At 36.7% G+C, this 72,089-nt stretch overlaps 1 protein-coding gene across 1 annotated transcript; it reads left to right on the top strand.

The window, feature by feature from the left end:
* The first annotated feature begins 18,392 nt into the window (after positions 1–18,392).
* LOC764308 (protein kinase C) lies at positions 18,393–63,461 on the top strand. Its single transcript, XM_011669247.2, has 3 exons — positions 18,393–18,809; positions 33,379–33,410; positions 63,304–63,461. Exons 1-3 carry the CDS (start codon positions 18,664–18,666, stop codon positions 63,417–63,419), a joined length of 294 nt encoding a protein of 97 aa, XP_011667549.1. The 5' UTR covers positions 18,393–18,663; the 3' UTR covers positions 63,420–63,461.
* Positions 63,462–72,089: the final 8,628 nt, after the last annotated feature.

Genomic DNA, 72,089 nt, shown 5'->3' with positions numbered 1-72,089 from the left:
CAGCCTAATGTGTCTTAGGCAACCCTAACCATAGGAAGTGTGGTCGCCCAAATTGAACTTTGTTTTCTTTCTGAAATCTAACCGGGCAACCCGTGTAATAAAAAGGTATTTTACAATGTATTTTATCTTTTAGAGGGTAAACACTGGCTCCAGCTTACATGTATAATGCTGGATTCTCCACTGGATATAATATATCAAAGGATCTTAAGGAATGATGAATACTGATCAGTATTAATACCGCTCTTTCCCTAAAGCTATTATTACTCTCAGCAATTGCCAGGTACCCTTTTACACCCGGATGGAGAGTGTCATATGTAGCGTTGAGATTCGAACCCTGAACCTTGGGACTGAGAGTCTAGTGAATGAATCACCAAACCACGGCACCTCCAATTGACATAATTTGGTACACACTGAAGGATTTTTTTTTTGTATTCATTGAATTTATTTCTAAAAACTCCAATTCCTTTTCTTACATAACATACAAGCAAAGCATTTTCTATAATCCTAGTTTATACAAACTGCAACATGATTATAACAAAGCTTTTCATCATTTGATAAACGAACATAAATGCAACATAATTCATTGTTCATAATTTCACAATGTATAAGACTAAAATATATCATAATTACATATTAGGAAAATATTACGGCACTACATATTATTATTAGTCATAAAAAAAAACTAGAACAATTTTTTTTCTTTTTTTTGCAGAATAAAACTGAAAACTTTAAGAAAAACAACTCTCATATTTATCAACATATTATTATACAGAATTAAAATTATAAGTTTTTTTCCATGGGATTGATGAGATGTTCCAAGTAATCGGTTAATACTAAGTGACTTTTATTGTAATTTATCGCATTATTCCGTGCAATTTCTTCAAGACAGGCGAAATCTAGAATAGTTACTCGTGATTGGGGGAACTTGTTCACCGGATGTTTTTATCCATGGTTAAAGCTTCCAGTTTTCAATTGTCCGCGAGGAAATTCTAGGAAACTTATCCGCCTTACATTATTTCTATGGTTAAATGTTCCTGGTCTCAATTGGCTGCCGATAATTGGTGTGGAACTTGTCTCCACTATGCTTTTGTCCTTGCTTTAAGTTTCACTGGGTGATTGCAAGTTATTTTTTTAGCCAGTGGTTCTCATTTTCCGTACCAAGTCGATGGGCATGGGAATGCTTCCTAGCCTACATCTTATGATGCATACCATCACCTCCCTAAAAACACGAATCCTTCTCGCGTAGATGATGGGATTAATACAGCTATTCGACAATAGAAGGACCAAAAGCCAGTCATGTTCGCTGGAAGATATCGATAAACATATGGTTAATACAGCGTAAGGAATGAAGCAGATGACAAAAGCAACGAGAATGACCAACAGATTCTTGGTAACAGCAAGAAGCTTCTTGTCAATTTTAGGTTGTGTCTGTTTCTTGAGAGGTAATTTGGTTTCCAATCCATCGACACGTACTGGTACTTCTTTCGCTCCTCTGTCATATTCGCCAACTGTGCTTTTTATCTCTTCCAGAGATGGGGATACCGTCAAAGCCTTCGCATCCTGCATGTGGTTCTCCGGCTGACCAGATTTGAGTCTTTCACCTTTTGATTTGTCGCAGGTCTGGCTTCCTAAATGCTCGGACGAATGAGATGCCCTCAAAACAGTATTCTCAATGACCAAACCACCTTGTTGGGTAACTTGGTTTTCATCGGGGCATAATGTGTCCATGCATATTGCATTTTGTATCTTTTCGTCGACTTTCTTCGTTGGCTTCGTCTTCTCTACTAGGTGTGCAATGAACCACCATAGTTTTAGGTACACAGTGACAATAATTGCAAAATGCCCGAAGACCCAAAAGGCTACGGCAAAGACACCTTTTTCATCGTCTAGTCTAATAATTACGCACCCCGAAGAGAAGTTAAACACCCACGTGAAAGCAATCATAAGGCATAAATTTCGAGCCTTGTAAAGTTTCTTGAATTTTTCTTGGTTTCTCGTGACGCGATACCAACTGGTGAAGCCAAGGAAAGCATGGGTTGTAAGGCTTACGCCAACACAGGCCCACGCGAAAAATACCCACAAGTAATAGGTCCAGTCATTCGGACTGTGCGAAAATGCATGTTGAAAGGGAATGCAGATCGACGTCAACAGATCGGCACATGCAAGGTTCAGGATAAACCAGTTGAGGGTCGATCTGAGCTTGCGAGAGAGAACAATGGCGAGGATCACGATGGAGTTTCCGATGATTCCTGTGATGCATATCATAAGAGAGATGATTAAGAGAGCAACACGTTGGGCGACGCCTAAAGACTGATTATCATAATGACCGCCTGTAAGACTGCCGTTTGTTGGATCAAATGCCGACGTAGGAAGGGTGCTTTCATCTGCCATATTTAACCTGTGATCAGCTAAAAGGTTTTCTGAAATGAATTTACAAAGGAAAGAACGAATACCAGTTACACAGAGCTTAAAGGATATCAATTTACTTTCTGTCAAATTGTCATGGTATTTAGGTGAACCACATGTTTCCATGCAATATTTGAAAATTACTTCGTTTAACGTTGTGGACAGTTGCCTGTGACTGATTTTTTTTTTCACTTATGAATCATCAATTGCAAATGTAATGCACATGGTGAACGCATATTTTCAAACTAGGACAAATTAAAGAATTGTTCAAGAAAGTTTTTTAAAGTATCATAATTATCTTCTCACCTAACTTAAACAGCAATTTAGAGTCTAGCGCCTTCGTGGCTCGATTTATTTTATTATAAAGAGTTGGAAACGATAAATCATATCTGTATTACGAATGATGGACTATTTCCCAAAGATTCAGAAGCAGCCTTCTTTCCTTAATTCGAAATACGCAGTTGGTAGGAAAGCTTAAAAAAGTCATGGGTGTCCTCTTGATGAATCCGCCATATGACACCTCAATCAGGAAAGATGAGCCAGGAATAACAAAGTTCTGTTTTTTTTTTAAGTAATGCGTACAATTCTATAATTTGATTAGACGAGTTCGTTTTCACTGGATGCCTACCGTAGCAACAAACAGAGTTGACAAAAGACTTAACTCCGTTTCGTTGACGACGGATCAGCCATGCATCAAGTCTTTCGTCTTCTTTGATAATTGTTTTTCTTATAGTTTGATTTGACTATACAGGATGGAAACGGTCATAAACAATTGAATTACCAGATGCCCCAATTTTGTTTAAATCGTCTCTCAGAGACTCATTAAAAAAAATCTTATTATAAATAGTGTCCACTTTTTTTTTGGGGGGGGTATAGACCCTTTCTCCCTTTCGTCGACCATTTGAACAAACTGTTGATTGTCACACTTGAAATTTGTCACACGAACTAACCACATATACAATACACTCAAATGAACATGTTAGTCTACATTTTCATCCCATAATGAATAAAGAGTACACATTTTGCTTGCTGTCGGTTTTTATCATAGAGGTGAAAAGGTGAAAAATAAGACTTCATGGTCCAGATCTATGGAATGTACTCCCAGACTCAATTGAAACATGTAAAACCTTAAATTCATTCAAATTCAGTACGAAGAAAGCATTTATGTCAGGGTACATTGTTTGATCTTTTCCGGTGCTGATTAAATATAAACAGCATCACCGCATGTTTTCTCCCCTTTTTATTGTTTGATTTATTTGGATTGGTCACAATTTATATCCGTCTTCCATTCATAACCACAAATTATTTCACTGGGGCTTACAGCTTTACAAGCTTGCTTTCATGTAGGTCCCATCATATTTCTCTCAGTTAAATCAGTACTCTATATCGACCACTTATCTTTATGTTATTTATCATGTATTATTGATTGTTATTCTATCACACACAAAACAATTTGTACTTTGTTTTGAGATGTATATGTCACATGAGAAATATGAAAATAAATGAAATGAAATGAAAATAAATGAAATGAAATGAAATAAAAATGAAATGAAATGAAAAGAAAATGAAATGAAATGTTCTTTCCAGGTTTCTATAAACACCAATCACTTTATTGTATAACTCTTTTATACTATACGTTTTTATGTGTTAGACGTACTCATTCATAATTCTCATCATCATTATCATCAACATCATCATCACCATCATCGTTCCTTTTTATTCTTGTAATCATCCACTCCCCCCCCCCCCCCCCCCCCAGGCTATGAAGCTATCAAGTGAACGCTTATTGTGATTTATTGATGATTATTTTTTAATAGTGTGTTATCGGTTACATTTTGTTTTGATGTCAACATTTTTATCAGTTTTATGATATTGTGTATACGTTCAAGAAAATGTTAGATTTTGTGTTTGAGGTACCGTTAAAATGAAATTCGGTGCGTATGTTTTGCAGAAGACAAAGTCAATTCAATTTGATATCTGTGCTGTGTTATATAACGATATAGCTAAAAGTGGAACAAGTTATTACAACCATACACTGGAGTACATACGGATAATTAGTGCATATCAAATGCATTGATGGTCTTAATGTCAAAATGACGCTCACCATTGATTAAAGGAGTCACGTAATCCGAGAAAGTCGATCGTGAAGGAGAAGTCTAGATTTGGTGATAATACTTGAGACGAAAATGATCCACAAAACCAACAATCACTGAGCCAAGAAGCCGGACAAGGGAATATAGATAAAAACGTGATTTCATCAGCAACTTTCTGATCAGTCGTCTTGTATTCATCCAATAACAATTTTGTTGAAAATTGATAAACGGTGGTACTACATAGCAATATATGAAACATCAACCCATTTCTTCGCGAAATCTGATTGGTTGATACGCAGCTTTTACGTCATGTATGCCATTGTTTTCTACGAGTTCTTTCGACACCAGGTTCTAAATTATCGAAGTCGAAGATGTCATTTGTAAATAGTTGTGGAGTGCTATGACGATATTTTTATGATTGTTTCTTTGTTAAGAAATCGAAACTGAAAACTAGTGCAATCAATTGAATGAATTTTTACTGGCTAAATGATCCAATGTATTGGTATGTTTATAGCTAAAAAGCCATATTCGAAATACAATAAGAAATAGCTAAAAGAATTGGACCAAAATTTCATGCCACATGTATGAGTAGTTCCCCATACCCAATTATGTGAGCAGTGCACATGGCTTCCATTCAAGATTATTCGATTTCTTATACATTTTAGGATTTAAAAAGCTTACAACATTCCCCGGTTGTACTGCATTACTGTCCTCTCACCAACAACAAATATCTATAATTGTTCGCGTGACCAAACTCAACTTTATCTTTAATAAATGGAAACTAAAAATTTTTAACCGAGAGTAATGTAAATATGCTTTAAACAAGGGTTGAAGTAATTTGATCCAAATCTATTGTTTAATCTTGCGTGTCGATAAAGTGTTTATATATGGCGTTTTGGTTTTCTTTTCAGCATTCATGAATACATCGTGTCAAAACAAGGTTTTTGAAATAATTTAAACAAAAGTTAATGCTTTCAATCTTGTGTGTCAATCAAGTGCTTTTTATATGCCTTTATGGTATCATTTTACGGAATGGAAACTGATATTTGAAAAGAGTTTTTACTGGGAGAGCGGCTTCATCTGTAAATCATCTTATGGTTGTTTCTACCATGATTACATTTATCTTTAAAAGAAAGCCCTTATACAAAAATCATAAAGAAATCTTTATAATATAACTATTATCTTTTTAATCACTTAAATTGCCTCCGATCAAAATGAGTTTTGTTTTTCCATGGCAAATATATATTATTCTTATTATTTAAATACCTGAAATAATAAAGTATGTACTATGTTGAATATTTTGTAGCTCCCACGAGAATGAAATTGCATGTGATAGGATTTCATTGAATTATATTTAATTAAATTGGACTACCCTAGTCAAGGTAAGAATTTTCATGCTAAATTCGAAAACATATGCCACGCGTAGGCATAATCGTGAATTTAGAAGATATTTTCGTGAGATCATTATTTTTTTGTAAATAGTTGTGGAGTGCTATGACAATATTTTTATGATTGTTTCTTTGTTAAGAAATCGAAACTGAAAACTAGTGCAATCAATTGAATGAATTTTTACTGGCTAAATGATCCAATGTATTGGTATGTTTATAGCTAAAAAGCCATATTCGAAATACGATAAGAAATAGCTAAAAGAATTGGACCAAAATTTCATGCCACATGTATGAGTAGTTCCCCATACCCAATTATGTGAGCAGTGCACATGGCTTCCATTTAAGATTATTCGATTTCTTATAAGTTTTAGGATTTAAAAAGCTTACAATATTCCCCGGTTGTACTGCATTACTGTCCTCTCACCAACAACAAATATCTATAATTGTTCGCGTGACCAGAACTCAACTTTATCTTTAATAAATGGAAACTAAAACAAGATTTTTAACCGAGAGTAATGTAAATATGCTATAAACAAGGGTTGAAGTAATTTAATCCAAATCTATTGTTTAATCTTGCGTGTCGATAAAGTGTTTATATATGGCGTTTTGGTTTTCTTTTCAGCATTCATGAATACATCGTGTCAAAACAAGGTTTTTTAAATAATTTAAACAAAAGTTAATGCTTTCAATCTTGTGTGTCAATCAAGTGCTTTTTATATGCCTTTATGGTATCATTTTACGGAATGGAAACTGATATTTGAAAAGATTTTTTACTGGGAGAGCGTCTTCATCTGTAAATCATCTTATGGTTGTTTCTACCATGATTACATTTATCTTTAAAAGAAAGCCCTTATACAAAAATCATAAAGAAATCTTTATAATATAACTATTATCTTTTTAATCACTTAAATTGCCTCCGATCAAAATGAGTTTTGTTTTTCCATGGCAAATATATATTATTCTTATTATTTAAATACCTGAAATAATAAAGTATGTACTATGTTGAATATTTTGTAGCTCCCACGAGAATGAAATTGCATGTGATAGGATTTCATTGAATTATATTTAATTAAATTGGACTACCCTAGTCAAGGTAAGAATTTTCATGCTAAATTCGAAAACATATGGCACGCGTAGGCATAATCGTGAATTTAGAAGATATTTTCGTGAGATCATTATTTTTCTTTATTTACATTTTGCCCAGAAAGTGTTAGCAATTTTTTAGCTTCTATTCATGAAATGATTGTAATTTTTTTTCCTTGATAGATCAAAACCATATCTTCATAGAAGTTAAATTAGCGATCTAAAGAGCCACATAGATTGATCAATAAAGTTCTTGGAAGTTTTGAACTTTATTCTATCTCTAAAACCATCTCGTCAAAATTATAATATGAAAGAAGGTAAGAAAATTCCAACTTTATGGACAAGAGTATAATTTCCTTTCCTTGTAACGCATGCACATTACTTGGTTGAATTGATTTATAAGAGGTATATTTAATTCGCCTCAAAAACCACATGCCTTTGCTATACTTAAGTAATGTAAAATTCGAAAAGGGTTAATCCACATTTTGTAGTAGTTTCGGTTATGAAATTCATGTTTATCAACATAATTTTTATAAGGAATCATTAATCTTAGATTTAAAATGAATATACTAATTGATTCGTCGTAAATTTATGTTTTGGTTGCGCGCACCTTGCTGCTGCCCGCGTGCAGAGCTCTTGATTTCAGGTTAATTTTTGCTATTATATAATATTATTATATAAATATTTCTTTGATTTTGAATGGTATTATATCTATGAATGTCTGTCTTCAGGCACCTGTGGTACAGTTTTTGAAATTTTACACTGTATTTCTAGTGTATTTAGAGTTAGATTTATTCTCAGTTTTTGCCATACTGTATGCAGGTACAGCCATTTCTGTTTTGCCTATACGTAGACCATACTGTAAATGTATTTGGCATATAGTCTGATCTCTCTCACAGACACAATGATACCATTAAAATTGTGTTCTATTGTAATGGTTGTGCTTCTCTTATGTAGAAGCACTCAGCTACCACATATTTATTGTTTTATGAGAGCTCTCAGCAGTTTAATGTCTCTGTACAATCAAAAGGAAAGTACATTGGAAGTCCAATACTGTACTATCACAATTATGTGTCAAACTACTAAGTTATGGGGATATTTATCCTAATCCAGGCCCTTCTAGTGATGACTGCGTCTCGATTTTGGATATTCATAGTATTCAGTATACTTATTCTAGTGAATTTCTACACTCATTCAATTCCGGAAGTACATGTATATCTGAACAAATGGCGTGAGGACAACACCTTGGCCTGGGGGAGGATTTTGTCCTTAGGTTTCTGGCGAGGGCTGAGGACACATCAGGGGGAAAAGGGGTGGCCATGACAGATTCGAGGACCATCTTAAATTATGTAGTATCAATGCACGATCCCTTCGAAATAAATCCACACTCGTTTATGACTTTGTTTAGAATAAAATTTGATGATGCAGTCATCGCTGACCCCATTCCTCTTGACTTTGCATTTCTGCACCACCCCAGAGCCCCCAGGCGTGGAGGTGGTGTCGGGCTCCTGTATAGGGACAATCTCTCTATACATATTAACCAATATGTTAACTATACAAGTTTTGAAGCTATGTCAGCCGTGGTCTTTAATGGCAGGACAACTCTTGAAATATTGTTCATTTATAAACCACCAGGTTCAATCTTTTTCATTGTTCATTAATGAATTCTCAGATCAGTTGGATGAGAAATTGTATAAATTATCTCCTCTTGTTATGACAGGAGATCTTAGAATACATTTAGACAACCTCTCATCCCGCTACTGTGCTTTAATTATGATACAGGTGTGAAACTATAGGCCCTCGGAGGTCAGGAACTCTTAATTTATACCAGAAAAGTCCTCTCCAAGAGGTATCGACCTTTTTACCCTCCCCCCCAAACAAAAAACCGTTTTGTTCATGTTTCTTTTGGGCATTAGTATGTGTGCCAAGGGCACATTACCCCAAAAGAAGGCTGAACTGATAGTGTACCGACTGCAAACCGATGGGAGACCGAAAGTAAGAGGCGGTGCTCTCGAGGGGCAGGGGGCACAGTGCCCCCCTCTTTTTCAAGTACCACCAAACCAAAAGTGCCCCCTTTTTACGTAGATAAACAGATTATTGATTTCAATGAAGTTTAATTAATGCAATACAATACATGTGTACATATTAGAAGAGTAATGTTGATGGAACAGTAATGGCTTTAAAACGATATTTAGACATATATCTGCACACTATTTAATGTACAAGATATACACGTAAACTAGAAGTGAGCACAAATGCTAGTCGAGTCTAGTTCCAACTAATTAAATTTATATCCTAAAGAACGGAAAGAGGGGAGGAGGGAGAGAGAGAGAGAATAAAAAAAATGCAACTTGCGACATAATCCTTAATTGAATGGAAACACGTGATGGCGCTGCAACAAAATAGAGCAGAAACGTCATGGAGTGACGACTGGATATAGTGCGATCATGGGAGGGGGTGAGATACAGGAAGGGACCGCTCACTAACTCCAAACGAAATATTTCAACTATTCTAGGGTCATGAATATGCATTTTGTATCATAGAAAGAAAGTTCTACGAAATCAAAAAAGGTGGAAAGTATTGGAAAATAGACCTATCCGAATTCAACAAAAATAAGTATCATTATCAAGAAGCCCGAACAGATCCTACTGTATAGTAGTCGGTTTCAGTTGGCCATACCTTGACAGCCATTATTTTGTTGTGTGATTGCCCAACAACGCAACTTGAGTCGTAATCTGTCCAACCTGGGCTCCGTCGTATAAAGAGTTGAGATTGATCCCAATCAATCAGAAGTCCTCCAATCAGGCGCGTACACAGGGGGGGTGTTTGGGGGGTTAAACCCCCCCCCCCCCCTTTGGTAATTTTTTGTGTGTAAACCCCCCTAAATTTCTGTAAAACCCCCCCCCCCCCCCTTTGGATTTTTTTTAAAATTTTTTTTTATAAAAAAAAATAAATAAAAAAAAAAAATAGTCCCATGGTTGACCTAAAAGAGCTGACCTTACCCCCCCCCCCCCCCCAACGGAGCAAAATGTCAAATTTTCAAATTTCGAGACCAAAAAAAAAAGAAAAAAGTGTCCTCTTACCCCCCCCCCCCCCCCCCCCCCCCCCCCCCCCCCCCCCCCCCCCCCCCGCTTATTCAGCGGCTGGCTGAGTCGTTGCGAAATTTTTGGCCCGATTTATAAATGTTAAAACCCCCCCCCTTGAAAAAATCCTGCGTACGCGCCTGCCTCCAATCAATCACAAGTTTGCGGTACCCTATCTCTGATGTACATAGTTGCGATTGATATCAATTGCTAATTAATTGTAATTATTAAATCGCAACTGTTTATAAGACGGGGTTTTGAACCAAGTTGGCCAAATGATGTTTGATATCAAAGCTCCCCCATACTTCTTCATTTCATCAGAATATTAAATTATTATAATGATAACAATAATCATCATGATTTGATATATCTTAAAGCGCCTCTTCAAGAGGATATACGGCGCTGTAAATGTTCATAATAATTTAATCTCGTTCTCTCCTTTTCCCAATTTAAAGTTTTAAAATGATATATATTCAAAATTAAGCAAGTAGCTAGCCCTCGACAATTTTGTTATACCTTTGCTGGCTCCTCCACTCTTAATATAATCAACTTTTTCTCAATTTGTACAATTTTTTAATGTACATATATTGATGATAACAATAATATTTTTCTTTCATATTTAGGTATTCGGTTAACACGATCACAAACTTCTTTCGAAAAATCAACCTCAGGCAATTTCAATAGCCTTGCATGTATAATGCAATGTGAGAACATGGCAATGACGTATTACGAATCCGAACAAGATTTTAATGGGATGTACAACTGGGTCTCTAAATCGCCCTTGAGGTGATTTTTCGATCGTGTTGGTAAGTGTAGGAGATGTCAGCCAAACAAATAACATGATAATCTCCTGTAACCTTTCTACATATTCTTTATTCCCAACAAATATTGTCACATCATTTGCATAAAAAACTTGTTTGGTTTCAATTCCTCCAATATTTCTGGGGGATCCACAAACTACAAGCACTGCTTTTGAGTGGACCCCCCCCCCCCCCCCCCATTTCCCCAGCAATTAAGAATTTCTTGTAATTATTTTATAATGTGCAAAGTTTATTTGTATAGTTTCTTGAAAAAATGAATTATGTATGATATAAAATGTAACATCTTTGTTTACCTTTCTGTTTGAAATGAAATAAATATGAATATGAATATGAATATTAACGCCTTTTATATCATTCCTCGCTACTGCTGCCAATATTTCAATAGCGAGAATAATAAATAGGGCGAGAGTGGATCTCCTTGCCTGATTCCTCGCTTAATCTCAAAATAACCAGTAGCAAAAACCCCATTCATAACACAACTACTTCTATTACTATAAATAGTTTTCATCCACCAACAAGTGTAGGGACAGAACCGAAACATTTCTAAGACTATATGTAAAGAGGAAAGTATGCGATGCGGAATCGAATGCTTTTTCAAAGTCAACCGCAATCAAATAGCGTCAAGCTTTATCATCTGAATCCCCCTAAAAAACATAATTATCATCAATTAAACGTACCGCTTCTCCAATGTTGCGAGCCCACACACGCATGCACATTCCCACACACATTGGGCATGGATGAGATTTATCATGGATGTACAAGACCAGTTTGATGTCGCTTTTTCCGCTCCACCCCTTAAAACACACACACACTCTCTCTCTCTCTCTCTCTCTCTCTCCTTTCTCTCTCTCTCTTTCTCCCCTTTCTCTCTCTCTCTCTATCTATAGGTGTTTTCGGTGGTATACGCATGAAAACAATATATAAAACTAATAGACAAACAAGAATTAAGAACGGTAATGAAGGGAGAGAGAAGAAGAAGAAGAACAACAACAACAACAACAAGAAAAAGAATGAGAAAAAGAACAAAAATTAGGAAGGGTAAAGAAGGGAGAGATAAAAAGAAGAAGAAGAAGAAGAAGGAGGAGAAGAAGAAAAAGAAGAAAAAGAAGGAGAAGAAGAAGAAGAAGAAGAAGGAGGAGGAGGTTCGATGCACCACCTATACGTTTACAAATAATAACCTATATGATCTAGGGGTATACCTCAGTGAAAAGTGTATACTAAGCTCGTTCAAGGGTGTAGATTTGTCGTTCTCAGTAATTAGGGGAAAGTTGGTGGAAGGGTAATGGTAGGTTATAATAAGGTTATGATAATATAGTGAAAATCAAACGATAAATATCAAAACAATATCGAAACAAAAAATTACATCAGTTCGAATTCTACCAGAGTGTGTGTGTGTGTGTGTGTATTGGGTTTTTACAGACGTGTATCAATCAGATATGATTATTTACGTCTGGGACCGACCTTTAAACGTCACCATCCGAAAGACGTGACTCAGTTTCGAACCTGCGTCCTCGGCTGAATCAGTTTGTAACTTCCACTTTTTAGCTGGATTACAGGCGCACGCCACAACGCCCAGAGTGAATGAAGTGTATATTGGCACAGATGGCGCTATACAAGATATTGTTGACAACCCAAATGGAGACCGAATGTTTGTCGATAAAATCGTATTTCACACTTTAATTTTCGAGATACGATACAGAAGTGTCAACATAATAATGAAAGAGAGCATTGTGTCAGTTGCAGTCAGAAGAGTGAAGTACAATTATTTTATAGTCCACTTTCATACATTCATAAAGATAATGATACAACCATAAACATGTTCACGAATGTACTCTCCGCTCGCCTGAGACACAGTGAATTTCAATCCTGGAAAAAATGTTGTCTTTGTGTAAAATCTGCAAGGGAATTGATCATCATTGATAACTAGTATTATAGTAAATCTCTAGAAGGAGAACTTTAGCTTGGTGTGGTTGTGAAAGGTTATCACAGTTTTTCTAATTCACTCAAAAAATCTCTGACGATAAACCTCGACTTTGCTTTAAGATTCCCTCCCTCGTGTGCTTTGCTTTGCATTCTTTTGGGTAAATTCGGTATACAACTGCTAATCAAATCTTTCTGTTTGGGTATCTTAGGTTTGCTTATAACTGATTTAAAGTTCTCTAATTATATTATCATTATATCATTTGCGTCAAGTAGCCAGTGCAATGATATGAATTACAAAGTTTATAGTACTTATTGATAGAAGATGAATTTGGTCGTTTGGAATGATATAGGCCAAATAATAGTATACAGGAGAGTTGTTCGGGGAAAAAAAAATCTTTCTAAATCACTTTTCTTTTCTTTTCTTTTCTTTTTCTTAGTTTACAGAGGGATGGATTAGCATGAAAATAACCTTATAAACAGAGAGTTCCAATTATGCAATGTGCGGATGAAACAAGAAGTGTTAGTAGGCATGAAGAAGAAGATGCACGTTAGGCCTTCTACCAAGCTAGCTTTGCCCACGGCTACCAGTAATGAACCACGCCCACTTTCCCATCCACCTAAACTAAACGGAGGCATATAGGGGGATTACCCCGATCCCGTCGCCACGAGATTCGGCAAGCAGTTCACATAGCTCTCCATTCATGCTCAGCCTATCAACATTCGCGCGTGCCGATATTATTATCACCCTATCCATTCAAGCATGATAGCCTGGGTCGCGGGAAGCGGCACGGAGTACGCCCCGCTGGCGTATTTTTTATTCACACGCTTGCGAGTAGAATTTCTCGATTAATTCCGATGAAACCGCTCGCGAAGAGTCTAGACTGTATTTAAAACGCTGTGTGTACTGATAATGACAAAGTACTGAAATTGTTTTGTCGATAGGCGTTGTGTGTACATGTGTGAATGTTCACGCTCGCTGCCTTGATTTCTGCTCTCATATTCAGCTGCAATTTTTGTTTAATATCTTCTTGGAACTAAGTGCTCGGAATCTTGCGTTGTGTTCAAATGGTATCAATTATGAATAACTTGTTTCAATTCTCATACCGTTTCCAAAAGACTTCCATCTCATTCTCGATCTCACCCCCCCCCCTCTCTCTCTCTCTCTCTCTCCCTCTCTCTCTCTCTCTCCCCTCATAACTCTTTCCTCTCTCTCTTTCTCTCTCTCTCTCTCTCTCTCTCTCTCTCTCTCTCACTTTTTCTCTCTATCTCCCTACTCTTTTCTGTCCTCCTGATCTCTCTCTCTCTCTCTGCCCCCTCATCTCTCTTATCTCTCCATCCCTATCTTGTCGTTGCCCCCCCTCTCTCTCTCTCTCTCTCTCTTTCTCTGTCCCTTGCCTCTTTCTTTCTTTTTTCCATTTTCAACTCCTCCCTTGTCTAAATGTATTTCTTCTTTGACCATCTTCAGTAAGATACCATTATACAAGTTCACACAAATACATGTTCAAAAACTGGTTTTGAAAAATATTATGTTTAAATCTTTAATGTGATATTTTGATAGATTACGCATAACCAAGATGTTACCAGCAACTTCTTGGCATTACCCACAATGTTACATAAGAAAATGTTAAGATTTGTGACGTCGCAGTGTGAAAAAAAATTGTAATGAGAAAAAACAACAACAAATGCTGATTGGTTTCAAACACAATCATCGAAGAGTGACAACATATTTCATAAGTAACATAATTATACTAATTATAAATGCGAGCTACCTTTGGGGTAAATAAATGAATAATTTGCTCTAGTTCGCTTTATAAATAGGGGCGTAAGTTATGGAAAAAGGAAGAGGGGTACTTTTCAGAAAGAAAAAGGAAACTTATTAGAAAAGAAACGAAGCACATGTCAAAGTATACCTCGAACCTGAAAAGGGGCACTCACCAGAGATGAAAAAAGGGTACTTATGAGAATGGAAAAGAGGCATCTGTCGAAGGAAAAGGGGCGCCTGCCTGATTTTAATAAGGGCATTTATCAGAGGTGAAAAGGAGCATTTAAAGGGGAAGGGGCTTATATTTTTTTTAAAGGGAAAAGGGGCAATTATCAGAAGGAGATAGAGTAATTATTTGAAATGCAAAGGGGACACGTGTAAAAAAAAAAAAAGGGAGGGGGCACATATCAGAGGTGAAATAGGGAACTTATTAGAAAGGGAAAGGGAACTGCTTAAAAAGGAAAATGGCACTTGGGGGGGGGGCACTATCTCACAATCAATGCCACCCGACATTCGAGATCAATAACCTTCTCCTTATCAAGTTAGTCCTGATGTGTAATGCGTGTAGGCCCTACAAGGAGAACTGATATAGTTGTCTACATAAAATAAAAGAATAATTTTTTTTCACTTATCATGGTAAAAACCATATCAAAATGGCCATGCCATCATAAGTGACATAACATAATTATAAAATGGCATATGTTCTTAACTTGTTACGGGCGATATACTTGTACTTGTTTCTTTTTCAACACCAATCTCCATGCAGTATTTTTTTTTTTAAATCTTTATTTTACATGTATCATCAATATATAGTTTTACAATGGCTATGGTGATGAGATATCTAGGTAATATGCCGAGGTCCCAGTGGTCTCAGTCAAATAATGTAAGCATGCATGACTAAATAGAAAACGCGTCACAGTGACGTTTTTTTTAGATTGGACGCGGTCCTTGCGGTGCCTCGTTAAGGGTTAAAAAAGTCAATTTTCAAGAAAAAGGGTACGTTTTCAAAATTCTATTGTACGCGTTTTTTTTCTTTCTGGAATTGAAAATTGGCCGGGAGGCCGGTTGTCTATAACTTTCGCTTACGTCAGCTTGCTAATGTAAAAACACATGAACAAGACCCTATATGCTTCGCATACCAGCATATGACATGCTTGTTTACGACAACATCAATTATGGCCAGTATGGTCAATATGGTCAATATGGTCAATATGGTCAATATGGTCTATACGGTCACGTTTCTGTCGCCCTGCCTGCATCTAGTCATGTACAACGGTAAAGATGTGTCAGCTTCCGGGTCAGCTAAAATCCCGAGGCTTTCTCTCGGGGGCTTTCTACCCATGTACAATTTCAGGCAATGTATGCCATTAATTTTATATTAGTATTTGATTACTAATGGGAACATTCTCGAGATCATAAATTAATAACTTTTAATACACACTTCGTATGATTTTTTCCGGTTAGGGCTGATTTTGAACTGAATGATCATAAGGCAGCATTGAAGCCGAATTCACCATCCTTTCTGGGTATTAACGTTAATAGTAATAGTGATACACAACGTTTATCACAATATTACAGTATAGGAAAGTATATTTGGCCATTGTACTGCCATGTCCACCAGCGCAGAGTGGTGGGATTGGTAAGCTTACCTGAATCTGGCCTTGAGTCTTGCTGACCACAGTCCACACACACTAAGAAATAAAGGTACCAATAACCGCACCCTAATGGGAGCATATGAGGGTGCAGACATTTGCTACAAAAGGGTGCAATTCTTGTTTTGGGTGTTTTTTTTTTTTTGGGGGGGGAGGGGGGGGGGGGTGGGTGGTCTTTTTTGTCTTTTAGAATATCTCACCATAACCACAGGATTAGGGTTAGGAATAGACCGAGGGATTAGATAAAAAAAGGAAATTAGAATGGTGGGGGTAATATCCTCCAATGCAGGGACAGGATTCCGGGAACAGAGATATTTTCTAAAAGTAAAAGTTTGGAATGAATTAAAATTCTGTCTTAGTATGTTAATTCATGAAAAAGTATCTCCAGCCTACCCCTGGCCTAATTTTTCATTTCTTATAAAATGTTAAAGGTAAAGACCAGTAATGGTCATGCGATTGCATTGTGAAAGAAACGTTGTGGAATCGATCAGAAAAGGTTGATCATCTAGCATCTAGCATCTGCAAGGTTCTGGAATCATCAAAATGATAAGAAATTTGGCCCATTCTTCGTAAAGTTACAAGCACTATACACAGAAAGATGTATATGGGACTACCCTATCTCTCTCACCAGACCATGAGAGAAATAAATTTACCAAATATATGAATTAGTAGGCGGTTTCCCGGCAAATTTTGTATCATCATGTATTAGTCAAAACATATTCTTTCACATGATTGGTAATGAGAGCTTCCATTTCATTTTTTGAAATTGGGGCGTTGCCAATACTGGTCTTTACCTTTAACAAAATACTTAACAAAACACGTGATTTTTCATCCCAATTTCAATAAAACCTAACCTGTACCCACTGCGGCCTTTTTATTATTAATATTCAATACCAGTAAAGTTTTCTTCATAAAATCTAATTCTATTTATATTGAATTCTAATTCATGCAAATTAAAAAAATTAGGCTCAGGCCATAAAGCCCCTTTTGGCCAAATTTTCAATTTCTAAAAATACAAAAAAAATATATGCTAGGCACGATGAAAGTCGTGTTTTGGCCTGGCGTTTTTGGACTATATGCGATAAAACCATACCCAGACCACGAAAATTTCCTCTGAAATAGAAAATGCTTCTAGTTTAAAGTCTCTGAAGTTCCGGACTATTTCATCATCAATGTTGTATTTGTTCTTCTCAAAACCCACCTTTTTAATCAGCAGTATACTGGAGGCGCACACAAGTAGTTAAATAAATTTAACTGAATTGTATTAGTAATATTTTATTTCATTTTGTTGCTTTTAAGCTATTGAACATGTAAAATAATTATACTAAGTTAGATAGCACCACCTGTGCGCTTACCAACACCTGTATAAAGCACCCTATAAATGTAGTTATTATCATTATTAATATTAGAATCAGTAACTGTTCATTGTTCTTGTGTCATGTACTTAATATAAAATAGATCAAATTTGAAATGTAATTCTTTTCTTCAGAGAATAAATACATTTTAACATTGTGAATTTTACATCAGAAGACGCAATTTGATTTATTTTTAAAATAAATTACTGCATTGTCAACAACTTCAATGGTAATCCCTATCGCCGCTCAAAATTCTCAAGGGGTTACAATTTTACAAAACTTGCTTGTTTAGGAGTACACTTTTGTGAAATGCTTGTTTAGGGTGAGAATTCGGGAAATCCTCGTTTAGGGGGGGGGGGGGGGGGGTGTTTGGAAAACCTTTGGACACGCATGCTTACAGTATTTCTTCATGACCGAGACCCCTGGCTTAATATGTTGATGTGTTTGTTAAACTTGTGATACCATGGTACACCTTCTTGGTTAAAGTAAGTTCATTCCTTTACATTTACCGCAGTAGAAGTCAATATGTTATATTTGATGCAGAATAATATTGATATTTAAAGATTAGAAATACAAACAGGTTCATTCAAGTGTTCTTTATATAAATTCACACTAGCGCTAGCGAGCTTTCTTTCTTCTTTCTTTCTTGATTTGATTTTGTTTGGCAATCAGTCACAGTTGACTATTTTTGCCAAATATTTTTGCATTCCGATCCAGTCTAGACTCTTCGCGAGCGGTTTCATTGGAATTATTAAAAATCGAGAAATTCGCTTCGCTAGCGCGCCCCACTGGCCGAAACACACCACCAGCAACTTGCATGTCAGCTAGCTATTGATACAGTGTGCAGTATACACTCAACGCGTTATTGGCGATCTCACGCACATTTTCCGTAGGTGCTTTACATGTGCACGTACAGCCATACCACTGAGGCGCTAGGCTCCTAGTCATCGCTCGCTCTATTGGAGTCCACTTATTAGCGAAGTGTGTGTTGAAGACCATTGGATGTGCCGAAAAAATCGGTTAGGGGTAGAAGCATACTTTCATTTATAAAAAGTGGATAATTTTTGCTGGATTTGCGCCTTGACAGTGGATTTATAATGTCGGATTCTTCGTTTGAGATGAAGGGATTCGCTAGGAGGGGAGCGTTACGTCAGAAGAACGTGTATGAGATCAAAAATCACAAATTCATCCCGAGGTTTTTCAAGCAGCCGACATTTTGTAGTCATTGCAAGGATTTCATATGGTAAGTACACACGTACTGTACATGGCGGATGCACTGACCTCGCAAATACCAACGAATCAGGTCATATCTATTAAGTATTATAAATGATCATTCATTCATCACAGCGATCATGTATTTAGGCTTTGCGATTGAATTGAAATGAAATGTTCCAGTTTGAAGTCAGATCTTTGTAGGACAGTACTGGAGTCTTGAAAATACCATCTTAATCTGTGTCCACTGTGATCACGAACTGAGCTGAGCTGAGTGGTGTACATAAATTATACAGATGTACCAGATGATGACATGCATCTTGCATGTTGCACCGGATGTAACCTTTCCAATAAGCACAATCATTACTTTTCAACCAACATTTTTAATTTCAGTGATGCAGATCTAGCAAGCAGCAAGGTTTGTGATTCACATGAATTGTTATTGTTTCGGTTTATAGGCGTTTGTCGTTCATAAGTGAATATTTACGCCTCTTCTCTTAGGGTTTTTTCCTCTTTAAAATTATATATATATATATATATAATTTTTTTAATATATAGATTTGGATAAATTGGATTTTTTAAAAGTTAAACTGTTTATGTTGAAGAATTCAGTGGCTGGCGAGCAAAAGGCCTATCGGCTATATAGGACGCCCAAAGACCAGCTCGGACACGGTACATTGTGTCCGATAGGAAACAATGAACATTAAACTAGTTTAAAACCAAGGCATATACTATATATTAGACCATCTACAGAAGAAAAATTCCATGACAGTATTGACTTTTAATCATAATTTAACCCTTTGACCTGTCTACTGAATTCTCTCGGCTTTGATTCAGGAACCACCCAATTGCCATAGGCAATGGATACTTACGAGCTTTTCTGCAGGTATTGGTAGGCCTACCGTATTCCCCCAAAATACTATATCAAAATGAAGGACTATGATTTCCTTGTAATATCTGTCAATCTTATATAAAAGCCATTAAGCTATCTGTTTATTTTTAATGAAGTTTTGAGGACAGTAGAAAAATAGGCTCAGAGAAACAAACACATTTTCAAATTCCGTCAGTTATATTTTTAACTCTCCAGTCAGACAAAGCACACATATATAGGGAAGTATGTGACCTTTGAACTTTGATCAGTAAGTGTGCTCATTTGGAGGACAGCAAACACTCCCTCATTCAGAATGGAAACAATATTGTGTAGAACACATGCTGACTTTTTCTCTCGTTTTGTCAAGAAAACTTCACGTTTTATTTACATTTGTAGGAAAGTCAATAACAGTTTGCATATATAGTGCACATGTAGGCTAGTCATAAATATGTTGGTGTGATCAATGAGATTGGTAAGTTCAAAGGAAAGAAAAGTGCGATGCATTTTTGTCAATTATCTATCAGGTCATATTTAAGCAGGGTTGCCTCTTGAATGGTTAAAACACTGTTTTCCAACAGGGCCATGCAGAAGGGCCATGCAGAAACAGTAAGGCCTACATTACACAAACCCATACAATGAGGTATAAAGTGTAATACTGTACACAAAGCCTAAGTAATTTATAGCAATGAAACCAAACAGTCAATAATACTTTGATGATTAAAGGGGAATCCAACCTTGATGAAGTTGATAGCAAACTACTCTAGAGGAAAGCAGAAAATATCAGAAAATTAGACTAGTGACAATTTGAATGAAATCAGACAATAAATGAGAATTGGTTTAAATTGCAATCACTATAGGTATCCATGGGCTCTTTAAATTAGCTGCTTCTGTCATGTGTCTGTGATTAGTGGCGAACAACTTTTCTATTTTTCCTGAGACCCAAAATGACTTTAAAAAAATCATAAATGTATGACTATGGATAGTATTTTCTTTTTAGAGGACCTTGAGTAAAGCCCCAAGGGTGAGGGCATTGGAAGAAAAACAGAAATTAGTGTATTTTTTTTTTTTTTAACAAACAGGAGAGTTATCCGTCATTGCGTCACAATCCACTGACAAACTTGCCAATTTGAGATTCACATACAGATGTACCTGTACATGTACATTGTATGTGTACAGATAGCTGTGAGGATCCCATATTTCAAAAATTCATAACTTTCTTAGTATTGGTATGATTATTTCCAACTTTCTGACTTTTCTTTTTCTCTGATTTCTCTGATTTTTCTGCTTTCATTCAAATGAACTTATTCTAAGGGTTGGATTGCCTTTTAAGGCACTAAGAATTCAGTCAAATGAAATAAATGAACATGACATACTTTTGTACATATTAAAATGGTTTATAATTTGATAAATTGTGTAGGATAAAAATTTAAAAAGGAAAGAGGGAGAGAGAAAAAAAGATATTACAAACACAAGACAAGGTTTATTTAGATTAGTTATTGAGAGTCTTCAGGCTCTCAGCAGACAATGTGAATGTTCAATAGTCCCTCCCTTTAATAGTTATTAAACCATAGGCAACCGTACAGTACCTGCAATATCCTGTGTCAGTCAACAAGAGACAGTGGTATGTAGCTGACCACCTGTTTACAATAGATCATACAATACCAACATAGTGGTTGCTATGTCAGATGTGCTTTAGCAACACCAGGAAAAGAAAGGTAATGTGGAGGTATTGTATGAAAGAATGCAATTCTCGCTACCCTAAATAGGTACGAAAATCTCGAAATTCGCGAGACGAGGTAATTTTCACTCTCTCGGGTCGTCACTACAACTTCCGGTATAGAGTCCCATCCCGCTGGCGCTTACGCCATCATGAGCGTAATCATGAGCCCAGCACTGTGCAGCCTCACAAAAGAAAACCATCGTCACTGATGTCAAAAGACGCAAAAAACAACGAATGAAATGTTCAAATAAACGTTGAAATATTTGCGAAAAAAAAACAAGACCGAGCAGACGACATATTCGGTGCATACACGTTGTGTGGCGACGGCGTTTTACGTTTGCGCTATCGCGCCTAGTAATATAGCGCCTGCACAGGAAGCTGTAATGTCGAAAAGCTATCCCATAATGCAATGCGCGTTTTCAGGATTTTCCCCGGATCTCGGCAGAATCGCTATTTGGGGTAGCGAGAATTCTTTTGTAATCATTTGCTGAACTGGGGGAAGTTACAATGTATGCATACCACTGTCTCTTGTTAGCTCACTATTGATTGACAGATGATGGCACAAGATGAATGAGATCTGGAACATCTTTTTTTTTTTTTATAAAGGTGGGGCTTAGCAGGTCTGAGAAAACAAAAAACTATTTAAAATTCTATGAAACATATTTTGATGTTTGAATAACATAATATGACTAGTTGTATGCAGCCCAGCACATCAACAAGAATCAACTTATTTTTGGATGTCAGCCGACCTTTAATGACAATCCAATACTCTGTTCATATGATTTATGGATGATTAATGTAAAATTGTGCTACAATGTATAATGGTCCATACCCCAGTTACAAACACGACATCTGTGTTTGTTTGCAATTTGACTGCCAGCTTAAAGAGAAGGTTGAGTTCTGGGAAGAGGTAAAAAATAATTTGTGAGCGTTATCATTGTTATTATGCAAGGGTGGAAGAACATCAGATTAAACATGTTCCCTGAAAAGCATGGCTCTTCAAATACCTTCATATTCTAAATATGACATGAATCCGGGTAGGATTTTTTCGCCACGGTTCGTGTAGTCCCATATACATCTTTCAGTGTACAGTGTTTGTAACTTTACCAAGACTTGGCCAAATTTCTTATCATTTTGATGATTCCAGAACCTTGCAATACACACAAATTCTTATATGCTAGATGATCAACCTTTTCTGGTCGATTCCACACCGTTTCTTTCACAATGCAATCGCATGACCAGAACTCAACTTCATCTTTAAAAGTGAAAATTACAATTTACAGCCAGCTAGGTTTTCTAGTTGAATGTTAATGCCAAGAATATATGCTGCAAACAATAAATATGTGTGTACTGTGGACTGTAAAGAATCATAATAGGCCTATGTGTACTCTACTATTGAGACTTGTTAGCTTTTGATCAAGGTATACATCATGCAGTGTAAATTTCCTGTCATAAAGTCTTGTTCAAACATGACCTAGTAAACTGCCTCAAAAAACCTGCTACAATTTGGCAAATAAGGATGGCATAACAAATTAACAATATTCATATGATTAATAGAGCATATCACATTATACTATAACGCCCCTACATGTACACATGTACACTGTATGTACTTCCAAATAACTGTGGAAAATATTACCCCAGCTGTGGCTCCAGCAGCCCTTATCAGTGCACAGTGCATTTCAAGGAATAATCCTACCAGGTACCCATTTACCTCACCTGGGTGGAGTGTAGATTAACGTATAGCCAAAGTATGCAAGTGCTGTGGCAGGGATATGAACCCGCACCTTGTGGTTCACAGTCCGTAGACTTATCCACTGGACCACAGCACCTGGCAGCATGCATGGTTACATGTGTAAATTTACATTTACAGGTGTACAGTATGTTATTTGTTTTATAAATGCAAACTTGTCTGTGATGCATTTTTTCACCTGTACATGAACATGTTGTATACATGGGAATTTGAGTTGTTGTTGCTTGCACAACATTAACAAAAACCCTGATTTAATGATTGTACATTGTACATGTATGTACTAGTGCTGTAACATCACGGATATCTCCAATTCCGTTTAACCGCCTGTCAAAACCGGACGGTTTTCGGTTAAACGATTTATTTAAAAAAAAAAAAAAAAAAAAAAAACGTTTTTTTTTTTTTTTTTTTTTTTTTTTTTTTTTTGGCCGTGTGAAAAAGCAGGAAGGTGATTTAACTGAAGGCGCCGATTTGTGCTTGTGAACTAGTCACAAATAATAGTAACAATGTCGTTTTAGAATAATGTGTAAGATCATTAAAGTAAATTAAAAACAGTAGAGGACCTAGGATAGAACCTTGTGGTACACCATGTGTTAAACTTGGATGAATATATATTGAGATCTATTACAAAGATTACTTTCAAACCAAGATGACAGACAAATTGGAGTGTTGTTCTAGTTTCCAAGTGCTAAGTCATCACACCGATTACTGAGCTGGGAGACATTGCCAGGCATAGTGCCAGGTGGAGGGGCATAAATCGAAACTTTAAAAAAAAAAAAAAAAAAAAAAAAAAAAAAAAAAAAAAAAAAAAAAATATTAAAAAAAAAAAAAAAAAAAAAAAAAAAACGGGAGAACGAAACAGTCCAATTGAAAACGGAATCCGCCATGGGCGGTTAAACGTTTGACTACAGCACTAGTATGTACATGTATGTGTGAGTAAGGCTGTACACAGGGAAAGGTACACATGTGAGGTGGTGACAAAAATCACAAAATGTAACATTTTAATCCATTTTGATTCTTGAATCATTGAAGTACCTCTCAAGCTAATTAGAGCTTATCCTCTATTAATCTATTGGCTTGAGAGATCACCTTTAATACACCATGGTCTCTTGGTAAACATGTTGTATAGCAACTGGAAACCCACATAGGAATGACCAGATCATGGGTGTATTTAACACACTGCCCCTTTCATATTAAGGGTAGTAGATGATTGATTCTGGATTGAGTCTGGACCCAAAAGCTAATGTGAATGAATGATATCGGCATGACTTCAATCCACACTTGGTGTGGACATACCCATTTTGAAAGGAAGTTTGAGTCCAGACTTGCACATGTACCTGTACTTGTACTTGTACAAATACAGTCCGGACCAAAAGTGGATTCTCTGGAATGCAAACATGTATGAATACCGGTACTCAAATAGTATGATCTGCTTAACTTAGATGCAGATTGAAAAATTGCTTTATAAATATACAATAGATGCACTGTATGTTTTACAACAGGATGGCAGGAAGAAATAAAAAAGAGTGAGAATATACGGCATTACCTTGTGTGCAAACATGGAAACGAATACATTGAAACCTGTATGTCAAGTCTGCTCGAGAGAGAGACAAGAAAGGCAGCCTTTATAGGCAGGTTGTCTATGTGTTCAGGTTCATTTTAGTACACGGTTTTCAGAGAAAACAAAAAAAATGTGGTATCAATAGCCAGGTGGTCTTTCTAGAGAGGTGATTGCTTTAAAAAGCACTTTTGAGAAGTAGATATGATAGACCCAACATTCAGGGGGAAAAATACACGGGGACTCGGGGCAAAGTAGCCCCCGAAATGCCCAAAAGAGCCCCGAAAGTCATAAACACGCCCCCAAAATTTGCATAGAGTTCAATGCAAAACAAATTGAAGAGTGTTACTCTCATGCAAGCAAACTTGAAAATACTTAGCCACCCAAATTTTAAAAATATTTTTTTCCCTGCCAACATTAGTTTTGTCTTTGATGTTACAAATTTATAACACTGACAAAATGTGTTTGTACAACATTGATCAGACTCGCACCCATCTTACTATTGTGATTTGTGAGAGAAAATGTCACCACAAAGTTTTTTCTGTGAATGGCGGGGATAATCCATGGAAAGGCATTTTTCCAATTCAGGAATGATATTGCTAACCTTTGTGCTGAAACCTGTGAGATACTCTTTCACAATGCTCAGTGAAGTTTCACATAGCCCCATTTAGATCCATAAACCTCAACAGATCTAGGGCAAATTCTGAACTCGGAAGTTTGAAGAAATGGAGGATTACATAAAAAGATTGCATGCATACATACATGTATAATACTGAAGTAAATACCCTGTGAGCCAGATGAGTTACCAGAGATAACAGGGGTAGACACAATAAAGCAGGCCAATTCAATGCACAACACAAAATTCACTATTTTTTATAAATATCAGTTACCTTGACCACTATACAATATGATCTCGCACCCGGGCACCCCGCAAACTCTGAATAAACCCCATGTTTCAGTAAGATTTTTTTTCATTTACACTTTTTCTGCTCATTCATGTGTTAAAGTTAGTAAACCAAATTCAAGGTATATGCAGAGTGGTTACTCGATTCTACCATGGACCCTACCACATGCTCCTACACATGTCATTCAATGAGTTTAAAGAGAAGGTTGAGTACTGGTAAAAAAAAGAAAATTATTTCTCACAGAATCAAACGAAACTTACACTGAATGTTCAAGATTACAAATAAATGACATGTGCCAAACAATTTTGGAAGAAAATGTATACTGGCTGAGTAATGAGCATAGAAAGACAAGGAATCAAGGTAGTACCAACCCCGACACCATGCGTGTTGTCCCATACATAGCTTTCTGTGTATGTGCTTGTTACTTTACCAAGACTCGGTCAAATTTATCATGATTTTGATGACTCCAGAACCTTGCAGTGCACACCAATACTTACATGCTACATGATCAACTGTTTCTGATCCTTTCCACACCTTTTCTTTCACAATGCAATCGCATTACCAGTACTAAAGTTTATCTTTAATTGTGAATAAGATCAACATTGAATTCAGGTCATGACAAAGAATGTAATTCTCCAGAATTTCCTGTGATCAATCTAAAATTTCCCCTATGTTTTATTTCACAAAAAGTATGCGATTAGGATTTGAGTAGTAGGGTTTTGGTTGGCTTACCGGTATATGTTTAGGGAAAGGTCTAGATATACCGGTATACACTGTACATGTAGTGTTCAGCCTGATGTTTAAGAACTTTACTTTTGTATTTTTGCTTTTTCTTCTAATTTAATTCTACGGGTTATAGTCTTCTCTTAATCAGAACACTGTGCGCTTAGAAACATCAGTATTAAGCGCCTAATAAATGTTATGTATTATTATTATTATTATTAACTTTAGGAACCCAGTTAATGTAGGAATTGACCGTGAAGCATTTGTTTGAAGTGAGCATTTGTCATCTAACAAAAAGAGAGATAGGGCAAACACTGTAAATAGCCAGACAACAACCATTGTCAACTACAGTTCAGTACACATTATGAAATAATCTGCTTTGTCATCCTCGATGGCGATGGTACAAGGTGTTACAAGGTGCAGTGTGTTGTGCCTCATCAAAAATACTTTATTACTTTTGGAAAAAGTTAATCTGTGACAAATATAAAGTACCGGTAGAAGAAAATGGCAGATGCTACTCCATACAAGTAAATGTCATGATGATTATCTTGTTACTTTTAATATCTCTATTATCCTCTCCCTGTACTGTGAGCCAGAAGGGTGTTAACCCATACACATAATTACAATGTAAGACATACTGGGCGCTGCAAGAAAGTTGCGATCGATTGCAAGAACTTGCACAATTTGCAACTGATATTTGCAATGAATTGCAACTCAACTTTCTTGCAATGCCCCACTGGTCTCCTAAATTTCCAAGGATTTTGTTAGGATTAAAGTTTTAACAATCAGATCAAGTTACATGTAACTAGATCTAGCTTTTATTTTTTCTCTCTCTCTCTTACTAATGGGGCGGTTCAAGACGGTTGAGTTGCAATCAATTTCAAATTTGCGATTAATCGCAAGACTTACGTGTATACTTGATTTGGGGGATTTGCATTTTGCAATTGATCTTTGCAACTTTCTAAATGCCCCATTACCGGTAGTTCATCACCTTTGTGACTCTCAACAGAGGATATCTTCACAAAGGTGAAAATATAATTATAAGTCCTGATGACCTTGAGCAAGGCCTTGTGACGACCTGTTACGTATCTAACCAGGTGCTACCACTGATGTACATGTACTAGGCAACTCCTCTTTGGGAATAAACAATTTAATCCTAGCCCGGGTTGGATGAAAGCAAGCGTACAGTATGTTATACCCCCAATGTCTGCCTGCCTCTCAACACGTGTGGGCATGTGTTTGCATGTGTGTGGTTGGGTGCATGTTGCGAGAGGTCTAACGATGGACGGCTGCACCACATATCTCATCATATTATTGGATTGTGCAAGGTACATGTACATGTATGCATAGTTTTTTTACACAAGGCAGAAGGACATCATACATGAACATGCATGAAGCTTGAAAGTCCCGGTTTTATTTTAGGATATCCTCAATGCTAACTTTACATGTTTTTGTATGCATGGGTCTAAGCAGGGTATCGGAATTGACTCAAAGAGGAGGTTGAGTTCTGAGAAGAGGTGAAAAATAATTTGAGAGCGTATCATTGTTATCATGCAAGTCTGGAACATCAGATAAAACGTGTTCCCTGAAAAGCATGGCTCTTCAAATGCCTTCATATTTATCGTGAATAGAGCCCTTTTAAGGAGGAGGGGCCACTTGAAATATGGACCTTGTTTCAATCGGGGCAGCGCCAGGAGCGTCACAACGTGACGGACATGTGCGCTATATAAGAAGCCACCATTATTATTTGATATTTACAACATGAAAAGTATTCCATGTAGTGCATGCATACTGCATGAAGAGATTTTATTTTCTCTGCATTGATTGAAAAGGAGACAGAGTCATAAACATGTTTTTCTTTTTTTCATGGTTTTATTATTTCTCAAACTCAATTCTGTCTAGTTCTGATAAGGTGAACTTGAGCATCTCAATTAACTTTACCTTTTTAATCAAAAAGAAGAGAGAGAGAGAGAGAGAGAGAGAAGAAAATCTGTAAACCAAATGTAAAGAGTTAGGTTCCTGAGAGATCATAAAAAAGAGTAGGGTATATAGAATATGAGGTGAATCTCTTTTTTGATGTGTTGGTGTGGTATTGTTTTCTATTGTACCAGATATTTCATCAAAATTTGGTTCTATTATTTCATGAGTGTATAATGCCCCCTTTTGTCCCCCAATGTGTGTACTGTACATTCACTGATGCTTAGCTAACCATTGTTAGGGCTTTTGGTAATTACATGATGTGAAAAGAAGTTTCTGCTTGAATAGTATCTGTAACTGACCTGTACTTGAGCATCTAGTGCAAATAGAGAGATAGTATGGTAGATCTTCTGTGATTTAAAGCAAATGATCAGACGTGACTTCATCTGGTCCCCTCTGGATTTCAGAGACAAGCTGTTAAGGATTTCACATCTAGAAGTCTAACCATTAAACAGTGCCTAGCCAGTGTTCAAAGTTTAATTAAATACCTGTGTGAGTGGGTTAGGGCCTAATAAGAATACACTTGTAGGCCTACACCATGTACGAGATAATATTGATAACTTCAAGATTTTTCAAAGAGAAAATTAAAAAAAGAGTGAAGTTGGCAAAGAGAAAAATAAAAAAAGAGTGAAGTTGGCAAATATGTAACTACATAATGTACATGTACGTGTACAATGATATGAAAAGTACCCGGTATAGAATTATGTGTAAATTAATGTACAGTCAATGCAGTTTTTTGCTCGACTGAGTCATGTACATCTATTAAAGATAAACTTGAGTTCTGGTAAAAAAAGAAAATGAATTCTCACAAAATCTAACGAAACTTACACTGAATGTTTAAGATTACCAATAAATGTCATGTGCCAAACAATTTTGGAAGAAAATGTATATTGGCTGAGTAATGAGCATAGAAAGATAAGGAAATCAGGGTAGTACTAGCCCCGACACCATGTGCGTTGTCCCATATACATCTGTCTGTGTAAGTGATTGTTACTTTACCAAGACTCTGCCAAATTTATGATGATTTTGATGACTCCATAACCTTGCTTTACACACCATTACTTACATGCTATATGATCAACCTTTCTGATCCATTCCACACCTCTTCTTTCACAATGCAATCGCATTACCAGAACTCCAGTTTATCTTTAAGTTTTACTATGCATCTCTGTGGTTAATACATGTATATATATCCAGGGCATCACTTGACATGTTGATTTTATTAGATCAACAAGCCTTATCTCTTCAATTGTTTATTGTTGATATGGAGATGCCAACCCTGGCCTACATATACATGTATGTGTAGTTTGCAGGCGCAAACCTATGTTAGTCGTAGTTTGTTTAAGTGTCTGAACCGTGAGACTAGATGCAGACTGCATACCCAGGGAGTGTTTCACAAAGACTAACATCAACTAAGTTGGACTTTAACTATGGCAAGCCGTTCATGCCACTGGTTGCTCTCACCTTTCCAGGCATTAGTCTCTCAAGGGAGGTACAAATCGTGGTGACAAATTTACATTTTTTTTAATTATTTCAATATTGAAAGAAAAAACATTATCTAAACATTTCCTAAGGTTTTTTCCCCTCTACTTTTACATCTGGTTCAACACTTGTTACGGGCATACAAATTGCCTACCGTAGTAACTTTATATTGGTTATCAAATGCTTTTTGCTGTGCTCGGATAACTCTACTGAAAACATACTGTAGCCACTTGAACAAGCAAAATTGACCTAGGAAATCGCGAGTTGGAGCGAACAAAGTTTCTCATCTAATCATTTACATTTTCCAAAAATTTCTGAATTGTTTTCATAGCTAGGAAGGTAGTCCAAAGGTTTATCTCCCAAAAGAACTAAATGAAATTGTGTTATATGTTTGCGCATTTGTTGGATGAGGGTTAGAAGGTGTCAATTCAACACCACTTTTCACACCGAGTACCGGCCAGCGACGCATAAGCCGCCATATCATTTGGTTGGGCTGTGGGTGGAAATTAAGGGAGGACTTAGTGCTACCAGCAAGCTGTGCAGTCTTGAAGAGAGATTAAGGGGGGGGGGGGGAGACAAGTGGTGCCATGGATGACTCCTTTAGAAGCAGCCTCTTGGACGGCATCTCCATCCATTCCAACTCCCTGGCCTGATACAAGCTTTAGTAAAACACAGATAAATGCTTGAATCTTTGCTTGTTGATAATCACTGTAGCTTTAAATAGGAGGTCTTTTTTATGGCAGAATTACATGTACATGTACATACTATTCTTATCCACCCCTTTCTCAATCAAAATGCATTAGACCGAGTCTGGATTGCAGTTAGTAGACCAAACACCCTTTTATTGCCTTCTGCATGAACTGTAAAGAAGAGGTGCATGATAACATCCAAATTCTAAAACGTAGATGGAACTTCAAAATATCTGGTGTACATACATATATGTACAAATTGAATTGAAATGAATTGAATTGTATACACTGTACACCTGTATTAAACAAGTTCAATGTCTTTGAAGGTCATATGCTGTCCAATACACTATGTGTACCTAGCATAAAGAAAGGTAAAAATAACTGAATACCTGTTGTATTAAAGCTGCCCTTAATCCTTTTTTTATATGGTCAGATCTGAGCTCTCACAGGGCTGGTAACTCAAAAGAATCACTGGATATTCAGTCTGTCTGGAGCCAGAACAGAATGAACTCTCTTATAACACGCAATATTAAACAAATGTTGGTATACAAATAATACACATCAGTGAGGGCATTAGTAAGAATTACCCACACGAGGTACCTTTAGAACAATCTAGTTTGGACTGTTTTGAAGTTACCGAATGTGGGTAACCTTACTAATGCCCGAACAAAATGATGTGTATTATTTGTTTTATAAGGTTATGTTTTATTTGTTTTATAAAATGATATTGTATAACATGATTTAGATAATGACTGGTCATTATCCAAATTATTTGTTAGGCAAAATAAATGCTTGGTCACATGTACGCTTTCAACCAATCATTTGATTAGGATCCACGTCATCATCTTATAATAATGTATATGTTTCATACAAAATACTTGGGACTTGCCAAATATAAATATCCTTGATACAACTGGACCAATATGGGACCGAATAATTCAGATTTCTTTTCTCTATCGAAATTGAAAATGTTGATATCCAATTTATATAACAACATCAACAACAACAACAATATTTGTATTTTGAGGTGTACCTACATGTATGAATATCAATGAACCTGTACTCTCTTCACTTTCTTGGGAGTGACGTCCGTGATCACTTGTTTAGGAGTGAAAATCAATTGATTTTAGAGTGCTCTCTAAGAAGAAAAGAGTGAATGTTCACTCTATTTTCACTACATTTTCACTCTATTTTCACTACATTTTCACTCTCCAGAGGAGTGACGTCCGTGATCACTCAATTTTTTTTAGAGAGTAGGTGGTCTGCATTCATAAGCAGGTTTTTACCCATTATGGTGTTAGGTAATTGTTCCAGTAGATCTATTTTAATAGCAGTGATGCTTGATGTTGATGGTCGGTTGCGCTAAACAATCATGCATGTGCACAAACTCAACAAGTCCCGCTTGATATGCTTGAACTAGTTAGTGGTGAACTTTAGAAAACTATCTATTGTGCTTTAGAATTGTTGATAAACTGAAAGCAAGCAAACGTGACATTGATGCTTTCGATTTAATTTACATACTGTACACGTATGGATTGAGCATGCATATTTGCATACCATACTCTGTAAAAGGATTCTACTAGGGAAAGAGAAAATAGAAAAGACGCTGAAATTCAGTTGAATGCAATATATGTCTTGTAAGGCTGTGCACAACAGTGTAATGAGGTACCCGAGTACACTCCCAGGCTTACAAGCGAATACTCGAATATTCGGCCGCCATGTTTTTTTATAATTTTTTTTTTTGTTGGTTTTTTTGCCACCACCATACCACTGGAGCAGTATCCCAAGTCCATCGCCGAAAACGCATGCAATTTGACTTCGAGTTGCAGTTGAAGGCGCCAAATTTCTGGTTTTCCTTTTTTCTCCTTTTTTTTCCTTTTTTTTCCCCTGATTTTTTTTCTTCTTTATATTCCCAATTTAAAAAAAAAAAAAAATTTCGCTCCCGATTTTACCCCTATCTTCCCCAAATTTTCTCGATCAAAAGAGGGGGGGGGGGAATGTTATTAGATGCCCCCCGAATCCTTTTTTGTTAAACTCTAGGGGTGGAAGGTTGAGGGAAAAAAACAACTTTTTGTAGTCCTCACTATCACCCCTGATAGAGAGGCATTTCTTTTTCATACAGTATAGTTCTCATGTCTATTGTATCCATTTTATGACCTTTTAATTAGAAGAATGAAGCTGTAAAAGAAAAATACCAGTGAGGCCTGTCGTCATCAGCTCAAGATTGCCCCAAAACCCGCTATTTTAACTATCCCGTCTTCAATTGCCCGCAGTTGCATTCACCAGCCCGAAGACTCGCACTATGCTCGAACGCTGATCAAAATATCTCAAGCTAATTTCTCGAGCTTGAGAATCAAGGTCGAGTCTCGAGCTAATGAAGACGCGATTTATAACTAAGAGCTTATTTCCCAAATCAGAAGTAGTGGGCTAATTTGGCAATCTCGAGCTGATGTAGACATACCTAGTGTTGCCAATTCGGAATGAACAAGAGCTATTAAATCACTACATGTATCTGTAGACTTTATGTGTAGTCATATACATGTATGCAGCATTAGTTAGCCGCTGAAGGATGTACGATGTATTGAAACTTACACACTTCTAAATAATTTACCAGGATGGAATGTAAATAATTTATTAAAGAAGCGTGATTATGTTAGTATTAGAGTTTTTATAAACTTGTAGCATACATGTGTGACAAGGAAAAGGCCATTAATTGGCTGTTAAAATACTTACACACACATGTAACTATACTTCCATCTATCTTGTGTACATGTACATATATTTGTACCGAATGTTGTGCTGTGATAGACAGATAAAGCATATATTATTCTCAATTATTTATTGTTCAAATGTAACTGATAATACTGCTCTTTGCCAGATATCAGAAAAATTAATCTTTGTATTTCTTTTGGTTCTTTTTCACAGGGGATTTGGAAAACAAGGGTTTCAGTGCACAGGTAAGATACCATACTCTTAATCTTTTCTTTTGATCAGTTATTTCCAGCTTTTGCCCAAAAATGTTTAATTTTCTCCTCAAAATTAACAGCTTTTGTTCTAATCACCAGAAGAGTTATTGTCTGTTGTTCGATTGTCTTGTATATCGGTGAATTTTATAATAATGTACATGAACAAGCTCTTTGAGAAAATTTCATAATTGGGTCATAAGGTGGACATATTTATATTCAGGACTACACCAAATCCCTGCATTCCATTCTGGCTACAATGAAATGCATTCGCATCATGCACATGCAGCTTGGTGAAACCTTGTGATTATGTCAAAGAGCCTAGTAGGAATGGTAATGATCGATGTGGAAACTGTCATAGAGGATGCAAGCTCACGAATAGTGAAGCAAGTGTGCCCTATACATTCTCTCTGCCTTCATGCAGTTCATATGGTGGCTGCATGTTTAATGTTTACCAAATTACTTGTAATCTGATTTTTAATTCTAAAAGCTGTCGTACTTCACCTCTGCTATGCCCAGTGCAATTCCATTCTGTGCGTTATTCATTCTTCAGCTGAGAAAAAAAATGTATACAAGTATAATGTTAACACATATTATTTATAGAAAATTAAAACAAGATACAAACAGTGCCATACACCTGTACATGTACATGATAAAGGGCGTAATATTAATAGCCTAAAATGGTTTAATATACAGCAGTGACACTATCTTAAAATGTAATTTCATCAACGGTATAAGGTTAGGGCCTTGGTTGCAATAAGGTTAGGTTGCAAGAAGGTTTTAGGTTTGGTTTTGGATTTGGGTTTACATGTACATGTAGTGTTTGATTTTATTGGGTTGAAATTGGGAACTTGGTTAGTGTTAGAAATATATAGTAAAAAGACTTGATTGGAACAATGGTGAATAAATCAGGCATACGTCATAAGGAATATTAAATACCATGAAACATGTACATGTACATTGATTGAAATAAAATTGTGGATTACAACTTAATTCTAATCAATGATTATAAAGGAACTATTAATGTGAGTCTTTCAATTTACTTAGAACATACTACCCCCCCCCCCCCCCAGTATTACCTGTTTACTGTTTTTATATTAAATAAAACTTCTACAGTCATGTATTTTATGATCATGAAGAAAAGAAATAATCTATTCAGAGACAGACAGGCATTAACTCGGGTGTTTAAAAGTACATGTATAGTTAACGCCCTTCTGACTTCAAACAAATAGCATTTATAGATTGAATTTATCAGTGAAGCAATTAAGAAACCTGCAACTCAAAATGGTTTCCTAACCACAGAAAATAATCCTTGAAAGTGGGGTAATTTAGAGATAATTCACACTAGAGAAGATCTGTACAAATTTTGTAAAGAAACATAGCAAAAGAGCATACATGAATACATTACAATACGGGATAAACATGTGTGTATATATGTATTTGTCGTGCAATGGTACGTTATGTATAGTGTTGTGGAGGTTATCATTAATACTTTTATGTTTATAGCTTACACTGCTTGAAGGTACAAAATAGCAGCTGGCATCGTTCATAAATGACAACTACTAAGCCCTGCCCATTTGTAGGTCTCTGTTTATAGATATATGATATTTACTTGGGTGATTGACCCTGCTTCTTGGTCATGTTTTTACTATAAAAAAGAATTCTCAATCTTCCACTTCGCTCTGTGACGTTTCTCTGTAGGATTCAAACTGAAATGAATACAGAATGTACACTGTACATGTTTGTATGGTTAAATTCAAGTTATACAATAATTTTTGCTTCTCTGCATGGCGTGATAGAATGACATCTACATGTATCTTGTTGTGTGTAGTTCTCTGATGATATTTGATACCCTTGGGATAACCGATGTGTTAGCTCAGTCAGTAGAGCGTCCGCCTCACAACCGGGAGGTCGTGGGTTTGAACCCCGGCCGCGTCATACCAAAAGACGTTAAAAGACGGGAGTTGCTGCTACCGTGACCTTGTTTGGCGTTCAACAATAAAGGATAGAGCAATGTCGATCTGGCGCTGCTCAGTGGCTGCCGGGCTCACGATCAATTGGGCAAAAAGAATTTCCATTTTCGCTTTAACTTAATAAAATTTGGAGTGGTCTTTAAAAGATTATTATTAGTTTATTATTATTAATATTATTATAAGGAATTATAATGACTGTCAGCCACTCACCCTACTACTAAGAATTTTGAACAATTTGTGATGTCTCTTGTGGATTAGGTTTAAAAATAATTTTTGTCAAAGACTGCAAAAAGTCCCATTCTTTTAATAAATATTTGTATAGTTCTATAAATATTTAAACCACATTAGAATTTGACCTAGTGTGTGGTATACAGGTGTGTACCTCATTTCTCAGAATGAATCAATATATTCAGCTACATCCTTGTTAAAGGTAAACACCAGTATTGGAAACGCCCCAATTTCAAAAAATGAAATGGTAGCTCTTATTACCAATCATGTGAAAGAATCTGTTTTGACTAATACATGATGATAAAAATTTTGCCGGGAAACCGCCTACTAATTGATATATTTGGTAAATTAGTTTGTCTATTGGTGTGTGAGAGATAAAACGCATGTGTCGTGCACGTGTGCGTAGTCCCATATACATCTTTCTGTGTACAGTGCTCGTAACTTTATGAAGACTGGGCCAAATTTCTTATATTTTGATGATTCCAGAACCTTGCAGTACACACCAATACTTATACAGTGTATGCTAGATGATCAACCTTTTCTGATCGATTCCACGATGTTTCTTTCACAATGCAATCGCATGACCACAACTGGTCTTTATCTTTAATAAAGCTTTGCTTTGTTTGTACGCATACATATACGGTAGCAATGTTCTTTGTCAAATTACCAAGTGATACCAAAAGTGAAGTGAAACATCTTTCATTGTTTGGTGATGTTGATGGGCTCAGAGCGGTATTTTGACATCTGTTGATTTCCTGGTGTACTGTACATGTACATTGTTTAATTCTGTCATTTATTGTAGACCTACAAGTACATGTACATGTATACATAAAACTTAACAAGTGAAGTCTTGATTGCATCTGATCATCAATTCAATGAGCTTTGATAGTGGTGAAAGTTACTGCAAAAGACATTTCATATGTTTCATGTAGCTGACCATCATGTACACATGTATGGCTACATCTCTAGCAGTTGTCTATTGTGTTCATCTACATCTACATGTACATGTATGTCTTGTATTAAAAGTAAATTTGTTAATTTCTGGGTGATCCTGACTAAGTGTTGATATTAAATATTTGACAATCTCCTATTCATATTAGATACATGTAGGACAAAAGGCAAAGGACCATTTAATACATGTACATGTACAAAGGTAATTATGTATATGGACGGACAATAATACATTGTACCTCAGTTACACTAATGAGGCAGACACCATTACGACACCATTAGGAACAAAAAATGACATTACCACGAATGGCCAAGAATGGGTAAGAATGGGTTGGTTTGGAGTCAGTCTGAAGATGTGACTGAGGTCTGAAAAGAGAAACTTCCTTGTATTGCATCAGCGCTGGTCAAGTTAGCAGTCGGGTGAGAAGTACACGCCGAGATGCATGCATGTATGAAATACCTGTCCTCTGTAAGGCCATTAAAAAAAATATACATGTTTAGCGTCCCCGCCCGCTTCCTTTTTGGGGGCCGCCTCCTATTTTTTTTTTTTTTATTTTTTTTTAAAGAAAAAAAACATGGAAAACACTGCTAAAATGGATCTATTTCTGATTTAAAAAAAAAAAAAATGTTGGCCGCCATCTTGAAAAATAGCCCGAATGTCAGGGAAAATGTACCGAACGGCCATTTTGAAAGAAAAAAAAAAAAAAAAGGGCCTCCTCCTTCCTATTTTTCGAAAAAAAAGGACGCTATACATGTTTTTTTTTTATTTGGCCTAATTGGAGACGGGAAGAATCGAATCGAAAAGGGCATATAAAAGCCAGTTTGGGAGTGGGATCCATTTAAAGGAGGACAGGATGAACAATAAAGTCCATTGATTGATGAACTCAATCTCAGAAGTAATCTGGAAAGTAATCGAGTTCCGCCTAGCTTTCTGCTCCAATTCCGACGTTCATGTCAGACATCAGCATATCACATATGACGGAAAACGATGTTGAATGGAGATGGAGGAACAATTGCGTTGATGCATTTTTATTTAGAATTTGTAATGGTATTTTGGCATTGATATGGAATTCAGGAAAGAGAAAATGAGAAAAACAGAGGTTTAGGATGATTACCCTATAAAAACGACTAGTTTTATGTTGTGCTTATTAAAATCACTTTTATATTGAAGGCTAATATATGGATTGAATTCACTCAAAATCTCATGAAAAGGTGTATAATTAAATTGTATGCATAAAAGTATAATCTGTTAATTACAAGCTAGAATGAATCTGTACTTCTATTTATTAAGAAGTAAACTTCATGCATGATTGCAAACATTAATGTTTGCCAATCTAATTAATATCAAAGTTAATAATTACTTTTTGTGATACTTCATGCCAACACTATGTATATAGTAGTATATAGTAGAATCAAGTTTTATCTATATCATATTTCCATTCTCAAGAAAATGTAATTTGTTCGTGACATACACATGTAGTACATATCGTCGCTGTTTTCACGAAGTGACGGTAGTGAAAAAAAATTGCATTCACTTTGCGTTACGATTTTCCTCACTACCGTCACTTCGTGAAAACAAGGACGATATTCTTCAATTTGTGGTAATCATTGATGAAGTTTTTTGAAGGCCCCTTGTTATTTATTTGACTAGTTTGTGATAACAAATACAAAATAAAAAAACTATTCCATAGAGAATAGTCTAAAAATACATTTTTTAATTTTCATGAATGAGCATGTAGAAGAAGCTGTATAACATGTTTCAAATGACATCACAGTGTTCTAAATCATAAAATGTAAAGCACTTTCTACAGAAAAATAAATAGAATTCATGAACTTGTTTGTGTAAAATGAATAGAGATTCACTCACTAAGAGTTGCAACTTGTAGGGATCTTACCAAAATTCTAAAAACAAGTTTTATTTTTTTTGCTTCTTCTCATACTCTAGAAACTATTTCTCTCATTTTTGTTCTGCTTTTAATAAAAGCAACTTTATATCAAAGATAAAATTACCCTTTAAACTTGACTTCTCTATGTACTCAGAAATGTTTTGTACCAGTACGTACTATGGGCAAGGCTTGAAGAACCTACAGTAATCCACAGTTTAAATAACAGTTTAATACAGCGGTGATAACAGGATGTTGGGAGTTTCAATTTTGATTATTTATTGATAAAGAACTGGGTTAGGTCAGACAGCTTTCTTGGCACATATGTGTATCATGTATCAAGCCTCAGGCGCTGTAGTATAATATTGGAATAATCAGAAAATTCAAATAGCACACCATACTAGACTACACCATACGCATGTATGCGCAGTACTTGTGCTCTTGTATATGGGACAACTTCTACCATACTTTTTCCTGTTTTTTGTTTTCCCCTGTCTTTGTGCATATTTAAAATTCCTTTGGTCTTTGATTTCATTTTCCATTTCCTTATATCTCTGCAAATTGTCATTGTGATCTTGCAATGCTGTTTCCTGATTGAAATACTGTATAAAATTCACTGTAAAAAGCTGTGTATACATGTACATGTATATACAGGTGCATTTTTTTCATTGCATTGAGAACTATTTTGGGACAGGATGTAATTTTGGTAACCATTGAATTCTTTTAAAGTGTATTGGTAGACATAAGATTTTTTTTAAATCCTTCATCTAAGCGAAGTATTCCTACTAGCTTTAATATGATGCATGCTGTACGGCTAATGATTTATATTGTTTTCCTGGCGATCCTGTGCAATATGTCCTGTACAAATTTTATCCATACATGTACATTTTATCTAAAAATGAAGAACAAAAAAGCGAATTTTTTTAAACATTGCTTTTAATGGTAGTAATACCAAAATGACAATTTTCAACAGTCATATCAAAAGAATTTTCATTTTGTTTAATGAAATAAATGGATAGTGGTCATACTGTACATGTACATTTATGACATTAGGGACACATTGCACATGTAATTAATTTGCCTGAACTACTCTTTTTTATTATTAGGAGGATTCAAAAAGAATATATGAAGACCCCTCCCCCCACCCTCATCTTTTTCAAAACAGATCTCAGTGTGTGTACATTTTGATATTACACAAACATGTACATTTACATTGTACATACATGTTTGATAAATTCATATGGTTATTGGCAAAATGTAAAATGTATCATTCACGAATATATGCAGTTTGGGGCATATGACACTTATTCTATACCTCTTGAAACAGCACCTTTTACAGTATATATCCTACCTGCAGATATATAGAGAGGGGTATGGATGACGTTGCCATGTGACTTTGATATTATGCATTCACACTCCCACGCAATGATTGTTTTTTGTTGCACCCGGGCCTAAGAATTTTACCCCCCCCCCCCCCCAAAAAAAAAAAAAAACGTTCATATATTTCAGTGTAAATGCAAAGATGTAACTTTGAAAACCCACTGAGCCTATTTCATCCAGCAATGAGCATTGTATCAGGTGAAGGGGCTTAGATTAGGGATGTTTTACAAATTCTTAAATAGTTAAGTGTAAACGCAGTGATATAAATGTGAAAATTAAGAGGGAACCTGAGCTGTAATTCATCCAGCAATGAGCTGCGTGTCCCAGTTGAAGGAGTACGGATTTCATCAAGGTCTATCTGTCTCTGCATCGCCCCGAATCCAAAACCAAGAGGTAAACAAGAAAAAATAATAATAGTGTTGTGTACATAATGGGGGGGGGGGGGGTTACATTTAAAATTCAAATAGTGTTAGGAATGTAATGACAAGCATTATTTTTGACATTTTTCTGCTTGTCACTAGTTGTTATGTTTTTCACATTAGTGCAGAATAATTCTGTTGCCCCCTTCACAAGAGCATATGGGTTCGTGCCCATCTGCAACCCTCAATCTTATCATTGCAGCATTATTTTGATCTTGCATATACCATTTATCACTTCAAGTACCCTCTTCAAATCCACCATACATGTATGTCTTCTTATGAAGTATGAACCGTATTGCACCTGTACCATAACAACTTACATTCCGTTCCAATGACATAAACATAACTGTTATCACCTACATGTACATGTTATCTCTTTTGAGCCAGAAGGGTGTTACCTCTGTTTAATAATTGATGCGAGCTAACCCCCTTTCAGTTTTTAGCAGATGATGTATTGATTACGTGTTAACGGCATCACGTCTTATATTGTGGACATGCTTCGCTGAGTTCAATCATTAGAATGCCATTAATTACAGTGTGAAGGATGAGTAAATAATTGAGTTCATTACAGTTGGTGAATCGAAGGGCCTAATGGCAAAACCTTTGCCAATTTTCTAGAAAACCTTTAAAAAAAAATCATTTCTTCTAACCAAAGCAACAATCTCTAATCCTTGTTAACTTGTTGCCATGTACTACACGACCTGAGTATCGATCGATTCCTGTATTTATCATAAAATATACATCTTGAGACTAGCATACGCATTTATACTGTGCAAAAGCAATCATGTAGGGGGAAAGCATTCACTTGAAAAGTTCATGCTCTTTACTGGTGCATTAACTCTAATCCAAGCTGGCAAACAATTTTTTTCCAGATCTGGAAAGGGTGAGGATTTTGAAGTGATGGTATTTTGACAAGCCAGCCATTTGTTGACACTGAAAGCAGACCTTATTTACATGGGGAATACGTTAAGGAGATTAGCAAATTTACAAATTTGACATTTTGTGTATCGCATACAAATATACTCTCCAGATCTACAAATGTAGTACATGTTTGTGCATATTATTAGCATGTGTCGCTTTTAATAGTTTTAGTCAAAAGAGAGAACTCACTAAATTTCTCCTTTCATTCATTGTGGAAGTGCATAGAAATATTTACAGTATGACTTCTAAAAATGTGATTGCTACCATTTTTGTTCTCATAGTCATCATTATCGCTGTCATTTATTAACTTGCAGAAAGTAAAAGACAACAAGATAAATGTTATGTCAAATCAGATGTTGAGTAGGTATAGGAATGTGCTCATAATAATGTGAAGGGGGATGGAAGATGATGAGATCCTATAAATCTTTTATCTGTTTATTCTATGTCCATTTGGAAGTTTTTTTTTTTTTTTTTTTTTACATGCATTGAAAAATTCAGATTGGAGAATGCATACGGTAATATACCTGTTGCTGTATAATGACACAAATATTCATGAATCTATGAAGAAAAAAAATTGAGGGGAGGAGCAAAGAGCCATTAAGATTTTGACAGCTCAAAAGAGCTTGAGAATTTCTTTGTAAAGCTCCTGAAAACTTGGAGAAAACATAATTTGCCCATGAAGAATTTACTTGCCTTTTTTTTAAATACAAAGCACTAACAAAAAAAAGTATTTTTGCATTGGAATTTAGAGCATGACTAATGATTTCAATGTATTCAAGGAAATCATTGTTATAACCTGAGACTTTTTGTAAACAATGTGATATTACATGTACATGTAGCTAGAATTGTACCTTTTGACCTGACATTTTCTCAAACATTTGGTTAGGGTTGCATTTGGATTGTAATTGGTCCAGAAATGAAGTTAAGAAATTGATAAGTGTAAGTAATTGTCTGCGTGTAGCGCTTGTCGCTGGAGCATATACATGTACCAAGTAACTGTGCTGTTAGAAGTACATGTAGTATGTGCAGTACTGGAGGTTGTGGTCTTGTGGTATTGTCTAAATATGTAGTTGTGGTGTATATAGGGACATTTAACTGTGTGGTTGCGTAGTTAAACAGGTGCCTGTGAATATAACAGCCTTAATAATTATGTTTATATTCAAAAGCATTAGAATACCACCATAGTTTTGTCTTTCTATGAGTTCCTTTTCTTTTTCTCCTCTTTTTTTAAATTTTTTGAAATATTGCGTACCAGTTTGTGTCATGGCTTTTGTGTTTAATTGCATTTGGTTTGTGAATGATAACTTGAGAGATAGAAGAAGAGGAGGGATTGAGAGGGCAAGAGAAAGATAAGGAAAAGGAGAGAAAGGGAAACTGATGAAGGGATGTATAGAAAAGAAGAGGTTATGAGGAAGAGAGGAAGACATTACAAAAGTTAGGAAGGGGTAATTATACAAGCATCATTACTTTCCATCTTGAATTTTCTTCTTCTAAGCATGTATTGCACTCGTCTTAGTATCGAGCTGGGATATTCCACTTGACTGTGTGTAGGCCTAGGCATATAGAATATCTGCATGAATGGCATACTTCACCCCACCCATCCATTTAAAAAGCAATTAGTATCAGTTTGCCATGTGGTGATGGTTGAGAATGAGATGGGAATTGTTTGGTTGTGATGATGGCTCTGATGCCATTCATAAGATGCCATTCATAAGATGCCATTCATACATCATAATTGTGTACACTTGCTGATCAGAGAGAGTAAATAATGGACATAAACAGAGAAAGAGGGAGCTAGGGAGGGAGGGAGAGAGATGGAGGAGAGAGAGGGGGAGGAAGAGAGAGAGAGAGTGTGTGTGTGTGTGTGTGTGGGGGGGAGGAGGGAGGGAGGGGGAGAGAGAGAGAGAGAGAGAGAGAGAGAGAGAGTAGGAGAAAGAGAGAGAGAGAAGGGGGAGGAGGATTAAGAGCAGTTTAAGCCATTGCCTAATAGAACCGGTTGGCTCCTGCATTAAAGGTACTACGTCCCTTTTGCAGCCAACCTCAAATTCTGTAGAACTTTGCAGGAATTATGAATATGTCATGTATGTCCTATCTGTGAAATTTAAACGTTAGCAGTGTCCTCATATTCAAATTATGCAAGGAAACCCGTTTACTTGCTAGACTTCACTGGCAGACACTATTGAGTGACTGACTGGCTTTTTTCTTCTTTGGTAATATAACATACATGAAAAGAGTTGTAAAGGGTACATGAGCATTTGTCTACATCGATAACCCACTTCTTGTGATGGCCAAGATTAAAGTGATTGAATCTTTGGGCAGCATAAAACGTATGACCATTCGGTACAATTGTCTGAAAATCAAGACTATTACTTTTGGGCTCTATAGCCCTAAAGTCGATTTGACAACTAATAATCATTATTTTCCCACTTGAAGACTTTTTCAAGCCCCACCTTTTTCAGGGAAGTTCTAAATAAGTATTATCTTTCAAATGCAGTTGGAATTTAACTTTTTCATTCTTTTTGGCCTGCAAATGGGACATAGTACCTTTAAAGCCTATGTGAATGATGAAATTCTGTAATCGATAGGTTAAAAAAGATTGAATAATTGCAAACCACTAAAATGGACGTAACGGTTAGAAGAGAGGGAAAGAGAGAGAAAGAATGAGAGAAAGAGAGAGGGAGAGAGAGAGACAGAGAGAGAAAGAATGAGAGAAAGAGAGAGAGAGAGAGAGAGAGAGGGGGGAGAGAGAGAGAGAGGGAGGGAGAGAGAGAGAGAGAGAGAGAGAGCTTTAAAGGGGGTGAGTGAGGGGAGGAGGCAGGGAAGTGTAAGAGGAGAATGTGGACAATGGACATGGATACTAATTTACATATGTCATGCAATTGTTACTATTTAAAGTAAAGAGGTTATAGAGACCAGTACACTGCATGTGTCCATATATCATGTCTTCTAATATGAAGGAAAAAAGGTGATGTATATAAGCAGGGTCTGAGGACCCCACATGAAGTAATTTCAAGTGATGAGGTCGGGTTTAATGTCAGTTTGTCATGCAGAAAGTTGGAGGAAATGTCAAGCTTACTTGTCGCGATTAGACCATGGCATGACTCGCTAGTCTAGCTCTTCACACACTGTCTTTTCAATTTGAACTTCTACAGTGCCATTAAGGTGGTTTAAACCAACCATAGTTGGTTAATGTTGAACCCAAAGTTGTTTTAACAATATATCGCTCGTCTTTCTTCTTGGTTTTCAATTTTTCTCCAGATTGTGAAGTTTGGTTTTTTACAGAACAATATTTGTAATTTTGTATGATGATGAAGTACAAATGAGGTGATTGTTATTAATCCACTACGTCTTCTAAGAGCCAGAAAGGCATTTTATGTGGAATTAACACCCTTTTGGCTGTCAGAAGATCATTTGTCACATATATTTCTTTGAAGACTTGGTAGCACAGTAAAGGAGGTACTTGTATTGATTTTTTTTTTAATTCCCTTTTCCCACTTGGTACTTGCAAGATGTGGAGTTAACATCCTTTTGGCTGTCAGAAGATCACTTGTCTCCTTACAAGATATTTCTTTAAAGACTTGTTAGTGCAGTAAAGGGAGGTACTTTTATTGAATATTTGAGTCTCTACTGGACTGGGTAAATTCCCTTTACCACATCTGTTTTTGCAAGATGTGGAGTTAACATCCTTTTGGCTGTCAGAAGATCACTTGTCTCCTTACAAGATATTTCTTTGAAGACTTGGTAGCACAGTAGAGGGAGGTACTTTTATTGATTTTGTAAGTCTCTACTGGATTGGGTAAATTCCCTTTTCCAACCAAGTACTTATACAAGGTGCAATGTAATTCTAGGTATGTGCTTTATCAGCCGATTAATAATATGCTTTATTGATGGTCTGAAGCGGATGTGGAAATTACGGATCACATGGCAATGGTTGGAAGGAAATCAGCGGGGGGCCCAGTTACATCTTATATTGATTATTTGTTGTAATGTGATTTAGGAAAAGTAAGCTTACAGTTAAATTGTGTGAGTAGGAGAATTCCCAGCTAGATGATTTATGTCTCGAGAACAAAGTTTTTGTGTTACAGGTAAGTCCAATCTAGCGTATTTTGGCCAAAATCTAGGATGTTTAGATGTATATCTGATGACTGTATCAAACCAATAGTCCTACAGTTTACTATAGCCTGTATCAGACAAAACATATTTTAATGTCCATTTATGTTCACAACTCCATAATACAATTCAATAATACTTGGCAACATACACTTTGGACTGGCCTGTAAACATGTTTTGTTGAATACCGGCAAAGATTTTAACATATTTAGATAAATAAACAATATTTTGGGATTTTTTTCTCTTCAAATATGTACTGTAGCTGATAAGTCTCACATCAAATTTCACTGAAGCTCCGAAACCTGTATGTTCTAATTCTGCTTACATGTAGTTCTGTTGCTTCTACTTGTATGTTCCAATGCCCCTGCATTTCATTTCCATGCAACTATATTTTTGACACCATGATAATTTAATGAACCTACGTTTTGACACCTCTACGCTGCAACACATAGTATGAGCAACCACGATTGTCACATGGCAGTTGAAATTAAATTTCTGTCTTTACAAATACATACCTATACAGGTGGTGGAACATAGGGAATGTCAGATCAAGGGTTGCCGCCATGGGCCGTCACCAGCAGCCAATTTTATGAAGCTAAACAAAAAAAGTATAGATTGACAAACATTTTGTCATCTCTTGCTTAAATGGGAAAAAAATGATGACCTGATATTTTCTTTGGCAGCATCTGCTTTAGGCTTTTTTTTCTTCAGAGACATAGAGTTCAGGTTATTTTCAGAGTTACATGTATGTACTGTATGCGGTTGGAAAGTTTAGCATTAGGGATAGGTAAAATGTTTGCTCAAAAGTTGAAGTTAGGAATTTGGTTGGCGTACAAAATTGACTTTGGAGTATATGTGTTTAATAGGGGATGTCTCGTAGAGCAAAGAAGAGGAAAAGTTATTCCAGGAAAGATGCAGAATGCGGCCTGTTTTCCAAGACTGACGTCCGAGCTCATCAGGGTGAAATTGTAGCCGTCGAGTTTGACTATAAGCAGATTGCATGGGACACTGTGTCCTGAAAAATTGTGATGTAGATGGGTTTCCCAGATCTAACCTTTATTCAAGCTATTTATAATGGATGTGAGCCTGCAAGCCCACAATTTGTGTGCAATCAAAAGAGTAATTTTAACTGTGCCTTATTGCAGCTTTGACATGTTGGGGTGAACGTTAGATCCTTCAAGTCAATGATTTTGTAGATTTTATTGAAATAAATCCTGTATTAAAGCGGGGAGATACAATTGGTCAATGGAACTTTGCAGCAAGCTTTGAAGAATATATAAATAGAATTTTTTGTTTTGTTATTATCAATATCACTATTATTATTAGTATTATCATTATCATCGTTGTTGTTGTTATTGTTTTTGTTATTATTATTGTTTTTATATATATTATGTAAAGGGAGTCTTTAGTTGTGAATTATGGTAAATGACTAGCGATCAAAGAAAACATGTAGAGGATCAACAAAACCTTATAGAACCAAATAGAATCCCATAAAATTTCATGTAAAAGTTTGGATATGTGATATGAATATAATAATTTAAAAAAACAGATTAATGAGAAGGAAAAAAAAAAATCAGAATAAGGGGCTTGTTATTCCAACCAGTAATACAGCTATTGTGGCAGTGCTGTTCACCATACCTCTTGTAATTAACTTCATAACTTTGCTGTTCAAAACTGGCCAGAACAACTACAATTGATTCGTTTAAAAATGCTGTTTTTATTACCAGAACTTAAATATTTAGTCAACAAAAGTGCTTATGAAATTAGATACTTGTTTAGAGTTGCCAGAACAGCAAGCCTCAGCTGGTTTGTTCAGTCCTCTACAGCGAAATCAGGGTTAGATATTAACATAGTGAAATATATTGCGAGGAGAATGATGATACTGGACTCAAATCTAAGAATAAAGTAGATATATCATATCTATGAACCATATCATTTCATGAATGTTGCATCTTATACAGGTGGATTGAGGGAGGGGGTAGGGCCAACACCCCTCCTCCCCCCCACACACAAATGATAACATGTTGGAATGTAGGCTTCTAATTTTTTTTAATGAGGATCACGTGTTGAGGATCGTTGGTATTGTGGTACACTGTGTACGGCATAAACCTGTTGACAAAATGTATGACAATTCAGTTTCATGCACTACACAATGATGCTTTTGTAACCTCTTTTCAATAGCCAATTTTATGAGAGTAGTCTACTATACCAGACTGTATAATGAATTATGAGAATGATTTTTTATCGACCCATTTTTTTTCTTTCTCATACTGATACCCTGAAGACACTTGTTTGCTCGCACCTCATTATTCAAAAGTCAGAGAAAGCAGATTCAATTATAGCCCAATCAGCGGTCAAGTCCGGGGTGGGAGAGAGATAGAGAACAGCTATCACATTACACTGGTAAATAATTGGATTCTGGACACCCTCAAATCAGGATAATCCAATAGAAATGTCATCAGTTTCGGTGTAATGGGCCGTGTGTGAAGGTGGCTACCGTGGTTACTTTTAGAACTTTGGGAATGGAAAGGGCGACGTTCCTTGCTGGGATTTTCTCCTTCTTCATTTACATGCTCATATTCTGCATGCCCCTTTCAACCTGAAAGGAGGTTAAGGTGGTTTGAAAGGGGGATGAAGTGAGGGAGAGAGAGAGAGAGAGAGAGAAAGAGAGAAGGGGGACGGAGATAGCGAGAGGGAGAGAGAGACACACACACACGGAGAGAGAAGGGGGACGGAGATAGCGAGAGGTAGGGGTAAGATAAATAAAACAAAAAGAATGACAGACAAAATAAAAGGAAAAACAGAGGAGAGAAAAAGGAAAGGGAGAGTGAGAGTAAGAAAATGAGAAAGAAATAGAGACAAGGAATAGATAGAGAAATAGGGGAGAGAGTGATTTAGATAGAGCAGAGACAGACAGAGGTACATGTACAAAGAGAGAGAGAGAGAGAAAAAAAAGGGGGGGGGCAGAGTTGAAAACTCTTAATAGAGTCATGATTGTGGTACACTTGAAGAAAAACCTGTGCAGTTTATTTTTTTCTGGAGATGCGTTTCTTAAGACATCCTTATCTTTGTACCATGATCTATGGAAATGAAGTATGGGAATAGCATATATTTGAATGACTCCCAGTAATAAGGTCATCACCGCTAGAGGCAGTAACGACTTTATTGCTGGCCATAGATTTAATTTAAGCTAGTCATTACTTTAGGAAATCCGTTGAGCTCTGATTTTATCTGTGGTAAATGAATATTAGAGCGAGAATATTTGTGAGTAGAGAGCCCCGTATTAAGAACTATATAATGAATGAGACATAGTAGTTTGATGGTGAAATCGTTAAAGCGTTCTATATTTTGTTTGTATTTATTGCTCATTTCAATTTTTTACCTACTAATGGTGGCAAAACTTCTGGGCCCCACAACACAAAGGCTTGCAATCAATTGTAAATTTAAAGCAACGATTTTGATTGGTAAGAAGTCAGCCTTTTGAACATGACGTGTATGTTACTACAATCTTGATCGGCCATTGTCACCTTGAAATTGATATGATTGCAAATCTAAGGGGGCTCAGATTGTCACTACTCATGAAATACATACTACTACTTCTGATATCTGTGTACAGTATGTGTTTGTTGTATATATCTGTTTTAGATGGTAAAAAAAGATACCAGCAATTCTGGAACAGCTTTATTTTTATCTTAGCGAGTTTATGTAGGAAAGAAATGGGAAGCAACACTTGCATGTACCCTCTGAATTAATTTTCCTTTAAATTCCAATTGTTTACGAAAAATCATACCATTAAAAAGAGTTTAAATACTATTTCAAACAAATTGACCAGTATGGAGACTGTTGTGGAGAGAAAGCATATTCCTCATGAGAAAGTTTTAAGACTTGATTAAATTCTAACCAGGGACTGAACAACTGTAGTATTAATGAAAGACTCAATTAAGACAGATAAACATCAGTGTGGACATTGAAACTACTGTACTTATTACAAAGCTGTAGGTAAACAGACTGAGAGAAATCAGTAATTAGGCTGACCGTGTTTAGGTAAATGGGTATTTTTTAATGGAAACTATTCCCGCTTGATGTATCAAAGGTATTATCTAAAATGTGTGTTTGTAGTTTGGTAATGCTATTTTGATTTCCTTATCTTTCTTTTCTCATAATTATACTCAATTGCTTTTAAGTCTCTGTCAAAAATCCTTTTGGAAGAATACATCCTTTAATAATTGTCTTGAAAAAAATTACTTTACTTCAGTCATTATCAACTAAGGTGACCTTTGACTTTAAATATTCGCATGTACAATATTTATAAAGCTATATTGTATATATGCTTTGTAATTTAGTTTAAGAATGTGTATTTTTAGCAATATCTTTGATGCTATTTCTACTATCTTTTACATGTAATATAATTGTTACTTGTATATATATCCATATCTTTCATTTTTAGTAGATTACTTTGTAGTTGACTAGATGCTTGTAACTCAGCTCAATAATATTAATCTGTAAATGCCACTACTTACCGTTAATACCAGATGTTATTTTCACAAGAGGACTTTTATATATAAATTACTGTGTATAAAGCCCTTAGAAACCTGTTGCCTAAGTGCTATAGAAATGAATTGTTTCATTATTATAAGTGTTGTGACTGTAAAGAGTTGTTATATCATATAATCTGTTTAGTGCCAAAAGGATGTTAACCCATATACTTTAACACAGAGTTATCACCCTTCTGTCTCTGAACAAAGTGTTTACACAATCCCATCGACTGTATGACCTTCTGTTGCTCATCTTACAGAGTGGCTTAGGCGTTGAAAAACAGAGTCACTTTGATACCACTTCACCCAATTCACTTTAAGGCCTAGATACTCTGCCATCATTGTATTAAAGAGAAGGGTGAGTTCTGGGAAGAGGTGAAAAATAAATTGTGAGCGTTAGCATTTTTATTATGCAAGGGTGGAAGAACATCTGATAAAATATATTCCCTGAAAAGCATGGCTTTCCAATGCCTTCATATTCTAAATATGCCATGTACCATCGTAAAAATCGTGATGGATTTTTTTATGCCACATGTTCGTGTAGTCCTATATACATCCTTCTGTGTACAGTGCTTGTAACTTTACCGAGACTTGGCCAAATTTCTTATCATTTTGATGATTCCAGAACCTTGCAATACACACCAATACTTATATGCTAGATGATCAACCTTTTTTGATCGATTCCACACCGTTTCTTTCACAATGCAATCGCATGACCAGAAGTCAACTTTATCTTTAAGGGTGTAAAATGTATGAGCCAGAATGAAACTACCAGTAATTCAAATGTTTGTGAAATGCAAATGAGATTCATGAATGTAGAAAATGAAACATGTAGTAAAGCATACCAGCAACTTGAAGGATTTTAACAACAGTTGTTTTTAAACCAAGAATAATGTTGTTTACAATTCATCAATTTAAAGTATGATTAATAATAATAATTTATAGTAATAATAGGCTTTTCTATAGCGCCATCTTATCTAGAAATTCTATTCCGAGGCGAATTAACTATTACCCCGGCTTCAGCCTAGCTGCCATTACAGCACTCTAGCTTTTCAAGGAATTAATTCCTGCCAGGTACCCATTTACCTCACCTGGGTCGATTGAAAATTTGTAAAAATACATGTATTCTACAGTGACCTATTTTTTACATACCAGTACTGGGATTGCTTTAGTGTGTTGTAGCCTGTAAATGTTTGATAATGTTTACTGATAGTAGCCCTGCTGGACATTTATTCAAATGCGTATTTATGCCATTGTCCATGAGAGATATAAACAGGGCCTAGATGCAGAGGCTAATATCCATCTAGGAATTGTCTGTTTGGAGCCAGAAGGCCAATTGTCTCGTTATATTTTATGCAGATTTAACGCCCTACTGGCTCCAGACAGATGATATGAATATTCATTAACTTGTTATTAGGTATTAGGTACAAGGTATTATTGCCTGTTTAATAGCATCAGCCAATGGTTAAATCACCTGATTCTATATAAATCCATTGTCAAAATGACACTATCTGTACTCTTAAACAAGATAGATTAGACCAAATCAATGGGCTTAGCTAGCTAGCTTGTCAGTCACTTTCCAGGATACAAACATGAGTTCACCTAATCCCCGCTTATCCTACGACCAAATACACTCTCTTGGTGTGCATGTACATGTACACATTTTGTTCTAAATATATATACATGTGTACTATACTTGTAGTTGAAACCTCTGCCATTGTGCCTTGTGCATGCTGAGGGTATACACTCGGTGGGCCTGGGAGATATGTATTTTTGATAGCGAGTCGCCTAGATGTGTTTTGATATTGATCGATGGTGTATATTGTGGATGCAGCTGACACGTTGGGGGCCCCACTTCTGGTCTGTATCGGAGCACGGAGTAGCGCTACGCATGGGAAATGTTTGTATTATTAGAGAGAGGGAGAGGGAGAGACAGAGGGAGAGAGAGAGAGAGAGAAAGAGGAGTTATAGGAGCAGAAGAGAAGCAGAGGGGCTTTAGACAGACTATTAGAAGAATGAGCTGAGTAGAGAGAGAGAGAGAGAGGTAAAAATGGGAAAGAAAAGTTATGGGAGCAGAAGAAAAACAGAGGGGTTGTAAGGGGGAAGCTACAAAGTCAGGACACCCCCTCCAACTCCCCCCCCCCAAAAAAAAAAAAAACCCAAACAAATTGCAGCCACATAAATTAGAGGAGAGAGATAGAGAGCGATAGGAAGAGAGAGAGAGAGAGAGAGAGAGAGAGAAAGAGAGAGGTGACAACAGGAAAGAAGACAAATTGAAAGTTAGAAAATTGACTATTAGAAAATTGTGCAGAAAAACAAGAAATAGAGAGAGAAAGAGAGAGAGAGAGAGAAAGAGAACGTGAGAGAGAGAGAGAGAGAGAGAGAGAGGGGGGGGGAGAGTGAGGGGAGGAGGATAAAAAGTATTAAAGAGGCACACACATACAACCAAAGGGAGAGAGAACCAGTAAGAAGAACAAGGTAAATGATTGATCTAATGAAGATGGGAACTTACCAGTGTAGTTTTCATGCTATATACTGGGATTGTATTATTGTTATACAGTAAATTGTATATCCCAAATTTGAAAATGAAATAATTCGGCCATCTCCTATCTCGAAATGCACATTTAAAATGTTCGCAATTAAAAACGAATGATGGGGAGAAGCAGAACATCAATCAAGCATTCTCTTCCAATCGTCATGCACGGATTAAAATGTGTCAAAGGAGTGCTGTAAATTGAACCATTCTTGGCTAGGGTTGGTGTTTATCACATTCTTAGAGGTAGAAGGTCTCTAAAGTCATGCTGAAGGATATGAGTTTTAAACGCCCTCATGAGATGATCTTCTCAGGTTTAATGTTTATTTTATGCCAACACACAGCTGAGAAGCAGAAGGGCGTTACAGCTTATGTTGAGTGATATGCATTAACGCTCCTCTGGTTGTCAAGCTCTAGATTATGTGCTGAAGTCTAACATCCATCATCTTCTCAGATGCAGCTGAGAGGCAGAAGCGCATTAATCTCACGTTTGAGGTACAGGTTAACGCCCTTCTTGCTGTCTTGGGATGGCGTACTACGGTCTCTAACGGTTTAAATTTCTAATCAAAGCCAGTGAAGCTTAGCTCCTCCTCTTACCCCAGTACATTTGGATTGGGACCGGATATTAGTGGAATAAGGTTACATCCCTTCTTTAACAATCTGTTGAGGTGAGCGTACGCTGGTATGCATATTTCATGCAATCAAAATGGAAATGCAGAAAGAGCTGGGGAGAAAGAGAGCGCTCTGACTGTGTTGTAAATGATGCATGGGGAATTAAGGCGGGAGAGAAGTGGATTTTAAGATGGGGTTTGAAGAGGGATATGAGGGAGGAAAAGATTCGGAGGACAGAGTGTGGGAGTAAGGGAGGGGGGAGAATTAAGGGAGAAAGATGTAAGGAGTGAGAGAAAGAGGGATATAACAGGAATAGAGAGAGAGAGAGGGGGAGGTGGGAGAAGGAGGAAGGGGAGGAGGGAGGGGAAGGGAGGAAGAATACAGTGATAGATTTACAGATTAATTTATCCATTACAAAAGAAGCAGGGCATTTATAGAGTTATATTATCCTTTCTTTACATCCTCCCTCCCTCCCCCTCTCTTTCTCTCTTTTCTATCTCTCTCTCTCCCTCTCTCTCTCCCCTCTCTTTCTCACTCCACTTTAAGGGAGGGGAGGAGGGAGGGGAGGGGGAAGGATACAGTCATAGATTTACAGATTAAATTATCCATTACAAAAGAAGCAGGGCATTTATAAGGGTATATTATCCTTTCTTTACATACTCTCTCCCTCCCTCCCTCTCTCTCCCCCTCTCTTTCTCACTCCACTTTATTAAAGAAAGAAGGACTTTTTAAAGTCACCCTCTATGTTATCCTTTGCCTCTAGCACCTACAATAGGCTACATGCTGTTTATCACGTGATCTTATCCTTGATTAGCTCACTGTCTCCCCCTCTCTCTCTCTTGAGAGTGAGACAGTTTCCTAAATATTTTCATAATCAGCGCTTCATCTTAATATCACCTACCACAAGACAACCGTGTTCAATTTCATTGGGAAGCTGTCGCCATGGTCATTAACGTTCCAATCATGAGATGATGTTTCAAGTGATCTTGTGTAAACAGCATTCCTCTATCTCGGCGAAGACAGCCACTCCCTTTCAAATCATAGAATTGTTTGAAGGAAGTTATAACATGGAGTTCTAGCATAGATCCTGCAGTTTGTGTGTTCTTGATTCTAGTTTTGAAACTGCCTTCAACTTAACTGTTCTAGATCAAGTGCTTAAATCATTCAATACGTTGGCACTTCCATGAAATGTATCGCAGAAGTCTTTTATCAGGTTATTTCATGCAAAATTGAAAAGACCCTTGATTTGATTTGATTTTCTTCTGCATTCATGTAAGTACACTTTTTTTTTTTATATAACAATAGTAATATAAAATAAAATAAGTATTTTTCTGACAGTTAATCATAAATAGGCAAATAACAATTGTTATTTTCAAAATGAAATGATAAACTGTCATAAATACTAAATTTCACCCAAATTATTCCAACTAATCATCATTCCTATATTTAAACTCAACCAACCATCAGAACAACTCTAATATTTTTCTTTTACATTACACAATTGCAATTCGCATCATCTTTAAGATGCCATCTCTAACACTCTATTATCAAGGGGGCAGGGGCTGTGTGTGTATCATTTTGCACGATAGAACTAGTCAGGGGTCACAAGATGCAAGGATGAGCCTCCAGTGGGGAGGGAGGTGGGAGAAAGGAATAATTGAAGCTTCACACGGTCCACAATGATTTCTGCGAGAAAATCACACCTTCGCGAACAGCTCCGATTATCCGTTACTGTTTATAAGTGGGCTGCTTGCATGGAGCCAGGCATAGTACGTCAGTGCCCTGATTGAGAATAATGGCTGACGTGTCTGAAGAGTATCGTGGGGGAGTGCCTGAAAATCATCTTCATGTTCTTTGTAATGTTCTAAAGCCTCGTTGAATAGAACGTTAATCTTTCAACTCATGAAAATATTCACACTATTGAACTATCATAACTATTCATTATTTGTATATTATTTTATTCTGTCTGGCTGCCTATCTGTCTATCTGTCTGTCTGTCTGTCTGTCTATCTAAAATTGAAACAAGACAGATCAGTTTTTAGTGAAACAATATTTTGCCATAGGGCTTCTTCGTGTTATTACCATCTCAGAACTTCATATCTATAGATGCACGTTTGTACGTACATGTACCTACCTGCCTACCTATCATTTTCCCTGTCCACATACATGTACCCTTGCATATCCATAATGTAAATTTATGTTGTTCTTGAGGAATCGGTGTCTTATCTTGTGCATACTATTATGTTCTCTGAAAGAAAAAGATGAACGTGAGCATCAGTTCAGTAAATCACTGACAGGAAAGAAGAGAGCAAGATAAAAAGAGAGAGAGAGAGAGGGGAGGAAAGAGAGAGAGAGAGAGAGGGTGAGAGAGAGAGAGACAGAGAGAGAGAAGAGGGAGGATAGTGCATAGAAAAAAATCTTTATGGCAACAAAAGACTTCACAAAGTTCAAAGTACCTCATGGAGGTCAGCAAGTTTTGTTCCATTTTCTCTGAAACAATTGTAACTACCCCTTGATTCCTAAAGTTCTCTTGCTTGTTTCTCGACCCTGAATTATCATCTCCCCTCCTGATCTCCTTCCATCCCCATCGCCTTCCTCTTCATCTTCCCTTTTATTTGTTGACTCTTTCATGTTTACTTATTTTGCGCCAGGCTCCAAAAAGAGAGAGAGAGCGAGAAAGATAGAGAAAGAGAGGGGAAAGGGAGAGGGAGAGGGTGAGAGAGGGAGAGGGAGACAGAGAGAGAGAGACAAAGAGAGAGACAAAGAAAGAGAGAGAGAGAGAGAGAGAGAGAGAGAGAGACAGAGACAGAGAAGAGGGAGGAGAGTGCATAGAAAAAAATCTTCATGGCAACAAAAGACTTCACAAAGTTTTACTCTACATGTAAGTACATCGTGGAGGTCAGCAAGTTTTGTTCCAATTTCTCTGAAACAATCGTAACTACATGTACACCTTGATTCCTATGAAAGTTCTCCACTTGTCTCTTGACCCTGAAACATCATCTCCCCTCCTGATCTCCTTCCATCCCCATCGCCTTCCTCTTCATCTTCCCTTTCGTTTGTTGCCTCTTTCATGTTTACTTATTTTGCGCCAGGCTTCCAGACTGAATGTGGCATTTGTTGATACAGCTTTCTCTGGCGATGAGCAGCGGTGTGCTTCTCCCCTCCTTGTGTCGACACTCGAGAGGGCATTTGCAATTCCACAAGCATTTATTCAGCCAAGCTGGACACATGCATTCCCAGGCTTTGCTAATGTTGTCATGTCACATCGATGTGTATGCCCCAAGAGAGCAGTGCGCACCTGTCCATTTTCTCCACACATGTTCTTGTCGTTGCTTTTTCTTCCTTGTTACTCCTTGTTTTTGATTGTTTCAAAAGATTTAAAAGCTTTTTCTATTTACATTCTCTGTCTTAACTTCATTTTATCTTTATTTCTTGTGTTTCAACTTGGTTTTGTTTTTTGTCGCTCTCTTTCTCTTGCTCTCTGTCCCTCACTTTCTTTTTTTTTCTTCTTCATTGTAAACTGAGGCTTTCAGTCTGTTTTGCCATTATTCTTTGTCTTTCTAACTCCTAATGAGAACAATGTATGGGCAGGACAGTTGGAATACAATTGCAAAGAATCTCTAGAAATTCCCTCAATCTTATTTTCAGTCCCCTATTTTCCTGTAGACATCGTGATCAGATTATGGAACTGTAATTTTCCCACATTTCAAAAGGTGCACGCCTATTGTTCATTGAAATGATGTCACATTTATGTATTTTTAAAATCTTCACAATCATGTTATTAGCATTTAATATGTAAAACGAGTTATGGCTTCATTATAACGTACAAGTACACATTTCACAGTGTCTCCAAATCAAGGTATTACATGAGTACACGTCAGATTTACAAGTAAAAAGTTCTATTATTTAGAATCAAGTTGAGTAATTTGACTTTGATAAAGTAGTTTTTCTCGTGATTTAAAGATACAGTTCCTACTAGTTATGCAGTTGCACTGTGAAAACAAATTCTGGAAGCAATTGAGAACTTATAAGGAAGTACACATGAGAGTTGATCTATACAGAAGGTTTGGCTTGATTGCGCTGAAGAGAAAGTGACACAGTCTTACCGAAAATCAACTTAATTACACACAGTAATTGGTATATGGGACTATTAATGCATGTTGCATTTCTGATTTTATATTTGGATATGAGGGCCACTAAAGAGCAATCCTTTTCTTCTTCAAGAAATTACGTAAGACAAATGGGAGAAAGCTCGCAAATTATTTTGTCATCTTTACCAGAACTCAAGTTTCTCTTCAAAGCAACTATGTACTGTACTCGTATGTGCATGAACCAAGAAATAATTTGTAGTGTTTGTAATTTGCTCTACATGTGATAGGTTTTTTTCATGAAACACCCAGCAGAAGTGATAAAGACTGAAGAGTTAAGCCATTGAACTGAATACCCTTAAAGATGGCAATGAGCCGAGTTGTAGGTCACTAGTTATTAAGAGTCCAGTTACATGATCCTCTAACCATACCAACCGATATACTGGGTTGACCTTGAGCAGTCACACTCTTAGCCTCATCAATTTTTCACCTTTTTCAACCAACACACCAACATGAAAATAATGGGAGAAGAAAAAAAAAACACGAAACAAAGTTACAAGTATAATCTCATGCTCCATCCACAGCAAATGCTGAGCACTGCCCCAGAACATGGAGGATATAGAGGCCGTTTCCATTTCAATTTTCATGCACTGGAATATATATTGATTGAAACGTTAGCATGAAATCATATATTTTTAAAGAACGCCTCCTGTGGAAGTAAAAAGCGCCCATGCACGCGAGCCGCCCCCCCCCCCCCCCCCCCCCTTGGAGCATCAGAGCTAGGTAGGTGTGTGGCACAGTTTCTCCCCCACCCACCCGGCTGCCTTCCACCTTTTCTTTCACCGCTTTTCCCCCTCGTACGCAACCGCTTATTGATTTCGGCAGTCCTTAATGCCATTATGGAGGTGCTACAGAGCAAATGCTGCCACAGAAAAGCGAAATCGGATCTTGAGTCAAGTATGTCGGTTCAGGTAAACCTCTGATGCCTTCTTTAGGCTCGTCTTATGATGTGTATATTTGTAGGGAAACTTAGGGAGACAGGGAGAAAGTGTGAAAGAGAGCAGAAGGCAGACAAAGAGAAAGAGAGAGAGAAAGAGAGAGAGAGAGAGAGAGAGAAAAGATATAAAGAGTGAGAGGAGCAAAGGAGAATGGAATGTTACTCTAAAGCAATAAAGGGAGAGAGAGGGAGATGGAGGTGAAGAAAGAGAGAGAGAGAAATTGAACCCACAATCATGAAAGAGTGAGAGAGAGAGAGAGAGAGAGAGAGCCGTGCACCAAAGAGATAAAGAGAGAGAGCGACTGTGCACACTTGTGATATAGAGAAAGTGAAAGAGAGAGCAAGAGAGAGAGAGAGAGAGAGCGAACGAGAAGAATAGAAAGAGGGATGAAGAGACAGGAAGAAAAATGAGAGGAAATAGAGCAAGAAGCAGTTTATAGAAAGTGATGCCTCTTTTATTATAGCAGACAATAGAAAATAAAAGAATGTTCCCCAAAACTTAGTTTTTAAAATTATAGACATAGACATGTCTTCAGGGGGTTCTGAAAGTCTATATACAAGTACATTTCCTGGGATCATGTTTCATAAGAAGCTTGAAACATAATGGTTTGATCAGACCAGAGCTTCATACTATGGCAGGTGAGTCCCCCAGAGCTCAATTCTTGACCGAAAATTGGTTCAGCGTCACCCTGCACTTGTTTACCGACATTCTTGGCACCATCTGACTGCAAATAAGATTGAGGGCATTTTATTTGAGATTTATTTTCAGCCCAAACACCATGGAAATATGTATCATATTTTGTTATTTTTAGTTGGTGCTTTAACCTGTATATTAAGCCCAAGAGAAAATCCACTTAAATCCATGCCCTACTTGTTTTTCTAATTTATATCAGAATCATCTAGGATGCACATTATTAGCATTGCATATATGCCGTTGGCAAGCAATTATTTATAGTCACCGAATCGCGAGAGCAACACGCTGCTCAAACATTCATGTGTATTAATAAAGCAGTATGCATCAAAAGCACATTGATACTACACATACATGTACAGACGAAGCAGCGCTCTAGTGTGCAGTAGAAACACTTGTCAGCCATGATACAGAACATAGGGTCTGAGATAGAAGACTATAAAGAGACTGAAGTCCATAGGCCCTGTAGTGCAGCTGCTCCTAACACAGCCAGGGACTGACAGAGCTATGCTTAGCTCAAGACTCTGCTGAATCGTGTTAAAGAGAAGGTTGAGTTCTGGGAAAAGGTGAAAAATAATTTGTGAGCGTTACTCATTCTTATTATGCAAGTGTGGAAGAACATCAGATTAGACATGTTCCCTGAATAGCATGGCTCTTCAAATGCCTTCATATTCTAAACATGCATGTAACATCGTAAAAATTGGGGGGGGGGGGCGGCTTTTTACGCCACATGTTCGTGTAGTCCCATATACATCTTTCTGTGTACAGTGTTTGTAACTTAACTAAGACTTGGCCAAATTTCTTATCATTTTGATGATTCCAGAACCTTGCAATACACACAAATTCTTATATGCTAGATGATCAACCTTTTCTGGTCCGTTCTACACTGTTTCTTTCACAATGCAATTGCATGACCAGAACTCAACTTCATCTTTAAGGTCAATTTAGAGTCTGTGCCTACAGGCTAGGCCTAGGCAGTGCCATTGATTAGGAGAGTTTGGTCACAACATGGCATATATTCTTTTGTTTTGTACTTGCCCAACAAAGCAATAGTCGCCATATTGTGACCAAGTCAAACCGGGTTGGTCAAACTCTGTGTATAGATGGCTCTGGGCCTAGGCATGACACGCCCCCTTGAAACAACAGGACATGTGGGTACATCCATGGACATGGAACATCCCCCACAACCACTGGCTCTTCAATTCTCATATTTCATCTCATATTTCATCTCATAGTGTAATTCATACCACACATGCTGGCACTGTCTCTTAATTGAAGCTAATCAACACGTCTCAGTGGCTGATCATATTTGTATTAGAAGCTAGTGGTGTAACGTGGTACCACAACAGGCTATATAGATACACTACAGGGCAGCTTTTCATGAAACTGTCATAAGTACAAGTTCACCGACATCCCTATTGAAATGTGTGTTCAATGGGATTTTGGCAAAGTTGTACTTACGACAGTTTTGTGAGACGCTGCCCAGGCATCCATCTTTATGTATGAATCTATAAACCGCCGTTGAGAGCCAATAGGGCATTGACTCTTAATACAGTTGTAGTAATTTTGCATACATGTACAATCACCAAAATGTTTCCATGTTTTGTATCGTATTTCTCTTCTTTGTAAATTTTGTCTGAGCCTTTATTGTACATGTGAGCAAATCAAATATCCATGTTGAATGACATTTAACAAATAAATACATTTGAATTTGAATTTATTAACAACAACACATCACAATAATGACAGTACAGTAATGGTTTTAAAACAATATTTTTAGACATACATCTGCATACTATTAAATGTACCAAAGATATACGTAAATATGTATATTACTTTATTTAAGTGAAGTTGTTAATGGGAACTAGAAGTTAGCACAAGTGCTAGTCGAGCCTAGTTCCATTCTTTGGCAAGATTTTTTTCTGTTAATTTGTTTTTACATATGAATGTAAAACTTGTTTGTTTTGTATTTACATATATACAACAAAATAATACAGTATCATATAACTTTTTTACATACTAAAATGAAAAGAAAGAAAAAAGAAAAAAGAAAAATATTATGAATTGAATTATGATTTATTAGTCAACACCCTTCTGACTCTCAATAGGTGATGTTAACATGGTTTTGTATTGTAATCCTATATATATAAATGTAATGTAGCTATTGTGATTCGTCATGCTTTTCTTGGATGCTTAGGTAAACTTAGAGTTGCATGTGTAGATGTTCAACTTTGTGTACAAGCTATTCCTTTCAGATTTTGCTTTAAATTATCAATGTTACCCAAAGAAGCAATAACTTTATTCTCTCATCCCCTCTCTTTATCTTAAATATCTCTTTCTCTCTCTCACTCTCTTTTTTCTTCTCTCTCTCTCTCTCTCTCTCTCTCTCTCTTACCCTTCTTTTTTCTTCTCTTTCTCTCTCTTACCCTCTTTTTCTTCTCTTTCTCTCTCCCTCCCACACACACACGCACCCACACTCTCACACTCCTGTCTCTTCTTCATTAGTTTTCCTCTGGTCCTTGTATCACCCAAGCTTGCCCAGTACAAACTGCCATTTTTCTCTTTCTCTCTTTCTTCTCTCTCTCTCTCTCTCTCTCTCTCTCTCTCTCTCTGCATGACCCTCTTAATCACTTTCTTCTCTTTCTCTCTTTCTTCTCTTTCTCTCTCTCTCTCTCTCTCTCTCCCTCCCTCCCTCTCTCTCTCTCTCTCTGCATGACCCTCTTAATCACTTTCTTCTCTTTCTCTCTTTCTTCTCTTTCTCTCTCTCTCTCTCTCCCTCTCTCTCTCTCTCTCTTTCTCTCTCTCTCTCTCTCTCTCTCTCTCTCTCTCTGCATGACCCTCTTAATCACTTTCTTCTCTTGTCTGTATATCCCTTCCTATCAGACTAATCTGACAAACGGCCCTCCTTCCTTCCTTTCCCCCTCGCAAGTTTGCATCACTCCCATCTACCATAGATATATCATCCAAACCGAAGACCATTATCCCGGTATGATTGCCTCCCATCAATTCCAGTTTGCCCAATAACCAGCGCAAGCCAGGACCAGACAGTCACGTTAATTTCTCCAAATTGGCCAGCAGGCTTTAAGCCTCACGTACAACTGTCATACCCCCCTTTCACACTGCTGAAATTCATCATATGGCTGTATGAAATCCATATATATTTCTCTTTTCTAATAGTCATACATTAAGTTATTGTACATGTACAGTGTATATCTTCTTTCTGGGGCTAGAAGGGCATTTACTGTGTATATTAAAATGTTATGAATTAACACACTTCGGGCTCCAAGCAGACGATATATTTATGCATGTTTGCGCATCATAATAGAACCACATAACATAGCTATACAAAGTCTTTTCTCATTTAAAAGTTGTATCATACAGAACCATATAACTGTGAGGGGCCCTTATACCATTTAACTGTAACTTGCCTCTTCAAAAATAGTTTCTTCATACATTTGTTCATACACATGTACGTTTCTTCTTGCGTTTCTTTATGTGATGTTATCCAATTTGTTCACACCCTTTTGCTATGCGACGATTCTTTATACGATGTTTCTGTATACTAGTGTTGTATACATTTTTTCTAGTCTGAACAAGCCATCCTTATACCATACAGCGCTTCATGGCATGGGCAAGGCTTTTTGCTTCAAGGCTGAAATAATACTGGGGTGCACATCATTTTTTTGACATTTTCCAACCAAATTGAAATGTTCAACTTGATATTGAGAATGACGAAGTCATCCGTGTCACCCATGCAACGTGCAATAGCGAGGGGCCAGATACTTTATTTGGGGGCTTGTTTGAGAAATGTCTTCTCTGTCCCTGTATGGGGTAAACAATTATTTTGTTTTATTTAATATATCATCTGCTGATCGAATGCAATTTTAAATAAATCCTTGTCGTAATGCTTTTTCTTGCCGTTGGCAGACATCATAAAATTCATTTTTGTCTGGCCCTCTTGAGCTGTATGGAGAAAGAGGTGAAATGTGAAATAAGCTAAATGTCTGTTGAACCAAGTGGCTTCAGTTTCTACTTGGTATCTTGTATAAATATGTTGTGTTTTTTTAAGAAACAAATCTATGTATCAAACTCTAAAAATGCATGTTTCCAGTTTATATGGAATCGATTGTTTGTTGTCTTTATTGATCGTTCATAAAGTATTAAGTGATTTTGTTTTCATTGTCTTTAAGATGAATAAATGTTTAGGTTGCCACAAATGCTAATGCTTTTCCACTTATATGCCACTATAATGAAAGATTGGGATATTTTCAAAATGCCATTTTTTTTCCAAATTTGTTTTTTTCAAAACTCTTAAACACATTTCAATTTAAAAAAGAAAGAAAAAATCTGTAGATAGGTGATACCAATTTGTGTATTTTGAGCTGCTTTTGTTATACATGCATTGATGAATTACTCCAAGAAAGAGTACCGTAGTTGTATACATGTACATCATCAAAATATCTAGTCATTGGAGAAACACCCTCATATTACCTGTTAGCAATTGACTATAAAAACATCAATTTTAATAACTGTTTTCTCTCCCTCTTTCATTTTTTCTTGATACAGTGTGCAGTTTTGTAGTCCATAAGCGCTGTCATGAATTTGTCACTTTCATGTGCCCAGGAATTGACCATGGGGCTGATACTGATGTAAGTACAAGACACTTTCACTTTCACTTCTAAGATGTTCAACAACTTTTTTTCTATAAGTACAACTTTATTAGGGCTGGGGGTGTTTCACAAAGATCCTAAGTCAAACTTAACTTCAAGTGGGACTTAAAACATTATGGAGAGCCATTTGTAGCCTCAAAATAAAATATATTCGAAAGCGACAATTCAAGTATTTTAGACTGTTATGAATTCCACATTAAGAACATGAAATATTTACTTGATAATTAAAAATACGGAAGATTTGAATCAACATTTTATGCCTTTAAAATAACTTTTACAAAAAGATGCTCATGGCTTTCCATAATTGTTAAGTCTAACTTAGAGATAAGTTCAACTTAGGATCTTTGTGAACCCCCCCCCCCCCCCTGATTGTACTGGATGTGGACAGTTCTGCTTTCATTTGGTACATCCAGTGATCTTGATGAATGGATCACAGTATTACATGTACATGGGTGAACCCCATAACTTTGTCATGAATTTGTTACTTAATATGCCCTGATGTAAGTACCAAACACTTGAAGACTGTATTCAGGCAAATCTTGATATTCAAACACTTTGATGGATATATTGTTGTATCCCAACAAATTTAAGTAGTGCTGTGAATTGTGATTGTTACAGTGTACATTGTAGGACCAGGCCTTATGGTTAAGCATCCTGAAGGGCCAGACAACAGTATATAGTCTTATTATGCACCAGCTGCTAATCAAATGTATAACAAGTCACCTGTTTAAGTGGTCATTTTAAATTGATGTTTTTGACCCCTGACTATACCATCAACATTTTGAAGTGATATTGTTGAGATGGGTTTTGATATATTGTGTTTACAATCATTAAAATATATACTTGTCCCTGTTGTAGTGCTTTTCCACAGATAGTTTCTGATCAATTAATGATATAATGAGATGTTTACTGAAATGAAATTGATAGTTAGTAGGAGACCAGCCTGTAGGTCCCGTGACCAATCTCTGGGAACAAAGGTTTGAAAGTGTTTTTGTGTTCCCTGATGAATACCGAACAATTTTGACTTGGGCTGCCCCCTTGAAAATCCCGGGCATTCTTGTGAGGGGTCAACAAAGGTCATACAGGGTAGAAATTCAAATATATTCAAATCGTGTCGATATGCATATCAAATTACTTGTCTGGTCATGAGGATTCTAAAAATGTATAGTTTGCTATACCTCCGACCTTAAATGAGGGCGCTGTGGTCAAAAACGTTGAAAGGTCAACACACTTTTGACTGGTGGTCAAATTCACCAACACAGTTAACCTTATCAAATTGCATATCAAATTACTCGTCTGGTCATGAGGATTCCAAAAATGTATATATTTTTATACCTCCGACCTTAAATGAGGGCGCTATGGTCAAAAAGGTTAATGCACTTTAGACTGGTGGTCAAATTCACCAACACAGTTAACATTGTCCGATTCTAATGATTTTAGTGTCTAATAATATGTTTACTGACATGGCAGATTCAACTATACAACTTTCAAAAGTAAAATTGCTTACCTTGACCATGAACATTCAAAATGGCTGCCTTTTCGTTGACAAAAATTTAACAACTTCTTATCCATGGGTTTGGGGGGAATTTCAAGGTTATGGCAACCACTTTTGATCTAAACGTTGCTTAGTTGAATTTGATACGTCAGAAAACATATTATTAGACACTAAAATCATTAGAATCGGACAATGTTAACTGTGTTGGTGAATTTGACCACCAGTCTAAAGTGCATTGACCTTTTTGACCATAACGCCCTCATTTAAGGTCGGAGGTATAAAAATATATACATTTTTGGAATCCTCATGACCAGACGAGTAATTTGATATGCAATTTGATAAGTTTAACTGTGTTGGTGAATTTGACCACCAGTCAAAAGTGTGTTGACCTTTCAACGTTTTTTACCATAGCGCCCTCATTTAAGGTCGGAGGTATAGCAAACTATACATTTTTAGAATCCGCATGACCAGACGATTAATTTGATATGCATATCGACACGATTTGAATATATTTGAATTTCTACCCTGTATGACCTTTGTTGACCCCTCACATAAATGCCCGGGATTTTCAAGGGGGCAGCCCAAGTCAAAATTGTTCGGTATTCATCAGGGAACACAAAAACACTTTCAAACCTTTGTTCCCAGAGATTGGTCACGGGACCTACAGGCTGGTCTCCTACTAAGTCCCTCCCTCCTTTTCCACAAGTTTCTCTTGGGTGTAGGGGCAAGTGTATTTGATTAATGTTGAGCTTACATAAGGAAAGACTCTAATAGTGCATTGACATTTCAACTGCAGACCGTTTTTGTTTTGTTTTTAAATCAAAACACATTTTAGATGCTGCTTGTAAGTATCGGCTTTCATGGTGATGTAGATATACAGTAGGGTTGCGGGTGCACCATGTGAGAGAGAGAGAGAGGGAGGATTGAGGGGTCCTGAAAAGGACTCTGTGTAATCTTTCTTGAGGGTGTGTAGTCCTGAAAAGAACTGTTGGTATCTAGTCTTGAAAAAGACTCTTGGTTATCTTTCTTAGCTTATACTTCTAAGGAGAACTATAGCGCTTGGAGAGGATGAGTGGCGGGAGTATTCAGGAGTATACCTCAGGACTATACCAACAGTCCTTTTCAGGACCCCTCAATCCTCCCTCTCTCTCTCTCACATGGTGCACCCGCAAGCCTACTGTATAAAACACATTTTGTTTGATTGCTTTAAAGTTTGGATGAAAGTTTGCTAAACCTAGCAACATGTTTATATGAACCCTGCATTCTGAACATTAATATACAATATAATGCTAAACTTTCTTTTTATTACCCTGCAGAAAAGAAAAAGTATCCATGATGAAGAACTTTTTATCAAAAAGCATAATCTTTGACTGTGATTCATGCTTATTTACTCTGTAAAAGTTAAGAAACCTAAAGTCACATTGTAAAACATGCATCTAGACTATTAAAGTAGTCTTTTTCAAAGTACATGTATAGCCCGAGAACGAACAGGAATATACAAGCAACAATAAAGATTGAAACAGAGAAGAATTATGCATTTCTTAAGAGAATAGATTGGGTAATGGTAGCATATCAAATGTATACTAATACAGGGCCCTATGAATGTCAATTATGTTGTTCCTATGTTCATATGTTGAAGATTGTTCATGTGCATATAAACAATTATCCTATATGGACAATAAAGAAATGAAATGAAAATGAAATGAAATCAAGCAACTTTTAACCGAATAAAAAAAGAGGCAGTTTAGTAGGAGAGGAGCCATCATAAGCACATTTAGAGCAGAAACACCATGAATACATCAAGCAAATGGTCCATTGCACAAGCGTTCATGTAAGAACTATTGCAGACATATTAAACAGATTGGTAATGTGTTCTCCATGCATACAAACATGCCCTGTCTGGCCAATCAAGGTTATATTGCAGTTTTAGATTGCTTATTTAAAGAGAAGTCTTTACGCTTAAAGGAAAAGGATTTATTTTTATTTTTAAAGCTTATCTGCTTTCATGTGGAAAACAAATTGCTGTGCAAGCTACTGAAAGTTTGCTTGCTCTTGCTTTTGTATGCCAAATCCAAAATCATTATGTGAAAATATACAACTGCAAGACCATTAATTTGAGTAATATGACCTAGTGTCACATATGTGATTATAGTGTAATTTAGTAGAGCCTCTCAAACAAACCAATTTACTCTCTGTAATTTCCTGATGATGTATTCACCTCTATTTGTTGCTGTATATTCCCATTGCCCTTTAAATCAGGTATCATAAAATTCAACTTTCATTTCGTCTGAGGTTTTTTATATATGTGACCAGCAATTACTTGTTAAATCATCTCATCCAATCATTTGGCAAGACATTAATCTACATTCATTTGGTGCCCTTGTAACACACTTCATTAAATTTGGATGTGATTGAACACTAGCTCTGTACATACATGTACATTGATGTACCATACATGCACGGATTTGAGTCAATTCACTTGTACAGTATTACTCCCCAGGGAGTGGAAAATGTGCATACATTGTGACACAATGTGTTGCGGATAAGCCTGAATCTAATGACCGGGGTAATAATATGTGCTGCGACTAGAAACAAAGTATTAGGCGCATTATAAATGTGAGATATAATTATTATTATTATTATACTGTATTGTACTGTCATTTGATGCATTTAAAAACAAAAACAAAACGTTGGCGGCATGTAACTTTTGTGAATCCTCGCGAAATTTGCAAAAGTTTCATGCCAGCAGAACTGTCATGTTTTACAGTAACCTGTTGTTAGTAGTGCATGCCTGAGGAGTGTTTGTATGGTCAGGAGGTTATGGGTTAATCCATGTGGAACATATCTGTAGGCTATCTTCAGTAGATCTGAACTCACTGCAGTGTTCAACCCATAGCTCATGCCTCAGTGCTGCAAGTGCTGTACCGGTAGTTGCTTCAGTTCACTTGAAATTGAAAATATTTCCATATAGCCCTTCATTCATAGAAGTACACAGAGCATGACAGGTCAAGCTGTGCGAAGAGTATATGTATGTGTTGCCAAGTTTTGTAGTTCAGTTCAGTTAAGACTCATTTCATCTCTAGTAGATCTTTATCAACATGCTCAGTATGTTAAAAAAAAAAACAGTGTCTTGATTATATCTTATATCTTGCCATTTTTTTGTGTTTTGTAATTCCTTTAACTTAGAATTAAATCCTTGCACAATTAATAAATGGTTCTTTAAAGGAGCATGGCATTTCCTGCAAATTAAGTTTTAACGTAATCATTGTTTGATTTAATTGTTTTAACTTCAGAAGAGCTTTTCTATTTCCTCTTAAAAACAAGTCTGATCAATGATTTTGTACAATGGCTATTGATGAATGTACAAACTTCCTGATAATCAGGATTGTCATTTTGTTGAAGTGAGGTGCTCAATTGATAGATGTACACTGTATTTACATGTATATTGGCCTGAGAACTGTACATTGTACATGTATAACTGGTTGAATGTCACTCGCTATAGCGATATAGTTGCTCTTATTCAACATGTCCACCTCCGTCTCTCGGTCTCGTCTTTGTTTGAATTAGTGTTTACTTGTAAGCACCTAACACCTATCTCTTGTTCAACATGTCCACTTCCCTCTCCCCATCTCGTCCTTGTTTGAATAAGTGTTTACTTGTAAGCACCTAACACCTATCTCTTATTCAACATGTCCACTTCCCTCTCCCCATCTCGTCCTTGTTTGAATAAGTGTTTGCTTGTAAGCACCTAACTCCTATATGAGACAATACAGACGAACAAATATGCTGTTGAATATTACCTTGGGCCCTGCTCACAGCTTGTAACTACAGCTTTATGAGCAGCTTAGCCTCAACTAAGCATTTCAAGGGTTTCAGGTCAAAGTTTGTTATTGCTTAATACACTACCAGTACTACTAATAAGGCCCGTCTTCACTATCTCGAGATTGCCAAATATCCAGCTATTTGAACTATCCCGATCGCAAACTATCCAGCTAATTGCGTCTTCATTAGACCGAAGTAGCAAATTAGCTGGATAGTTGGTCGGGATAATATCCCAAGATATCTCGGTCTAGTTTGCAAAATATCCCACTATTTCCGAACTAGCGGGATAGTTTGCGACCGTCTTCATTAGACCGAAGTACGGAGTCAAATATCCCGATCCCATCATGCACAACGATTTCCGGTTCGCACATGCGATCTATACCGCTCAGCGCGCTAGTACAACCACTGACCTCGAGTAAACACGGAAAACCGCAAACTAGACCGAGATATCTTGGGATATTATCCCGACCAACTATCCAGCTAATTTGCTACTTCGGTCTAATGAAGACGCAAATAAGCTGGATAGTTTGCGATCGGGATAGTTCAAATAGCTGGATATTTGGCAATCTCGAGATATAGACCTATAGACCAGTTTAGTAACATATTCAAATTTATGGATATTTCTTTCATGGGGACCTGGTGACAAGTTATTCCATTATCATGTTTTTTAATGAATGAACTTCAATACACAGAATCCAATCTGCATATATATATATTTTACTTGTTGCTATGCCGGGAAAGCCTCAGCAAGCTTTCAGCTTTTCAAGAGCATGCTTTGTTTAAAAAGTATGCATACAATTTGAATATGTAAGTAAACCGGTCTATTTATCATGTATCTATTCTGCATTGTGCTTTTGTGTCAACATGCATGTTGTTCATAAAGTATTGCTAATTTCATCACGAAAAGTGAGGATGGTGCTTTTCTAAGTGCAGGTTTTTAATCAAAATTAAAATACAAAAACACACAGCTGTGTCAAAGCCACAGGTGTGTGCGCTTTACCAAGTAATCTACAAAGAACTCTGTATTCTCTATGAATCAAGTTCTAGACTGCCATTTTGTTTAGAGTCTATGATAGACTTACTGTATTTGTAACAATAGTCAACCGGGGCATCCCACTGTCTGTTCGATTGGTCAACCAAAGCCTGTTACGAGTTAAGATATAACATACACAAAGAATATGTGGTGTAAACTTGAAAATTTACCTACCGAAAGAAGAATTGAATAAGTTTTCTTTGTAGTGATTTTGCAGTTTTGATCTTTTTGTCCAGAACCATGAACACAACATTATAAAAGTTTTCAGTGGTAGACTTTTCAACTAGATGCCATCCCCCTCTTTTTCTGGTATGTCAGTTCTATTGAATATGTATTTTTAGTCTATGTTGTAATTCATAGGGAAAACCCCAACGTTTTACCCCCCATTAGGATGACATCATTCATCAGGTATTTTTCCCCATCAGATCCTCAAAATGCTTTAAGACATAATGCTCCATATTCTATCAATTCACGAATATCACATTAATAACAAGAAAACTTGGACCGCAGACTACAACTGTAATTAACCCAATTTTGAACAAAAGCCTAAACCCAGCTTCGGGTTTATATGTTAGTATAATGGTTTGGGGGGATCGTTATGAATGGTTGGGATTTTGAAAGTAGGCTCCTGAATTGTGAAATGATATTGGCTAAAATGTATCATGAAAGAAAGAGGAATAATGAAGAAAAAAAAGAAGAAAAAAAAAGAAGAAAAAAAGACACAGGATCAAATATTTGTCCTGAAAACCTCAGAAAAACATCTTTTATAATTTTAAAACATATTTGTAACAATGGAAGCACTGTAAGGGTTAAAACCAGCTCCTAACACATGTGTCTTTCATGCGATGTCGCAGTATGACACACTTTAAGTCTGTTGTATACATTTGTACTTTTCTTGTCGTAAACATGTATGCAAAGTCATGTCCAGAAGGCCTGCTGTCCCCTCGGTACACCATACATATATACCCTATTCACACTGAAGGACATTTATACAAAACTCTTATAAAGCAACACTTAAAGAATTGAGGTGTAGTGAAAGGGGCATTCAGACTGGGTAACAATGTTGTATAAAGAAGCTACAACCTGTAATTTTTTAAATGGTCAGAAGGACAGCTGGCCATTTATCAGTCCACAGTCATGATAGCCCCCCCCCCCCCCCCCCCGATATTCAGATTACTTATAGAACAGGACCTTGATTCTTCTAACGTAACTTTTATTGTAACAATACTCATTTAACCATGGGATGTTTTGTTATTTGAATTCAACTATGGACACATTAATTACTTGTAATGATAATAATAGCTACATCTATATTGTGCACTATCCATCCAAGGGGATGCTTAAGAAACTTATAAAAAGTACATGTACTATTGATACCCTGACTTAGCCCAGCTGCCCTTGGGTGCTTAAAGCGTTCAAGGGGTAAATCCCTACCAGGTACACATTTACTACACAGTGCCAACAAATGATAATAATGACTAGATCAATTTATGTAGTGTACATGTACCTACTACATGATATATAGCACTGTGATGAAAAAAAATGTAGATTAATGTCTGGCCGAAGGATATTAGGATTAGTGCCGCGGTGGGACTCCAACCGCGAATCACTTAATCCACAGTCTGATGATGTATCCATTAGATCACGGCACACCTTATTGTGTACCTGTACTAGAATATATCCACATAGTTATCGCGCTTTACAAACGAACATTATTATTTATTACGATTTTCATATAGCTATACAATCAATGTTAGTGGTCTAAATGGGGGGTTGGTGGCCATGCATGGACATGCACCTGTCACACCCGGTGTAGCTAGATCTGTCAAGCTGTCACATATCATTTTAGATGGTGTCCTAGCTGCGTGTGCATTCTAGATGCTGATGAATCCTGCCCGGTGCATGCTGACTACTGAGCTTGCTAACAAATATTTTATCAGCCTTTGATGGTTGCTGATTGAAGATTTTATAGCTTGACTACCAACCAATTTGTCCATACATTGCATGCATGTGTGGGAGACATGAAGTGTTTACATGTGGTGTTTCATAAAGTATGTGCAATAGTGCACTGGTAAGGAAAGTGAGATAGATCAACGACAGATTTGAGGGGGCGCCAATGGCCTGTGCCCCGCCCTTTTGAAACCCAAGTGCTGAACTATAACAAAAAAGTGTGCCCCCAAATTAAAAATGATCATCTATTAACATTTATTTTCTTGTCGGAAACAATATTTCTGTAGATTTTCCCTTATTTTTTTAAAATCCTCAATCCGCCCTTTTGATAAATGGAGATTTCCCTCTGAAGTTGTGCTTCATGTGGAAGAAATTCAAATAA

This window comes from Strongylocentrotus purpuratus, unplaced genomic scaffold (assembly GCF_000002235.5).
Source record: "Strongylocentrotus purpuratus isolate Spur 01 unplaced genomic scaffold, Spur_5.0 spur5_scaffold_14, whole genome shotgun sequence".
Taxonomy (NCBI): domain Eukaryota; kingdom Metazoa; phylum Echinodermata; class Echinoidea; order Camarodonta; family Strongylocentrotidae; genus Strongylocentrotus; species Strongylocentrotus purpuratus.
This window is presented reverse-complemented; position numbering and strand designations above follow the sequence as displayed.

Bases quoted from the DNA above. Each gene is read 5' to 3' on its own strand.
- LOC764308 (XM_011669247.2), top strand. From the start codon at position 18,664: ATGTCGGATTCTTCGTTTGAGATGAAGGGATTCGCTAGGAGGGGAGCG. The intron at 18,810-33,378 runs GTAAGTACACAC...TCTTTTTCACAG, and splicing joins CATTGCAAGGATTTCATATG to GGGATTTGGAAAACAAGGGT. The intron at 33,411-63,303 runs GTAAGATACCAT...TTCTTGATACAG, and splicing joins ACAAGGGTTTCAGTGCACAG to TGTGCAGTTTTGTAGTCCAT.